Here is a 72,089-nt window from a genome sequence, read left to right on the forward strand (position 1 = left end):
ACACCATTTGCAATGCAACCACTTTGCAATTGCTTATAGAATCACACACACACAAACACAAACACACACACACACACACACACACAGATATATATATATATATATATATTAAAATAAATATCTGCTTGTAATAGAAACTTGGTCTACTAAGTAAATCCATCAAAACCACACACCATAACCAAGTTTCCTAGCCACAAGTCTACAAATAGACAAAAATTCATACATAAGCACACAATCCACACATATTCACACACACATACATAATCATATCCTACTGGCACCCTAATCTTAAATACATTACAATATATTTGCTCAAAAGAAAGGGGTTGCAGTTCTTTACAAATCACAAGCAAACCCCTAGCTTTGCTCCTTTTCCCGTCCACCACTGGATCCTTCGCCTGGACCTAGAATATTGAAAAGAAAGGGGTGAGACAACCACAGTCTCAGTAACAGCGAAATCTACATTGATTATTACAAAGTAAGCCATAATCAAATAAACAAATAATAAATTCAACATAGTATATAATTTAGCCATTTAAAATGCATGAATGCATGACCTAGGCCGGTTGGCCTTTCATGACCAACAGAATGCCCCCTGGCACTCTTTCACTCGCAGGTAAACCTTATACCTACTTGTACCTCCACAGGCATAAAACATAATCTAAGGCATGATCTAATCCACCGAACCTCCTATGCCCCTTTGACGTGAATCCAAAGCAGTCGAAGCTAACTCCCTCCCAAAGCCAGCCCAACTTACTTTCCATGTGAGGGCTACCTTGGCCTAGGCACTCAACCTCACACTTCATATGTTGGATTCCCTCCCCCATTGAGAGGTTTCGAATACTCAATACACTAACCACTTTAGTGCACTGAGCCCACAATACGTAAGACAACACTGAGTACTGATAGTGTGCCATAGAATATCAAAAATCCACACCTTCTCATTCGTGAACTCCCACCGAGATCATGCCTTTTACTCTTATCTACCTTTCTGAGTATTGACCATTCAACACTCTAAAGTAGTATAATATTTATAAATCTCATTTCCATAAAAACATTGTTATTAAACAATTAGAAAATATATTTGCACTATAATCAAAGTAGTACCCATAACCCCTTATAAAGCACATTTAATCTTTTAAAACATGTAATGCATGATAACTGGTAATATTTATTCAAAAATAGCTAAAACAAAGTAATAAGAAATATAAATTCTCCTGTTACCTCAACCCTATGGTACCAAAAGGGTTTCCCTTATACAAAATAGGGGTTGGCTTGTTCCTTACTTCTCAATAAGTTCCACCAACAATTTCCTACAACATATAAGTGATCCACATCACTTATCTTGACAAATAGCATTAATGAAGACTATAACTCATACCACACAACTTGGGTCAATGAGTCATAATCCACCCTAATGGTCCATATATTAAACCAAACATTCACATAGTATCACTTAACCACCCAAACCATTTATTAGCCATCATTAGGCTAATTTCCAATTTATATAATTTTTTATCAATTAAAAACCTTCACTTAGTGTCACCAACTTTCACCATTAGCCCTTATAATGAAAACCAAACCTTAATTTAAATCTTATTGGGCTCAAATAGAAAAATTATAACTAAATCAATAAGCTTAAACCATTGAAGAGCAAAAACCCAATTTCTCAAGGTTTATTTTGTGCACAAAACACCTCTTTTCATCCAATTATCCACTCAAAACATTAGATCACTATATAGAAACTCAAAACATGCTCCCTAGGATCCAAAGAAACAAAAGCTTACAAGAATAAAGCCTTTGAGATCAAAATCCAAAAATATCCTCTTCCAAAAATTGAAAAAATCAAGAGAAAGGGAAGAGGATTGAAGTAAAGAGTTTACTTATCGTGTAGCCGAGCTCGCAACGGTCGCAAAGACTCCTAGATCCGAACCTAACTCACTCTCTTTCTCCTTTCTTCTTCCTCTCTCTCTCTCTCTCACGCGTTTCCTTTCCTTTCCTTGTTTTCTTTTCTGTGTTTCTGGTCTGTTTTGCTCTTTAAAACTGATGCTAAAACATTTTGGGACAAATTACAAAAAAGGGCCCAACATTTTTTATTATTGCACAAAAGCCCGGGTCAACTTTGGTAATTTTTCCCATAGTTAAAAATCAAATAAAACTAAACTTTTGCTTAGTAAAATTCAAACTCTGGATCTTTATTAAATTATTTTAAATTTTAATTTAATTATAGATATTTTATTTTATTTTATTTTTATAAATCTGAGTCTTAAAATTTCGGGATGTTACATTCTCCCCTCCTTTAAAAAGGATTTTGTCCCCAAAATCCAAGCTAAAACATGAACCAAAGAGATAAACATACCTAGGGAAACAACAGTTGATATTCCTTCCTCATTTGATCCTCAGTCTCCCAGGTTGCATCTCCCGGAGCTGTCCCTTTCCAAATCACTTTTACTAACCAGATTGTCTTATTTCTGAGCTGCTTATCCTTAGCATCCACAATACAATCTGGTTCAGTTCGGTAGGTTAAATTCTCTTGAATTTCAACCTCCTCAGGTTTTATCACATGCGATGGGTCTGGCTGGTAGTTCTTCAGCTGTGACACATGAAACACGTTGTGTAGACCCGCTAACTGAGGCGGCAATGCCAACTGATAAGCCACCGGCCCAACTTTCTTCAAAACCTCAAATGGACCCATATATCGAGGAGATAACTTTTTAGCCCGAATTGAGCGTCCAACGCCCGTCAATGGGGAAACCTTGAGAAAGACATGATCCCCAACCTTAAAAGACAGATCCTTACGACGATTATCTGCATAACTTTTCTGTCTACTTTGTGCCGTAAGAAGCTTTTGTTGGATTAATTTGATTTTTTCTATGGTCTCATCTACCACATCCGGTCCCATCATTGTCCTCTCACTCAACTCATAATGCTTCATAAGAAGCCATCTGAATACTGGCATGATAACTGTTATTATAAGCAAACTCTGCCAGAGGCAAATACTTATCCCAGCTTCCTTGAAGCTCTAGGGCACATGACCTCAACATATCCTTTAATATCTGGATCGTCCACTCAGTTTGTCCATCCATTTATGGATGATAAGACGTACTGAACTTCATATCTGTGCCCATAGCCCTTTGCATAGCTTGCCATAAATTCGATGTAAACCGAGGATCACGGTCTGAAACAATATCCCTCGGTACCCCATGTAGTCGCATAATCTCCTTAATGTAGATCTCAGTATACCTATCAACCGTATAGGTGGTCTTGACCGGTAAGAAATGCTCTGACTTAGTCAAACGATCTACAATTACCCAGATAGAGTCAAAACTAACCTGGGTCCTCGGTAAACCAAATACAAAATCCATTGAAATACTCTCCCATTTCCATTTAGGAATCTCCAAAGGTTGTAATAACCCCGATGGCTTTTGGTGCTCTATTTTGACCTTCTGACAGGTCAAACACTTACTAACATACTCTGTGACATCCTTTTCCATGCCTGGCCACCACTAATGACGCTGCATGTCATGATACATCTTAATAGCACCAAGATGAAGGGTGTAACTACTTCGATGCGCCTCATCCAACAATTTCTTTCGAATAAACTCATTGTTAGGAATACACACCCTATCCTTGAAAACCTCATACCCATCATCACTAAACCAATAGTCCATTATCTCACCATTCTCGATGTCTTGACTTATTTTTAACAAAATTAGATCTTGAAGCTGAGCATCTCGTATCTCTTTCCAAAATTCATTAGAAATAACCACAGTATTAAGACTATTCAAAGAGAACTCAGTCATACCCAAAGAAGTTTCAACCAAAGATTCCATCAATCTATGCTCCTGAACCATTAAATAGGCTACATGTAAGGTCTTGCGACTAAGAGCATCTGCTACTACATTTGCTTTTCTCGGATGATACTTAAATTCAAAATTATAATCTTTAAGAAACTCCATCCCATGTCTCTGTCTCATATTCAGCTCTTTTTGATCCACCAGGTACTTGAGACTTTTATGGTTGCTCATGACCTTGAACTCTATTCCATAAAGATAATGACGCCAGATCTTTAATGCAAAGACCATCGCAACCAACTCGAGATCATGTGTTGGATAATTCTCCTCATGCGGTCTAAGTTGTCTAGATGCATATGCCACTGCCCTCTCATCTTGCATTAGAACACAACCAAGACCCTTATGAGAGGCATCAGTATACACATTATAGGGCTTTTGAGGATCCAAAATCACCAACACTGGAGCTGTTGTTAACCTTTCTTTCAACTCAAGAAAAGCTGTCTCACACTTATTATCCCAGATAAATGGCCTATCCTTCCTTGTGAGTCTAGTCAAAGGCATAGAAATCTGAGAGAAACCTTTGATAAAACGCCCGTAGTAACCTGCTAATCCCAGAAAACTACGAATCTTAGTTATCGATTTTGGTCTCTTCCATTGCATAACTACTTCAACCTTATATGGATCAACTGCAATACCATTTGTCAACACAATATGTCCCAAGAACCTAACCTCTCTCATCCAAAACTCGCACTTACTGAGCTTGGCATATAGCTTATGATCTCGCAGAAACCTTAGGACAGTCCTCAAGTGTCTGGCATGCTGCTCCTCATCTTTAGAGTAGATCAGTATATCGTCAATAAAAACTACCACAAACTGATCCAAGAAAGGTCAAAAAATACAGTTCATATAGTTCATGAAAACCACAAGCGCATTAGTCAGCCCGAATGGCATAACCAAAAACTCGTAATGACCATATCGAGTCCTGAAAGCAGTCTTCGCCATATCCTTCTCATTAACCCTCAACTGATGGTACCCTGAACGTAAATCAATCTTAGAGAAAATCGTGGCACTAACCAACTGATCTAAGAGATCATCGATGCGAGGCAGTGGGTACTTGTTCTTCACCGTAACCTTATTCAACTGCTTGTAATCGATACACAATCTTAAACTACCATCCTTCTTCTTCACAAATAAGACAGGAGATCCCCAAGGAGAAACACTAGGTCTAATAAATCCCTTATCTAACAGCTCCTTAAGTTGCTTCTTCAACTCAGCTAACTCTGAAGGAGCCATTCTATAGGGAGCCTTTAAAATTGGCTGAGTCCCCAGTACCAAGTCAATCGAGAATTCAACCTCACGTTCTGGAGGTAATCCTGATACATCCTCAGAAAACACCTCTGGGAACTCCCTAACAACCTCAATTTCATCCACTATACCTGTCTCAGAACCTTGGATAGCGAGCACTACCACGTAAGCCTCACAACCCTGCTCAATCAACCTTTCAACTTGCAAAGAAGAAAGAAAACAAGAATGACCAGGGTATTCCTTGATCACCTCCGGTACTTCTACCAAAGTCACTGTCTTAGCCACACAATCTAAGACAGCACCATAAGCTGTCAACCAATCCATACCAATAATTAAATCAATCCCTTGCATAGGTAATTTGATCATATTCACCCAAGTCGATCGCCCATTAAAAGTCATCTTAGTCCTACACACCATACTGGATCGACCAACCAAACCAGAAGTAGAGGAAACTTCTATATCATGGGGCAACTGGTCAACAGGCATAGCCATTCTATCTAAGCGCTCGGCAGAAATAAAAGAATGCGTCGCACCACAATCAAACAAAGCTTCTAAATCGAGGCTACAAATAGAAACCATACCAGTTATTAGATTCGATGACTTCCTAGCCTCCTCCTGAGATACTGTATACACTCTACCAGGAATCACGTTCCTCCGGTCTGAGCTCTCATGTAAATCAGGGCAGTCACGGATCAAATGGCCTAACTTTCTACACTTGTAGCAAGCAAAGTAGCGACCAAAATGAACCCTACCACATCTATTGCAAGGTGACCTTGCTGTGCTTAGAATTAGGGCTTGCTGGTCTATGAAGAACGTGCTGCAGCACTCCCAGAGAAATGAGAACCCCCAGATCTTATATTACCACCCCGATTACCTTGAAATCTTGAACCCTATTTAAATTTTGATTACCAGAAGCAGAAGAAGACCCAATTTTAAAGGAGCCACTAGAAGAAGAACCAGAGCTAAAACCCATTCTCTTGGATACACTACCAGTAGGAGCCAACCCAAAAGAAAATTAACCTCGTGTATCCCTACTCTGGCTACTCTCTGTGTCTCAGCCTCGGCGAGCGGCATCCTCAGACGATTGCACATCTCATCATATGTCGCCTCGCCCAACAAAGATAGCAGCTAACGGTATTCTGGCCTCATCTTTTCTAATAACCTCTTTGCTTTCCACTTGTTATCATTAGAAGCCTTCAGATATGTTGAGAACTTAGATAGCTGATTGAATTTTCTCATAAAAGTCTCCTCGTCTAAGTCCCCCTGCTGAAATGCATGAAACTCTGCCTCTTTCTCATCTCTGAAAGCTGGTGGAAAGTGAAAATCATAAAATCTTTCTTTAAATTCAGCCCAAGACATAGATCTTCCATCTGTGGGCTTAACAGAATCCCACCAATGCTTGGCTTCACCAACAAGCTACATCGTAGCCAAGATAACCCTCTGCTCAAATGTACACCTCACAACAGTAAATAACTGCTCCATCTGATCTAACCACTCCTCAGCTTTCCCATCAAGCATACTACCATCATATGTGGTCGGATTAGAGCGAGAGAATTCCTTCCAAGGTTCGGATATGTCATCCTCTCGATTATTAGCAACTGGTACATGAGCTCCCATAGTACTAGAAGATCCCTGTCCAGCACTTAGGTCAACATGCTGATCTGGAATAGTATGACTTCTAAGATTTTGCTGTATATCCACCATAACTTCAAGCAGCCTAGCCATGACTGCATCCGTCCCCTGTGGTGGTAGTGGAGGTGGAGGTGGAGGTAGAGGCGAAGGCGGAGGAGGTAGAGGTAGTGGTCGTTCCTCATTCCTCGATCTACCCCTTCCCCTTTGAGCTATATTAGAATGAAAGGTGTACGGCCACAAGCGTATGGACCTTTCTCCCCTCCTAAAGGAACAAGCCAGAGAAAGAAAAACAATATTAGTCCAGGTTAGTGGTAGAAGGGAAAGAGCAAAAAAAATAATGTATTTAAGGTGCCAAGTAGGAAAAAGGAATCATAAACCTAAAACTGATACCAAATGTAACACTTGCCCCGAGTGTTATCCAAAAATCACACAATTCAAATAAACTAAGTGTGGTTAAGGAATTAATCCTAAAACCAACTTAGGAAACAAACCATTTAAATCACTAAGCAAATACATAATTACAAAGTAAACATTTAAAGCCTTTAAAAAAAATTTATAGGTTCTACCTATAGCATGCGGAAGCAAGCTAGACGAAAGTGAAATAAAAAAAATACTGTCATGACAGCATTAAATTGCTGTCATGACAGTCCTCCTGGGCCAACTTCTGGGAGGCACTGTTTTGTCATTCGACCTCCGATCGAAGTGATTTTAAAGCTCACACGTCACATTCAAAGGGTACTATAAGAATACTAAATTTCAAAAAGATCCAACGGTTGGATTGAAATTTAGACATGTTAAAAAATTGGTTATTTTTGCTGTCATGACAGCACTTCCAGACCAACTTCCGAAGTGCATCATTTCATCATCTGACCTCCGATCGGAGTGATTCCAAAGCCCACATGTCACTTTTAAAGAATACTATTAGCATACTAAATGTTGAAAAGATCCAATGGACGGATTGAATTTTGTGCAGGTTACAACATCAACACTATAGCTGTCATGACAGCAATTTAATGCTGTCATGACAGCACCTTCAGACTAAATTTCGGAGTGCGTTGTTTCTCTGTCTGATATCTGATCGATGTGATTCCAAAGCCCACACGAAGCTTATAAAAGGTTTTACTTGTGACCCAAATTTTAGAGAAATTCAACGGTCGAATTAAGATTTGGACATTCGGATGCAAAAGTGCAGCTTTTTGGTAAAAACCATTTTCAAAATTGTCCAAATCTCATCCTAATGGTCACAAACCTGTGGGAACACTTTGGACATGTCAAATAAGACTAAAAACACCTAATAGAACATTCAAATGATGGAAAACTCCCATACATCAAAATTTGACCACCCGGGTGCCATTTCCCAAAATGGACCCTAAACCCCCAAAATGCACAAATTATACAAGAGTGGTCACAAATCAATCCAAATACCATGTATTTATATAAATACATATGCTAAACATTTTCACTTGGCTCAGAGCTCCTTGTGGGGCCCATGCACCCACTCTCTCTATCCAAGATGTATGTTTACCCATAGCACACCATTTGCAATGCAACCACTTTGCAATTGCTTATAGAATCATACACACACACACACACACACACATATATATATATATATATTAAAATAAATATATGCTTGTAATAGAAACTTGGTCTACTAAGTAAATCCATCAAAACCACACACCATAACCAAGTTTCCTAACCACAAGTCTACAAACAGACAAAAATTCATACACAAGCACACAATCCACACATATTCACACACACATACATAACCATATCCTACTGGCACCCTAATCTTAAATACATTACAATATATTTGCTCAAAAGAAAGGGGTTGCAGTTCTTTACAAATCACAAGCAAACCCCTAGCTTTGCTCCTTTCCCCGTCCACCACTGGATCCTTCACCTGGACCTAGAATATTGAAAAGAAAGGGGTGAGACAACCACAGTCTCAGTAACCGTGAAATCTACATTGATTATTACAAAGTAAGCCATAATCAAATAAACAAATAATAAATTCAACATAGTATATAATTTAGCCATTTAAAATGCATGAATGCATGACCTAGGCCGGTATGGCCTTTCATGACCAACAGAATGCCCCCTGGTACTCTTTAACTCGCAGGTAAACCTTATACCTACTTGTACCTCCGCAGGCACAAAACATAATCTAAGGCATGATCTAATTCACCGAACCTCCTATGCCCCTTCGACGTGAATCCAAAGCAATTAAAGCTAACTTTCTCCCAGAGCCAGCCCAACTTACTTGCCATGTGAGGGCTACCTTGGCCTAGGCACTCAACCTCACACTTTATATGTTGGATTCCCTCCCTCACTGAGAGGTGTCGAACACTCAATACACTAATCTCTTTAGTGCATTGAGCCCACAATACGTAAGACAACACTGAGTACTGACAGTGTGCTATAGAATATCAAAAATCCACACCTTCTCATTAGTGAACTCCCACCGAGATCATGCCTTTTACTCTTGTTTACCTTTCCTGAGTATTGACCATTAAACACTCTAAAGTAGTATAATATTTATAAATCTCATTTCCATAAAAACATTGTTATTAAACAATTAAAAAATATATTTGCACTATAATCAAAGTAATACCCATAACTCCTTATAAAGCACATTTAATTTTTTAAAACATGTAATGCATGATAATAGTAATATTTATTCAAAAATAGCTAAAACAAAGTAATAAGAAATATAAAATCCCCTGTTACCTCAACCCTTTGGTACCAAAAGAGTTCCCCTTGTACAAAATAGGGGTCAGCTTGTTCCTTACTTCTCAATAAGTTCCACCAACAATTTCCTACAACATATAAGTGATCCACATCACTTTTCATGACAAATAGCATTAATGAAGACTATAACTCATACCACACAACTTGGGTCAATGAGTCATAATCCACCCTAATGGTCCATATATTAAACCAAACATTCATATAGTATCACTTAACCACCAAAACCATTTATTAGCCATCATTAGGCTAATTTTCAATTTATATAATTTTTTATCAATTAAAAACCTTCACTTAGTGTCACCAACTTTCACCATTGGCCCTTGTAATGAAAACCAAACCTTAATTTAAATCTTATTGGGCTCAAATAGAAAAATTATAACTAAATCAATAAGCTTAAACCATTGAAGAGCAAAAACCCAATTTCTCAAGGTTTATTTGTGCCCATAACACCTCTTTTCATCCAATTATCCACTCAAAACATTAGATCACTATATAGAAACGCAAAACATGCTCCCTAGGATCCAAAGAAACAAAAGCTTACAAGAATAAAGCCTTTGAGATCAAAATCCAAAAATATCCTCTTCCAAAAATTGAAGAAAATCAAGAGAAAGGGAAGAGGATTGAAGTAGGGAGTTTACTTATCATGTAGCCGAGCTCGCAACGGTCACAAAGACTCTTAGATCCGAACCTAACTCCCTCTCTTTCTCCTTTCTTCTTCCTCTCTCTCTCTCTACGTGTTTCCTTTCCTTTCCTTGTTTTCTTTTCTGTGTTTCTGGTCTAGTTTGCTCTTTAAAACTGATGCTAAAACATTTTGGGGCAAATTACAAGAAAGGGACCAATATTTTTTATTATTGCATAAAAGCCCGGGTCAATTTAGTAATTTTTCCCATAGTCAAAAATCAAATAAAACTAAACTTTTGCTTAGTAAAATTCAAACTCTGGACCTCCATGAAATTATTCTAAATTTTAATTTAATTATAGATATTTTATTTTATTTTATTTTTATAAATCTGAGTCTTAGAATTTCGAGATGTTACATCAAACCTCTTAAGGAAGCATCTATATACAGCTCATATGGTAGTCTCGAATTAGAATTATTAACACGGGTACAATAGTTAGTCTCTCTTTCAGCTTCTAAAATGCAATCTCACACCTATCATCCCAAATAAAAGGATGATCTTTCTGAGTCAACTTCGTCAATGGGGAAGCAATCTGAGAGAAACCTTGGATAAACCTTTGGTAATACCCAGCTAATCCTAGAAAACTTTAAATTTTCATAACTAAACTAGGCCGTTCCCATTTCAACACAGTATCAACTTTATGAGGATCAATAGAAATCCCATTTGCTGATACCACATGACCCAAAAATCTAACTTCTCTCAGCCAAAACTCACACTTACTGAGCTTGGCATAGAGTTGATTCTCCTTAAGAATTTGAAAGACAATCCAAAGATGTTTGGTATGTTATTCCTCATCTTCCAAATAAGCCAGAATGTCATCGATGAGAATCACAACAAACTGGTCTAAGTATGGTCTAAAGATACGGTTCATATAATCTATAAAAACCGTAGGTGCATTGGTTAGACCAAATGGCATGACAAGGAACTCATAGTGCCCATAACGTGTACGAAAGATTGTCTTAGGTACATCTTTCTCAAAAACCTTTAGTTGATGATACCTTGACCTTAAGTCAATCTTGGAAAAGACTGAGGCTCCAGTCAATTAATCTAGCAGATCATCAATCCTGGGTAAAGGGTACTTATTCTTCACCATCACCTTGTTCAACTATTGGTAGTCAATGCACAATTGCAAACTGCCATCTTTCTTTCTTACAAACAACATTGGCGAACCCCAAGGTAATTCATTAGGCCTAATGAATCCTTTGTCAAGCAGATACTCAATCTACTTTAATTCATTCAACTCTGAGGGTACCATCCGATACAGGGCTTTAGAAATTGGTTCTGTACCAGGAACCAAATTTATTGAGAATTCAACTTCTCTTTCTAGAGGTAATCCAGATATCTCTTCAGAAAACACCTCAGGAAATTCACTTACCACTCTAATCTTATCAATACCACCATCATACACACTGCTAGTAGCATAAACTACTATGTAGGCGTTGCACCCTTGCCTGATTAGCTTCTCAACTTGCACAACTGATAAGAACCTAAGTTGCTCAGTAGAACTAGTGCCTACCAACAACATCAGTAAAGGCACTAATTTCCTAGCACAGTCTAGCATAGCATTTTTAGCTACTAGGAATACTTGAGATTCCAGAAGGCATAGTCACTTTAACTATCATAGATAACTCGTTCAATTCTAACTTCAATCTATCTACACATTCTTCTAAAATGAACGAATGTGTAGCTCCCGAATCAAATAAAGCTTCAATTCTATTACCATGGATAGAAATAATACCTTTGATCAGGTTCAGAGATGTTAGCCTCTTCTTACGTCACAGCAAACACTCATCCTGGAATTGTAGTATGCTACTTTGCCATCTCAACTCCACCTTCAAAATAATATTTGGCAATATGGCCTAGCTTCCCACACTTGAAATAGGACCAATATTTTCTCACATGGAATCTTCCACAAACACTGCACTAGGGTGACCTTCCAATGCTAAAAGTAGGAGCTGGTGTGTTCGAGGCTTGCCATGAAGGTTGTTAAGGCCCAATTCTGACATTAGTACTCCTCCATATAGATCCTCTCTGAACTGATCTGAGTCTGAGAACTTTTACCAAAACTCTTCTTCCCATAAGTTCTAGAGTTGCTCAAGTTGTACATGGGCTTCTTCGATATGCTACCTAACGGACCCAAAGAAGGTGTAAATCTTCCCACACTATCCCTCTTCTTCTTAGCCTCTACTTCTCTGCCTCTCTTCGCAGCTGTTCTCAACTTATGGCACATGTCCTCATAAGTAGTGATGTCAAATAGAGCAATTTGCTGCCTGTACTCTAGATGCATCTTCTTTAGAAATCATTCTGCCTTCCACCTAGTGTCATTATGATGTTGCAAATAGGTAGAATAGGCTGATAAATCATTAAATCTCTTTATGAATTCCTCTTCATCCAAGTCCCCCTGTCTAAATGCATGAAACTCTTTCTCTTTCCCAGTACGAAAAGATGCTAGGAAATAATAGTCGAAGAATACCTTCTTAAATTCTTCCTAAGAATATCTCACACCACCAGTCAACCTCACTGAATCCCACCATCTCTTGGCTGCTCTGACCAACTAAACTGTAGCTAAGGTCACTCTCTACTCTGAAGTATAGGTTACTACCACGAATATTATCTCGAGATGCTCAATCCACTGCTCGACTTCTCCTTCTCTCATACTACTATCAAAAGTAGGTGGATTGAACCTCACATATGTCTTCAAGGCTTGGTCAATAGATAGATCTGTAGCAACTCCCATAGTTGTCTAATATTCAAAGTTTGAGGCAGCTCAAGTCTACTATAAACTTCTTTCAGTATTGGCCTCTCTTGAGCTTCTCTTTCCTCTTATGGATCTCTACCTCATAATAATACATCATGCTTTCTAACCGTTTACTAGATATCGATCATCATATCCCTCAATTCTTCTAACAAGCCATCTCTTCTATTAGCTTGTTGAGGCATATCCTGTTAAACCTCAGGCACAAGTTCATCCTCAACTAGACATCTAGATACTCGGGTGCTACGAGTAGCTTAAGTACGTCTTCTTCTCATTTCCTCCCCTCCTAAGGATGAAAGTAGCAAAAAGTTAAGAAAAAGGGAAAGAATGGTGTACTAAATATATGTAAGTTGCCAAAAACTAGAATGAATGCAGAAACAAAGCAAAACTGGAGTGAGAGACTAGAGAAATTGATACCAATAATTTGTAATGCTCTCACTGACATTACCATACGCTCCACTACAAATTTACTAATTACTTCTAATCTTTGAATTAAAATTGTTAAAAACATTGGGATCCTAATAAAAATTTCTAGAAAAAATTTTACAGTCATTTGGGTAATTCAACCCTATACACAATTACATACATAGCGGAAGCATACAGATTAGGTACATCAAAAGTCAAGAAACATGTGCAACACTTAAAAATAAAGCGAAAAATTATGCCGTGCACCGCGACTTGTGCCACATGCATCGCGGTATGTGGCATAAAGGCCACAATTGCCTACTCTGTGCTTTGTATCATGGCATGCAAGTACATGCGCCACGGCACACACACCTGAATTTGCTGTCAAATGGCAGTTTCTGACATAAAATTTAGATGCACACCATTTCCACATACGAAGTTTGATTGGGATGGTTCAAGCGCCCACACGAAGCTTATTTTGAAGTCTAACTTAGTTTCACCCCAATCCGATATTTCTATCAAAAATTGGACACTAAAGTACACTTTGACCATTTTTTGTCAAAGTTTTGCCACTTCAATGTCTCAATTTGAAACCAATTGTCATTACCTACTTTTTAGGCCTTGACCAAGTCCACATGGACAAAATACACCTAATTGTCCATACAAAGACACAATACAACACATATACACAAATTTGGCCTATAATCTGCCCATTACACTTTGGGCCAAAACCATATTCTCACTTTTCTAGTCTCATATATAGCCAAATCACTCTATTTAATCTCCACCCACTTCATATACATATACAATTACATCCATCCACTAGCCTTTTTCAGTCATTTCTTTACTCACACACATACAAGCCTAGGGAGTTCAAAATCACAAAAGCATACCATAATTATAACTAATGTACATGTACAAATTCTATGGCAACTTATACATACTTTTAGCTCATAATTTACAAATCATTACACCATACCTTACAAAGATTTAGGCAAGAGATGTCAGCTCAGCTTATATCCTTTCCTTTTGATCCACTAGTACCAGGACCTGAAAAATGTAAATAACTACGGCTGAGATAAAAATTTCAGTAATCAAATATAGCTCATTAAATGTCTATTACCACAAATAACCATGTCAAAGTAGCTGAAAACATTATGTTGCACACACACACACAGATATATATATATATATATATCATATATCAATACTAGATAATCTTTTTGGCACATAAATCACATTTCAAACACCTTTTCACCACAACGTGATCAACTATCCACCAATCCTTTAAAGCTCCCCGATGTGAAATAATAGGCTTTTTGGGAGCAACCACTTATTGACTCGAGCTCACTTTCAATGGTAGAAACATCCGGCCAAAGGTAATCTAACCCACCTATAAACTATGGTTTCCCTCTTCACACACTTGCGATAGAGGTGTCGTTGACTCCTAACCGTACCCTAACGGGCACTAGGGAGTTGTCATACTATTTGAATGTCCTATGGTAACAATCCCATAGTATGCTATACTAGATTACCCATGGTAACAGCCCAAATAATGTTGCACTGGATGTCTTATGGTGCCAACCTGACCATATGGATTTTTCACTCACAAATCTCCATACACACAACCCCACATATCCTGGGTGAACTCCCACTTACTATGATCATGCTCTTTCATAACTTTTAGTACTTATACATCTTTCCACCATATATTTATATATATATCCTCATGAAAAATCAATAACTTTTCATATTCATTTTACAATGCAAAGTTCATGCTAAAACTCATAAATTCACAATTTGATATTTGACATTCACTTTTACATAGTTATAATAGTTAATAAACATAATAAACTATACGGTTACTTCAACCCTTTTGTTCATGAGAAAGGGTTACCCATGTGGCTTCAACCCTATTCAAGCTCCTCTCTCATAATTCATGCATCACACACTAGAATCTACACAGAATTAGCATTCAGAGTCAATTTCTCTATTAACTAAAAGTTCCAATTATTGCAATTAAACACTTAATTGCTATCAAATTCACATTTCCTACTCGATTATGCACATTACCATTGATCACTCCTCATTTCAAGCTTTAACATTTTTAGTAATTTTTCTCTCACTACTTTCTCTTGATTAGGGCAATTCTTTCCTAAAGCTTCAAAACTTTATCATTTCAACTCTAACCAATTACAAAGCATTAGTTTAACTCTAGAGAACCTTTTTCTTACTATCGAGTAAGAAATCAACTCCTTAAAGCTCCCGAATTCACTTTCTCGTTGATTAAGACTAGAGAGAAAATAGGGTAGATTCGGAGGTTAAGGCAGTACATGACTTACCCAATAAGTAACGAGTCAGAAACACCGTACTTGCTCCTGATGTAGCTTGCCTTAACACAGCCTTAGCTCTTCTCTACTTCAAAACTCTCCTTCCATGCTTCTCCCTTTTGTTTTTTGAGCTAGACACATCCCTATTAATCAGATTTCTGCTCCATATGTCACGGCCCATCTGCCACCCATCACGGCACGTGGCACAGTGTGGAAAATCCTCACCCGATTTGCTTCATGACCTCACTCTTCTACTTATGTATGTTTATATAACATCCCAATGAGTCAATATATCACTTTACTACTCAAAACTCTAATCTCTAAATTAAATCACTAATTCATCCCTAATCAATCATGAACACAAGATTAGAAATTTGGGATGTTACACGATAGACTTAAATTGGTTAAGTGAAAGTGAATGAGTGGCTAAATGTAGCTTTAAGTGATAATTGAGTATTTTTGGTCAATTTAGTTAATTGACAAAGTATGCTAATTGTGTGTAGATTGGTATATTGTACATGTAGAGCGAGAAAGGAAGCTTTTAGTGAATTGTTAGTGGGTATGAAAATCTAGGGGCAACCTTTCTTTTGACAAAAAGGTTGAGGTAATCGAATAACTTCCTCTACTAAATTATCTATTGTAATTGTTTGAGTAAGAATATTATTGCATGAAAATGTTTTAGAAGATGCATGTTTGATAGATGACTGTTTAATGCATGAAAGTGATTTCTAAGTACATAAGTTTATAAAAATGCATGATTGTGTGACGTTACATATGTGTATAAATATGATTCTATATACAAACATGTGGTTTATACAAAAGCATGATAATAGGGGTGGGAGTTCACTCATAGAGAGAAGTAGTAAAAGACCATATGGCATTATTCCCCTTAGTATCTGACAGTGTGTAGTGTTGGAGAATTGTATCTCCTTAATACCTTTCGAGGTGTAATGTTAGTGATTATCTCCTTAGTACCTATTGAGGTGTGATATTAGAGATTTGGGCCCCTTAGCATCTATGATGCAATATTGGAGCTAACGACACTTCATTGTGTGTGATGGGAGAAACCACAGTCTAGAAGTGAGATAGAATGCCTTTGAATGTGAGCTCAGGCTAATAAGCATGTGTGTTAGTATAAGGCAAGCTTATGGTTTCAAGTTAGCCTATTCCATATACCTACATCAAAGTAGTAACACTAAGTGGAAGGCTGAAAGGTTATTGGAGAAGATGCACCTTAAGTATCAGTAGTAGATGGCTTTATTTGATGTGACTACTTATGAGGAAATGTGTCATAAGCTTAGAGTGGTAGCTAGAAGGTGTTGAGAGGCAAAAGTTGAGAAGAAAAGAGACAATTGGGAAGATTCTTGCCTCAATTTAGGAAGATTTTCATCTCAGGTTTTGGCTAGAGCAACTTTGGGATTTTAGAAAGAAAAGTTTTACTAGAGGATTTCAATCTCGTTTAGTTTAGAGGTCCATTTCATAGAGGTAGTAGAATAAAGATCAAGCCTCTACAACTTTCAAGTAGGCTTCTAATATGCCTACTAGCACTTAGTATTAGTCGATCACCATAGTGTGCTAATTATGGTAGGTTCCATGCGGGGAAGTGTTAGGCTTGCCATAAGTGTGTCAAGACAAGTCACCTAGCCAAATAGTGTCTAAAGGGTAGAGTTGAGATAGCTAAGTAGTAGTCTACCATCCTTGAAAAAGTATTTGCGGTGACCTAAGAGGAAGCTAAAACATCTCCAAGTCTGATAGAAGGTATAATTCTCATTTGTGATAAGGAAATAGAAGCTTTATCAAAATATCCTTATCAAGTGTCACCTTCAAAACTAGCAAAATTAAAGAAACAAATTGAATAGTTGCTGTAGAAAGGATTCATTAAACCAAGCATATTACCATGTGGATCGCCAATGTTGTTTGTAAAGAAGAAGGATGGTAGCTTGTGACTCTAAATTGATTACATGCAATTGAATAAGGTTATCGTAAAGAATAAATATCCATAGTCTAGAATTGATTATCTATTAGATCAATTAGCTAGTGCTTCAATCTTTTCTAAAATAAATTTGAGGTCTAGTTATTATTAGTTGAGAGTTTGTTTGGATGATGTACCTAAAACAGCTTTTAGAACAAGATATGATCATTATGAGTTTCTGGTTATGCCACTTAGTATGATAAATGTGCCTGCAATATTCATAGATTACATGAACCATATCTTCAGAACTTATCTAGATCACTTTGTCATAGTTTTTATTGATGACATTCTGATTTATTTTGAGGATAATGATCTGTAGGGTTTCCCTTATTAAACCACAATTAACTCTATAATTAAGGTAATCAAGGACTAAACACTCAAATGATTACCAAGTTTGAAAGATTACATAAATAGGAGCAACTCTAAAATCACTATATTGGGATCCCCAAAAAATTCAATATTTTCTACTCTCTTAAATGCTTGATATGCTTAAATCTAAGTTTTAAAACAAAGCAGAAGCTTGGGAATCATTTGGGACCCAACACATTGACCTTCAAAACTTAAAACTATATTTTGTGTAGAAAATGTGACATGCGCTGCGGCTAAGGGTCCATGCACTGCGATTCACTCATCTCTGTGCCATGTGCCACAGTGCATTACATGAATTTGATAGATATCAACTGTCAATTTGACAACATAAGGAGCAAACTTCAAACACGTCCTAGATCTTTGTCTGAAAACTAATTGGGGTGGTTTCGGTATCTACACATAACTTTTTTCTAGTTCTAGTTAATGGAACAAGTTTCACACAGCAAATTCATTTTCTATAAAAAGTTGGACAACAAAATTCATTTACCACTTTTTCAACAAAATTCCACAACAATGGTGTCCAAACTCAACCACAATTGCCACCATTTGACTATACTGACCTTTGACTATACTCAGTAGACTTTGTCGGACCTGTGCAACGCACCATACACAACTAAAAAAACATAAATTTCAAAATCACCACTCAACCTTAAATTTTGTAAAATACAAAGGGAAGGAAAACTTTGCACAAAACCACCATTTTGATTTCAAACCATTCAAAATACACATGGTTCTACTTGCACAAATATTTTGGCCCTATCCATGAATTTACAACTAAAACTCACTAACTCAGGGCATAAAATACACAAGTTGTACACTATAGTAATGCAAGTAGTACAAAATAATGACATGTAATGTAGTTGGCAATTATACAACATTAATACACATAAATAGAGTAGAGAGGCATGAAAGTATGATTTTTACCACAATCCTACACCTCAAAACATTTTTCTCGAACCAGATTCGATGAGATAGGCCCTGAAACTATTGAGAATTGAGGGGTGAAACAACCACTCAATAACCAAGTTTCACCTAATCTGTACAGTTGCATATAAATTGTTAAAAAATGTAAATAAGTAAATGCAAACAAATATATAGCGCATATGGTAAGCATGGCCACAACTCACAATATTAATAACTATGTGGCTAGGCCTTAAGCATAGATAATCTCATTAAATGATAATGCACAAATTGGGGTCGCAATAATACCAACCATGTGCCCCTAACACATACCGAACCACAATACTAACAACTATATGGCTAGATTTAAATGTATGATCAAATCCTAATCTTATACCTTCCTGTTATCTCCGATGTCAAACTGGTGGCTACCACATGACTATATCATTCACAGACTAACCCAGCCTTCCACTTGTGAGGAACTACCGGGCTAGGGTCAACCCACTTGTCTAATTTAATTTCCCCTAGTACTAATAACTATAAGGTGTTGTACCCCTAATATAGCCTCCTTGTGAACTAGTAGAGACCAGTTAAGTTTAAGTCCCTTATAGAATAAGTGGGACAGTCACGAATCAACCATCCCCTAGTTACCTCAAACTTTTGAGAGGTTAAAGTTTTACAACTTGTAACCAACACTTCTAAAGCTTCTCACAAGCTTAAATGGTTCCAATACAAGCTACACTACAATTATAATTGAGAATATCATTATAATCCTACTCTTAGGGATTTATCAACATTAATTTCACATTGTTTATTCAACTAATCCCATAAGTTCACTACCCATACATACCCAATGAGTTCATTAGGTTCTATTAATGTACATTATCATTAATAAATCTTCAAACCATCATTAATGGTCCACCAACACTCCCAACAACCATATTTATTAGAATTTTCACATATTAGTAGCTCCACCCAACTAACCATACACAAAATGATTAATGTAAGGTTTAAATATTCTAAACAACTCCCATTATATTCATTTTAATCAATGGATTTAGACCCATAAGTCATATGGACCGAAAATCAACTTCTCAACTCTAACTTTAACTTAAATCTTTATAAATGTGGAAGAGAAAGGAATATGAGAGAATAATATACTTACCTTAGGTGTTTAAGAGCCTCAAAACATCACAAATGGGATCCAATGTCGTGCCCTAGTAGAATGTTAGATGTGCCTTTCATTTTCTCCCTTCCTCCTCTTCTAATTTTGCATACAGATTTAAACTAGTTAAATTAGATTTTTTTTGACCATCTATCATGGCGCATGAAGCCTATCACCATGATGCATGGCACAGAGAGGCCTGTTACATTTAAATCTACCTCTATATGTCACGGCAGATTAACCCACACATTATGACATGTGGCATAGAGGACTTCTTCTTCCTCTTTTCTTGCCCTAGTGACTCAATTTCACTCCAGACCCACTTCTAGGGTTGAAATCACAATCAATTACACTAATTAGGCCCCTTTGGCCATATACCTCATTAATTCACTAATCACACTCATTAGATTAATTAATCATGCTTAATTTTCTTGGATGTTATAAATCTTCCCTCCTTTTAAGAATTTTGTCCCCAAAATTTAATTAATCAAGTGAACCTTACCTCACTAGAAGAGATGGGGACACTGTTGTCTCATCTTCTCCTCCATTTCTCACGTAGCGTCCTCGAGAGTCATTCCCTTCTATATCACCTTGACTAGGAAAATAGTTTTATTCCTTAACTACTTATCCTTCACATCAGCTATTCTTGAGTTGTGAGACATGAAATACGTCATGTACACTCGATAAATATGGAGGTAATAAAATTCAGTATGCCAAAGGCCCAATTCTCTCTAGAATCTCAAATGGACCAATATATATAAGAGTCAACTTCTTGACTCGAATCAACCTCCTAATACTAGTTGTAGGCGATACCTTTAGAAAAACATGGACGCCGGCCATAAACTCCAGCGATCTCCTCCTCTTATTTGTATTACTATTTTGCTAACTCTGGGCAGTCAACAACTTCTATTGAATTATCTCTATCTTCTCAATAATCTGATCTACCAAATTCAGACCTATAATACTCCTCTCACTCAACTCAATCTAACAAAGAGGTGATCAGCACTTCTGACCATATAAGGCTTCATACAGAGCCATTTGAATACTTATATAAAAGCTATTATTGTAGGCAAAGTCTATGAGTGGCAATTGTTTATCCCAACTTTCACTAAATTCAATAACACATGCCCTCAGCATATCCTTAAGAGTTTGAATTATCCTCTTCATTTGTCCATAGGTATGGAGATGATAGGCCATACTAAACTTTAACTTTGTACCCATGGCCTGGGGAAAAGCTCTCCAAAAGTTTGACATGAACCTTAAATCACGATCTAACACAATTTCCTTAAGTACCCCATATAATCATACAATCTCTTGGACATAGACCTCAGGTAACCTTTCTAAGGCATATTCTACTCTGATGGCTAGAAAATGAGCGAACTTTATCAATCTAAAATCATAATTAGTTATACTAATTAGGCCCATCTGACCACACACTTGATTAATTCACTAATCACACTCATTAGGTTAATTAATCATTCTTAATTTTCTTGGATGTTATAACTCTCCTCCTTTTAAGAATTTTATCCCTAAAATATAATTAATCAAGTGAATCTTACCTCACTGAAAGAGATAGGGATATTGTTATCTCATCTTCTGCTTTGTTTCTCATGTAGCATCCCCGGGAGTCATTTCCCTCCATATCACCTTAACTAAGGAAATAGTTTTGTTCCTTAGCTACTTATCCTTCACATCAGCTATCCTTTTCGGTTTACTCGATTAGGTCAAATTCTCTTGTAGCTCTACTTCTTCTAGTTCAATTATGTGGGACGGATTGGGTTGGTACTTCTTGAGTTGTGAGACATGAAATACGTCATGTATACCTAATAAATGTGGCAGTAATACAATCCAGTACACTAAAGGCCTAATTCTCTCAAGAAACTCAAATGGACTAATATATATGGGAGTCAACTTTTTAGCTCGAATCAACCTCCCAATACCAATCAGAGGCAATACCTTTAGAAAAACATAGTCGCCAACCATAAACTCCAATGATCTCCTCTTATTCGCATAACTGTTCTGCCGACTCTGGGTAGTCAACAACTTTTATTAAATTATCTCTATCTTCTTAGTGGTCTGATCTACTAAATTCAAACCCAAGATACTCCTCTCACTCAACTAGGTCCAGTAAAAAGGTAATCAGCAATTTTAACTATACAAGGCTTCATACAGAGCCATTTGAATACTTGTATGAAAGCTATTATTATAGGCAAACTCCGTATGTGGCAAGTGTTAATCCCAACTTCCACTAAATTCAATAACACATGCCCTTAATATATCCTCGAAAGTTTAAACTATCCTCTCTTTTGCATACACAACAAATGGCCAGTTTAGATCTAGGTTAGTTAACATAAGTACAGTCGTTAATCTTTGCTTTATTTCGAGGAAAGCCTCTTTACCCTTGTCAGTCCATATGAAAGGCTAATCTTTCTTAGTTAGTATGGTCAAAGCAAAGGCAATCAAGGAAAATCCCTGAATAAATCTTCTATAATACCCTGTTAGACCTAAGAAGCTTTGAATCTCTATCATAAAGGCTAGTCTTTCCCAGTCTAGTACTGTGTTGACCTTGTGAAGATCTACTATAATACTATTTACCGACACTACGTAACCCAAAAATTTCATCTCACCCAACCAAAACTCACATTTGCTCAAGTTTGCATAAAACTTCTTCTCTTTCAAGATTTATAACACAATCCTTAAATGCTTAACATGTTCCTCCTCATCAATTGAATATATCAAAATATCATTTATGAAGACTACTACAAACTTATCCAAGTAGGGTCTAAAGATTCGGTTCATATAGTCCATAGAGATTGCAAACGCATTTCTTAGTCTAAAGTGTTTGACAAAAAAATCATAGTGCTCATATCTCATTCTGAAAGCAGTCTTCGACACATTGTCCATTTTCACTCTTAACTGGTGATAGCCATATCTCAAGTTAATCTTAAAGAATACTGCTACTCTAGCTAACTGATCTAAAAAGTCATCAATTCAGGATGATACATATTTGTTCTTGATTGTCACCTTGTTTAACTGTTTGTAGTCTATACACAATCTCATACTACCATCTTTCTTCTTGACAAATAGAATAGTTGAACCCTAAGGTGAAAAAGGTCTAATTAACCCCTTCTCTAACAACTCTTCTAACTGTTTCTTATATGAAGCCTTAGAGATTGGCTCGGTACCAGGTACCAAGTCGATTGAGAACTCAATCTCTCTCTTTGGTGGTAAACCTAACATTTCGTCTGTAAATACCTCAAGAAATTTATTGACAACTCCAATCTTGTCTAGTGCATCGTCATACACTTTGTGTACTAGATAGAATACCATGAAGGCTTGGCATCCTTCTTTCATTAATTTCTGCACTTGTACTGCTGATAAGAACTTAGAAGTCTTTAAAGTAGTCATAAGCACAGGTTGTGCAATTTCATCATTTAATATGGTTGTCGTTTACACCAGTAATGAAACCATCTTCTTGTTGCAATCTAAAGTAGTTCCAACAACCAATCCATACCAGTTATCCTGTCAATTCCTAACATGGGAAAGCAAATCAAATCAACATTTGTAACTATTTCACCAAATTTCAACTCTACTTTCAAGCAAGCCTGACTAGCTTTCATAGAAGCACTAATCGACGTAGACACATTCATCAAGAAAGGCATTTCAACAATATGTAGACTTAATCTTTTAGCACACTCATTATAAACAAACGAGTGAGTGCTATCAGAATCAAACAAAGTTGTAATCTCATGATTACCAAGAAGCATTATACCTCAAATGAGCTTTGAGGAAGTTTCAACCTCTTCTCTTGTCATGGCAAACACACGGCTAAGAAAGAAGACCTTTGATTAATGTTAGGAGCCTTCTCCAAACAATATCAAGCAATGTGCCTAACCTTATAACACTTGAAGCAGGTCCAACAGTCCCTAGTATGGTGTCTCCTATACTTGTTGCATTGTGGGGCTCTAATCAATCTAGCTTAATGGTGGAGCTAGGATCTTAGGTCGAAGGGCAATGATGGAGTTAGGATCCTTGATAAAAGGAAGGCATTTTTGTCTTTTTCAAATCAATTATTTCTCTTTTCTTTTTTATTTTTCTTTGTTCCCTATCTAGCTTTCAATTTTAGATTCGTAAGTACAATGAGCTAGGGAAAAATATTCACCCAATTTACTCTAGAGTTTTAAATCTTTATTATTTATCATTGCCTTTTTTTAACTAGTCCTTGAGTTGTATTCAGGATGAGGAGCGAGTCTATTTAGTCATATTAAATTTTTTTCTATTTTTTAAACAATTAATAAATAATATTAGTATTTAGGTATAGTGAAATTGTGGGCTAATATTCTTCAAGCTAAGTTAAAAATTTAAATAGATCTGAGCTAAAAAAGTAAGATTGAAATGGGTTTAAAGTTTAAAATATGAAAATAAGGGGGTGTAAAGTATAATAAGTAAAAGGTGCAAATTGCAAAATATAAAAATCTATACTCCCAAACATGTCATTTTTCCCAAGTGAGGGGGGCATATGCCCTGATCAATTACATGTGGCTCCGCCACTAGTTCAGCTACCATGGGAGCAGCATCCTATCTCGATGCTTGACTCTACCCACCCATACTCCTGGGGGGCATTACTCCTCGTTTGTGAACCTCTAGATTGAGAACCCCTCTGAAAACCCTTCTTCTTATTACCACTGCTACCCAAATTAGACTGTCCCAAGCTATATCTTACTCTCTTGCTAACACCTTCGATAGGACCCATATATGTAGAGAAATGACCCCTATCATTTCTCCTCTAGCTATCCTCAACCTTACGACCACGTCTGGCCACAGCCCTCAGCTTACTATGTATATCACTATAGGAGGTAATATCAAAAGGTACTAATTGTTGTAAGCTCACATCTAAAAAAGTGTTGTCTCTCAATGATGTCCTGTATGTGCTCAATATTAGAGCAAATTTGATTTTTGTGGCTCTACTAGGAAAGGCCGGGGTTAAAGTGTCATTCAAATCTAATAAGATTGTAATGATAAAAAATAATGTATTTCTGAAAAAGGGCTATTGTAACTAAGGACTATTTGTGTTGAATGTTGTTAATGAAATGAACAAGAATGCATCCTCTTCTGATTATTCTTATGTCTATATGGTTAATTCTTTTGATTTATGACATTCCAGGTTAGGTCATGTTAGTAAAGGTTATATAATAAAAATGCAATATCTTGGATTAATTTCTAAAATTAAAGATAATGATTTAAATATGTATGAAGTATGTGCAGAAACTAAGCAAATTAAAAAAATCTCATTTTTCTACCCAAAGAGAAACCAAGTTACTATCTTTGATACACATTGATTTGGGAGATTTAAAACAAACAATGACTAGAGGTGGTAAGAATTATTATATTACTTTTATTGATGATTTTTCAAGATATACCAAAGTATATTTATTAAGAAATAAAGATGAAGCTTTTTAAAAATTTCTTTTATACAAAGCAGAGGCAGAAAATCAGTTAAATAGAAAAATTAAAAGAGTAAGGTCTGATAGAGGAGGGGAGTATATTTTATTAAATGTTTTTTGTGAAACAGAAGGTATTATTCATGAAATAACTCCTCCTTGCTCAACTGAGTCTAATAATGTTATAAAAAGGAAAAATAGAACCTTAAAAGAAATGATGAATGCTATGTTTGTAAGTTTTTCTGCACCAGATAATTTATGGGGTGAAGCATTATTATGTGCTTGTTTTTTACAAAATATAATTTCTTATAAGAAGTTGAATAAAACTCCTTATGAGCTTTGGAAAGGTTTTCCTCCAAATCTTAATTATTTAAAAGTGTGAGGGTGTCTTGCAAAAGTTTTATTGCCTGACTCTAAAAAGAGAAAATTGAATTCTAAAACCTTTGATTGTATGTTTATTGGTTATGCTGAACATAGTATTGCTTATAGATTTTTAGTTTTGAAAAGTGATATTCTGGATCACAATACTATTATAGAGACCAAAGATGTAGAATCTTTTGAAAGTGTTTTTCCTTTAAAGGAACAACTTTTACCTCAAAGAGGAGAAAATTTTCCTTTTTCTTCTAAACAAATTTCGAATGAAATTTAAGTGAAGGTTTGAGAAGAAATAAAAGGAAAAGAAAGGAAAATACTTTTGCATATGATTTTTATACTTATTTAGTACAAAATGAACCATATAATTTTTATGAGGCCATTTCTTCTCCTGATGCTCATATTTGGAAAGAAGATATAAAAGCTGAAATTTATTCTCTTAATCAAAATAAAACTTGTATTTTGGTAGATTTGCCTCTGGGTGCAAAACTTATTGGGTGTAAATGGGCTTTTAGGAAAAAAAAACATTTTCCTGATGGTTCTATTGATAAATTCAAAGCAAGGTTGGTTGCTAAAGGTTTCACACAAAAAGAAAATATTAATTATTTTGACATCTTTTCTCCAGTAACAAGAATTTCTTCTATAAGAATTCTCAATGCTTCAATTTACAAGTTATTTATTTACCAAATGGATGTTAAAACTGCATTTTTAACTAGTGATTTAGAAGAAGAGATATATATGGTGCAACTTGAAGGGTGTGTAATTTTCGGCCAAGAAAATAAAGTTTGTAAACTGGTTAAATCTTTGTATGGCTTGAAATAAGCTCCTAAACAATGGCATGAAAAATTAGATCATGTTTTCATAAGTGGTGGTTTTTCAATTGTTGAAGTGGAAATGTGTGTTTATACAAAATCTATAAATAATGATTGTGTGATTATCTGTCTTTATGTGGATGACATGCTTATTTTTAGTACAAGCATGGATATTGTTTTTGAAACTAAATGCTTTCTTTCATCAAATTTTGATATGAAAGATATGGGTGAAGAAAGAGTTATTTTGGATGTTAAAATCATAAGGAAGGATGAAGGTATTTTTCTTTCTCAAGAACATTATGTTAAAAAAATACTTAAAAAGTTTGGTCATTTTGATGAGTCTCCTTTAAGTACCCTTTATGATTCAAGTGTTCCTTTAGTTAAAAACAAAGGTGGTTTGGTGGCTTAATCTAAGTATGCACAGATTATTGGAAGTCTATTGCATTTGATGAATTTTACCAGGCCAGATATAGCATATGCTGTATGTAGATTGAGCAAATATACACACTATCTAGGTAGTAAATATTGGATGGCTTTGGTAAGAGTAATGAATTATTTGAGAGGTACCATGAATTATGATATATTTTATAGTGGATTTTCTGCTGTATTAGAACGGTACAGTGATGCTAACTAGGTCTCAGACTTAGAAGAGACAAAATCCACTAGTAGGTATATATTCACGCTTGGTGGTGGTGCAGTAACCTGAAGGTCAGCCAAACAAAATATTATAAGAAAATCCTCAAGGGATTCTAAATTTATTGCTATGGAATTGGCTGGTACTAAAGCTGAGTGGTTGAAAAACTTCTTAGCAAATATTCCTTTAAGTGAAAAACTAGCACCGTCAATATCTTTACATTGTGATAGCCAAGTAACAATTGCTACAGCTAAAAATAAGACTTTTAATGGAAAGAGTAGGGATATTCGATTGAAACATAACATAATAAAATGGGTCATCTCAATCAATTATGTAAGATCAAAAGTGAATCCAGTGGATCCATTAACTAAGCCCCTAGAAAAGAAACAAATTATAGAAACATCGAGGGGAATGAGACTTAACCTAGTTTGAAACTAACAGTGATGGTAACCCAACCTCTATGATTAGTGATCCCATGAAGAAGGCTCATATAGGTAAGAACAAGTCATTTGTTAGTTCTACTAACACTAAAATTATGTTGTCCTTCTTCTTATGGTGTATGAGAAAGTGCTAGAATGCATTGTTAGTGAGGTAGAGCAAAGCTCTTAATGATTTCATATTCCTTATGGAAGGTGTATTAATTACGGATACATTTGATAAAATCACCTAGAAAAATGTAGAGTGGGGCCTCTCCTATGAGATTATGGCTAAATCTCTAAAGCATTTGTTGAAATACTAGACATGCGCACGGCCATCAAAGTGCAAAATTGCCATTAATAGTAGAAATTGTGGGGGTATAATCTAACTTGATAAGGCCTCTAGTATACACCCAAGAGTTGTTGGTTTATAAAAGCATGCTTCACTAACTTCTCTGTGTACTAAGTAGTATTGGTCTAGGTCTGGTTCATAGTTCAAAAGACACCAGATTCGATATGGTTATACTTATAATTGTAACTCAGATGATAAGGCTCTTTTGACACATGTGGGGGATTTTTATAATTATTGCGTGGGTATGTCAAAAGATAAATCCCCATTAACTATTTTTGATAAAATTTAAAAATATTTATTTAAAACTATTTTTCCAGAAAAACCTTCATTTATCTTACTATAAATTCAAATTCAAACAATAAATTTATGTTCCTTAATTACCTTGGCACAATATGTTACAAGTCTAGAAACGTTCAGTTTTAATGCCATTTTATTTTGTCCAAACGGTGGAATAATGGTAATTTATTTTCTTAATGTGTTGGAAACGTAAGGATTCTCTTCAAGACCTTTTATTATATTATATTATCATGTGATTCAAACCTCCAGCGTCCAAAACCATCACATCAATGGATTGTTTTGATAATATTTTCTTCTTTGAATGGTGGGTTAATGCTCGTTAATTTTGGCTTCAACCATATTGTGGAGTATATATCTATAAATAGCAATATGCATGCATGAGACCTGTGCGAAACATTTTTGTATTCTTGGGCACTTCTCTTCCTCTCTTGTATCTTGCTTTCTCAGTTTAATTTTTTTTAATTATTTTTATTATTCTGTCACCCTGTTTATTTTACAGGAAAGTTTCGCTTAATCCTGAAGAGCTCAGACAATTACGCCAGAATTACTCTTAAGAATAATGTCTCTAGGCACGACTCAAATAAATTTTACACTGCTACGGCCAACACACCTTCCCTTTCATACCAAACAAAAAAAAAAGGAATTAGAGTCTTCTTTTTTTTTTGTCAACATTAGAACTCCTAAAAAATATAAGATACTTTTAACTGAATCACACTCTCTAATAAATTAGTTAATTATCTTTAAATTAATTTCATCTTTTCATATCTTCTTTTATTTCATAAGGTGTCTTGTTTAAAGGTAAATGGTTGGGTGGCATATTTATAAAGGGTATTTTTGAAGAAAAAACTCATTAATTGTAAATCAAAAAAATAAAAATGCCTTATATTTTTTTAACATTCAATATAAAAAAAGCCTTATAGTATTTTTTTAATGAAGGGAGTACAAATTAATTTTTTATTTAATTTCCTAATTTTATATTTTGTCACTACAGTTAATTAAAAACTTAAAAAAACTCTAGTTAATTAAATAGACATGTAAAATTTGAAAAAAAAAATTATTGAAAAAAAAGAAGATAATAATTCACTATTTTTTTGTTGGCATCAGCAGCTCATGTGGCGGCTCCCAGGCAGGCAATGAGCTGGCAACAACGACAGTCAAAAAGAGGTGGGGAGGTAAGAAGGGGGGAGGGAGGGTTAATTTTGTCCTTTAAAAAAAATACTAAGGTCCTAATGAGTCTCAATACAGAATAGCTCAAATTGGGATTAATTTCTTTAGAAAAAATTTAAGAAATTTCTTTAGAAGGGACTTATATTTATCATTTTCTCAATAATTTACTAGTGAACTCTCCTCTTCAAAATCCTTAAAAGGATTTTTGAAGTTGGAGTTCCTTTTTTTTTTCCCAAAAGAAAAAAAGAATTCAGAAAGTTGGGGTTCTAAGAAAGCCTACATATATAGTTAAATTAACTAAAAGGGGAAAAAAAAAAAAGCATGAAAATATGTCTAAATCCATCCTCGAGGCAACTCAGATGATCTCTGTCAAGGACCTAAAGGGTCTTTTCCCATTTTTTCACATCTTCTACGTGGACAAAGGAGATAATTTATTATTGTGCATTTGAAATAAAAAAGAAGGAAAATTGTTGTCATTGTAGAGATAAAAGAAATGTCACATAAAAACATTGTCTTTCGTTTGTATATAAGGATGTATTAAAGAAAATATCCTTAATTAATTTCATCCGTTTTGTCTTACTTTTATCGTCTCTTTCTTCAAATGATCAGAAATCACATCAACTAATTAAACTGAACTGCAAAGGAAAATTCCCAATAGAATAAAAGAACTCCAAATATTAATTTCACCATCTATGGTTTGCTTATAAACATTAAAAGTTTAAATATAGAGTTCATTCAGAAAAATTAACTTGAAAAAAAGCCCTTGACATTTATAAATTTTACTTAACTTGTAACCCCTGATATATGACTCATGGCAATATCACCCCATTCGAGAGCCAACATACATCCTTGATGGCTCTACTTCACTCAATCTCTTGTTAGTTAGATCCTTCCATAGGTAAATCTCCATGATACTGGTCTCTCATTGAAAACATCAATTTTATAAGTACAAACTTAAAGAAAGAACTGATCATAAAAAAAAAAAAAAAAAACTAGCTTGTTGAGAAAGCCTTTCCACTTATAATTTCACTTAATTTGTAAGTCTCCATAATGTGTTCCTCAGACACAAGAACACATCAAAACATAGCAAAAACATCAAACCCATAATTCCAAATATTAATTCCATCATTTGGTTTACGTATAAACATTACTAATACATTCAAACTACGATTTACAAAGCAGGAGCACATCAAACGCCAGAACTAGATGGAATACTAGATCATCAATCTTAATTCATACATTAATCTTCATCATAATTTCTTAAAAACTATATAAAGAAGGATAAAATTAAAATACTCACTTGTATATGCTTGCCAGAAAAGAGATTTTTCAGCAAAACCATTAGATTCAGTTCAGTTCTTGCTAAAGGTTCTAGGTGCAAGAACTTCTATGCTGTCAGTTTTCACCTCCAACATAGGATTTTCAAAATGTGATCTGGGTTCAAGAGACCCCTTCATCAGTTTGTAACACATTCTGTGTGCAATCTTCAACGTACGATAACCTTCTTGAGTCGAAAGGCCACGCGGCTCCACAGTTATCACCAACCCGTTGGACTTTGATAGATCAGAAGAAGATGACGAGAAATTTGGGAACCAATTAAACTTTGAGAAACCATTTTCCAAGCTGATATCTAATGCAGCTAAGACTGAGTCTTTCAAGTTGGGATATTTCGCATCACGTAAGCACACTAAGATTCTCTGATTACGACCAATATATTCAAGAGGCCTGACTAAAACTTGCACTAGTCCAATATGCAGATAGTCATATTTTTTCTTGGGCCTTCTAATATCGTCTCGGGTTAGCAAATATACGTCATGCTGTCTATTTTCCAAAGAAAATGATTTTTCCACCGACTTGGTTTTGTAGTTACTCAGAAAGTTAAGCCGACAAAGCATCGTTTCCTTGTAGATCTGATCACGGGGTATCTCATCAAAGTTGCTATCAGAATCCTCCGCTAAGTGAGTTATGCTATATTCTTCTTTGCCTAAGCCGCTAGGGGAATCGTTCAGAAATGACATCAAGGATTCAGAAACAGAGACCGATACTGCCATGGAAGATCAGCTTGGTTTGACCTTGATCTTGACCCTAAAATAAAAAAGAAAGAGATTACTAATAAAATCCTAAACTTCGCAGAGATTAACAAGTTCAATGAAAAGCAAAAGGGAAAATTCTGACCCGCGTTCTGTGGCTTTGTTGAAGAATCTTGACAGAAGCAAGAAACCTCTGATGCTGGTCACAAAAGAGATGACGGAATATGGGTTGACGAAGACTCGTCCATCGATAATTTAGTGCTGGTCACGCAATAATTGAAGGCCCCTTGTGTACTATATATGACTATGTGACCCATTAAAAAAAAAACAAAAAGAAATCTCCAAACGGATGAGGAATCCAGTTAGCAATTATTTAATATATCATATTTTAGGATATGAAATATATTTGACTCAAAATATGAAATTACATATATAGATTAAAATTCAATTTAATAGTCTTCTGTCTTAAAGTAACTTTAAAAATATATCATCATCTTAAAATATAAGACAATTTAAAAAAATAAGGGTCATTGATGATATTTTTTTAATATTACTCTTAAAATGAAAAAAATAATTGAAATAATTATAGTGCTATAATTAAGTATTTTGTGGTATTTTTAAAAGTCCATACTTTTGGTTTGAAAAATGATGTTATCGGGCTTTATTGATATTTTTAGTCTTATCTTAAATTATTTTATAATTTTAAATGGAGAGTATAATATGTAAATTAAACTGTCAATCATAAACTTTTAATTTTAAGAATTAAAATATGGTATCGAACACATTTATATGCATGTTCATGTATGGGTGTTCTCTATTATATCCTTTCCCCTTTTAAGAGATAATATATAAAATAAAAATAGGAAATGGCGATTATATCATCAATTGTACTTTTTTTTTGGGCCAAACATATCCTCAATTGTCTAAATTTTCTAGGTGGGTCAGATCTTCATTATTGTGCCTGTAATTGAAAGCAGAACGTGTAGAGTTTCTTTCCACTGCATATTTCTTTATTATATTTTCACTGGTGTCTTAAAATGGTTTAAATGAGATTTAATGATATAAATTTATTTGTATTTTTAAAAAACAACCAAATTTATTAATGGTTCGCAATTTGTATTGTGCTTATAAAAAAATTTAGATAAGTTAAATTTCGAGAATTCATTAACTCCAAGGAATACTTTAAGGCTTAAAAAGTACTTATTTAAAGTATATATAAATTATCTATTGACAAAATTTGTATATTGATGATAAAATTCAAATCCATCTCCTTTTGAATATAAGTTGCATCTTTAGTAATTATGTTACGTTAGACCAACATTTACCAGTAAACATATTCTGTTTTTATAGGTATAAATCATGTGTGTGTGTGTAGTACACATAAACTGTCATTCTCTTAGGACATTAGGATTGAATTAAATTTGAGAAGCAAGAAAGGCTAAATGCAAATGGAAAAGAAAAAGGAGCAAAGTTTTCTTTTTCAAAATTGCAATGATGACGAGGTTTCTTTAGCCTTTGCGTTGCTCATTCGCCTTTGATTTTAGACAAAAATATTCAAAAAAAAAATATGATAAAATTTTTTCAAATTATATACCTTTCAAAAAGTCATAATTTTATTAAAGCTACTTAAAACTTTTATATCAATAAAATTTAAAGTAAAAATAATTTTATTTTTATTAAAATAACATGCCTCAATTACAACTTTTGTTTAATGAATAATAATTTTTATTTTATAAATTGCAAGACACTACTACAAAATACCCTCTTACTTGACAGTTATTTTAAAAATTATTTGACAGTTTTTAACCATCAAATAATGAGGCATCATATATTTATTTGACGGTTAAAAACCGTCAAATATTTTAGAGATTACTTGATGGTTATTTCAAAATAACCATCAAGTAATCACTTAAACATTTACATATATTGCAGCAATATACTTGATGGTTATTTAAAATAACCATCAAGTATTTAGTAATATTTGATGGCTATTTTGTAACAAGCGTCAAATATGTTTTCGTAAATTTTATATGCCAAATACTTGATGGTTATTTCATAATAACCGTCAAGTATTCATACATATTTGACGGTTATTTTGAAATAACCGTCAAATAAACTTATACTTGACGTTTCTTTCTAAAAAGCTGCCCCCCTACAAATATAAAGCAATCAAATATATATACCAGCCAGCCAACAATAAAAAATAATTGAATCATTATTTATATTAAAATTACAATCTAAATATCTTTAATTTATCTTATATCTACCTATACTCTAAACCCGATGTCATAAAAAAATCTATAACTTTACCTACTTTACAAGTTTAAATTTCAAAATTAATTGGCCTGAGACATAAAATTGACCGAAAAAATAAATGTGTATACCAAAACTAATTGGGCCTAACCACTACTGCTATCCACATGTTAAACACGACACGAGCTACCTCTTCAAGGGTTTCCTCTATATGTGCAGCTGCATACTGAATACAGTAGGCATCCTCGAAGTACTGTATGCAAAGAGTTACAACAAATTCAAGTTAATAGCTATCTAACAAAAGTTGTTAAAATTTATAATTTAAGTATCATTAAATTTAATATATACCTTGTTAGGTAATGTGGTAGGGGCATGGGTGATAATGTCCTTCAAAAATCTCATCAAGAAATAGCCACAGTCATTGCTCTGATCTAGCTGGAGTGGACACTGTGAAAAAAAATCACATATCAATAAAATAATAGTTAAAAGGCCATGGTTTGTTAATTAAAAACTTAGTCCATTAGGTTTACCTTAACTGTGACCCATGTCTCACAAGAGTCTAATACCCTTAAGCTAGGGGACAAGGTCTTGTTGGTCACAGTACGATACAAGACCACAACTCTAAGAAGGAAAAAAAGAATAAATGTTAGAAATTCAATATATATGGATATTAAAATAAAAATTGATAAAAATTCAATTTATTAAAAAGTTCTACCATATCTGGCCTATTGCTTGGTTCTCCGTTTAGAGGATCAAGATACCAAATTTTTGAAGCAACAGGGTTAACCACAATAAGCATCCAATGCCCCCTAATAAGAAATAACAAGTGTTATTAAATAAGTAAATATAAAAAATATTTACTTGTACCAAAAGTAGCTAGAAAATAGCTTACCCTTGACAGTAAGGAGTAAGAAATAAAGTATCATTGCTTGCTCCCCTATCCTTAAATTGATTTGAAAGCTGACTTGCTTGATCTTCAAGAGCTTCCTTTGTAATTCCATTATAGGTAGAGACATCGTGGGGATTAATCAGCTTGAATCTCAACTCAAGGCCGCAAGGAACCACAAATGAGGTATAAAGGTGGCTTAGGTAAAAAAATAACCAGGTTAACACACACGTGTGCACACATACATATATATAATTTAAGTAATTAACTAAGCATTATCAAAGAAATACCTCATGTAGAAGCTCATCAGACTAGTACTGGCCATTTCGTGCTTGAGAATTTCATTTAAAATTTCATCCCGAACAACTTCAAACAAGGCCGATCTTCCATACTGCCCATCATCAAAACTAATGATATCCCCAATCGCAACTTGACAAGCCATCCTCATAGCCATCGCATATGTCTCAAGAGAGGCACAGTATTTGTATTCTACAACTGGCACCAATGCTGCTGGATATTGCGAAACTGTGGTTGACTCTTTGGTATGTCCCGACTTACCTTTTAGCTTGCTCTTCCCTCTCAGCTGCACAACAAAAAGTTAGATATTTATAATTATATTATAAAATTATAAATAACTATTTAAACTGTACCTTTTTCTTTGGAGGCAATGGGTCCTTTGTCGGCTTTGGTGTTACCATTATTACAAGGTGGCTAGGCCATGCAATGAAGCTCCCTACTGCTTCCCCCACCGTCTTTGCCTCATTAGTAGGAACAGGCAATGGATAATTAGGGTCGATGGCAACAAGTAGAGAAACTCTAACATAGTCGAGCAGGAGGGGATGATTATGGATTGTGTCCTCAGGATGTTGTACACATGCCCTGTTGCAACCACTCTATGTTCAGGAGTGTCTGCCAAACAATTACAATCGTTCTCACCCTAATTAAACAAATAATGACAATCAATTTCTAAAATAAAAATAATTAGATAAATTCATAAGGTAAAACATATTACCTCAGGTAGTTTTTCTGAGGGGACTGTGCAGCTATCTTTCTGACTAAAGCTAATCTCACCCAAAGTCCTCCCAAGGACTTGCCCTTTCAATAACATGTCAATTAATGCTGCCTGGGCTAGTAGTTGCTGCTTCATTATGGCTTGCTCTTCTCTCAGCTCTTGGACCTCAGACGAAGAAGCTGATGTTTGCTTTTTTATCTTGCCAAAATATTACTTCTTCGTGACTCCAAAGCCAACACCCCTAACACGACCAGGGTGGTCAGCAGTTCCCAATGCCCTAGCCAAGATATCCTCATCCTTAGGAAGGTTGCCCTGTGAGACTTCCTGAGAGATGGAATCCTGTGTAGAGTAAATATGATTAGTTTGGATATTCATAATTAATTATTAAGTAGTAGATAAATATAATACTTACAATCTTTTCAATAACCTCCTTCATGCGGGGGTTGTCAATAATTCCTTCTTTATTAGTGCGTGCCAATGCCCAAAGCTTATGGCGGGATATGGTAACCTCTGATCCCTCCTCCTCTAATTGTTTCTGCTCAATGCCTGCATACCCTAACCTCCCTGCTCTATAAGGATATTTATTCTTCGCTACTCTCTCCTTATTCTATGTACTTAATTCCTTGACGAGTTAATAACAAAAATTTTTGTTAGTACATACACATATAATCAATAAATAACACCAAACTTGAAATTTAAGAAACATTAATACCTTAAATTTCTTCTCACGCCGTGAGACAACAAAAGCATCACAATCCTCTTGTTTTACCAAGGGCTGTAATAAGGGAGGAACTCGAGCTACAAATTCAGCATCAGGATCTTTCAAATATTTCTATGTGATGAAATATCTGAAAGACCGTAGTGCCCTCCCAGCCTTTTGTGGGACAAAATCTTGCCTACTCTCATCAATGTCAAATCCTGACTACAAAATAAAATAAACAATATATCAAATGCATTAATTTTAAAAATAGTTTATACCAAAATATACTTAGTAAAATGTAACTTACTGCTATAGTATCCCAAATAAGAGCCTTCGTAGCCTCATCTACTTTGCGCCATGATTTTACTATGATAGGCACAGTAGTCTTTGCCACCACCCCAATATAACTTATGAATTTTGAGGATTTAATTGCTTGCCCTTTCTTGTTCCATTGCACATCAATTTTTTTTTCCTGCAACTCTTGTTTTTGTCACCTCTTCCATTATCATTAGGCCCCGTTGAATGTTATTGTACTCCTGCTCTAGCTTTTTCTGTGTACTCGAAACCTCAGTCGAATTTGTAGCTAGAATTGATGGAGGGGTATCAACAGACTTGCTATCAGAAGCCATTTATCTGTAAAGGAAGACAATTAAATTAAACATTAAATAACTTAAACAAAATCCACATAATTAATTCAAACATTAATCAACTTAAATAAAAAGAACACAATTAATCAACTTAAACAAAAAGTTTCATCATTCAAGTTCTCATATAACTTAATTATACTCAATCAAGTTACCCAACAACAATTAATATAAAAATTTTATCCCAACAATCTATTTTGTCCTATAAATTCAATATAACTCAATCATTTCTAATCAAGTTATCCAACAACAAAATTAATCACCATCACCACAACAAGGGAAGAAAATTTTCAACAAATTCATATAATGCCCAACAGTAAATTAATTTTCATATAATCTTAAATTTAATTTCAAAACTAATAAAGAACTGAAAACAAAAGCCTATATACATTCAATCACAAATCGTAGTTCTAATGAACAAAAAATTCATATTCCAATTGCTAATTCCAATCAACTCTCTAATTACAATCAATTGACAATAATATCACAAGGAAGAAGGATAGGTCAACTTACTTAAGAGAGGCAGAGCACGAGGATGAAGAAGAAGAGCAGGGGAAGGAGGAAAGAAGACAACTCATGTTTTGCACTGTTGAAAAGCAAGTAGGGGAATTTGAAGTCAGATTTACCCTAAACACTAAACCCAAAAATGAATTAAACAGATGAAAAAGAAATTAAACTTACATATGGAAGACGGAGAATAAACCCAAAATGCCCGAAATGAACACTTGGATGAACGAACAACTCAAAACCCTAAAAAATGGAACCCACAAGCAAAACCCAAGAAGAATCGAGTCTAAATCTGTGTTTTTGGTCAGTTTTAGTGACGGAAAATGATTTTCGAGCACTCTGGGTGTGTTTTTGAAAACGTTCGAATTGCAGAAATGTGAAAATGAAAGGTTTTGGAGCGTAAATTTAAAAGGCAATACTTGACAGTTATTTCATAATAACCATCAAGTATTCATTACTTGACGTTTGTTACTAAATAATCGTTAAATAAAATTTAGACATACTTGACGGTTATTAGTAAACAAGCGTCAAGTAATTAATTTTTTTTTTTTTCCTTTTGAACCATATATTTAACGCTTTTTTACAAATAACCGTCAAAAAGACAATATTTGATGATTATTTCGTAATAACCGTCAAGTATTTATTATTTGACGCTTGTTATGAAATAACCGTCAAATAAAATGCAGACATTCTTGATAATTATTAGTAAACAAGTGTCAAGTAATTAATTTTTTTTATTTTTCCTTTTGAACCACATATTTGACACTTTTTTACAAATAATCGTCAAGTACTCCAAAATATACTTGACGGTTATTAGAAAAATAGCGTCAAATATATTTATAAAAAAAAATCAAATCTGGGATGCATATATATTTGACGGTTATGCCAATATAACTGTCAAATATATACTAAATACTTGACAGTTATTTTAAAATAACCATCAAATATTTAGTGTCTTTTTTATTTGTCATTTTTCACTTATAACCGTCAAATATAAGCCGTCATATTTAGCTTATTCTGTTGTAGTGAGAGTTGAATAAGAAATTATAACTTTTCAAGTTTTATTTTTGTTATTAAAAAATAATTTTTAATTATAATTTTTATTTAAGGAATAATAAATTTTGTTTTGTGAATCGTTTTGAATAGAAAATCATAACTTGTCAAATATAATTTCTATTGTTAAAAAATAATTTTATAAAATAACAAATCCCAATCACAACTTTTATTTAAAAAATAATAACTTTTATTCAAATAATAGCAAAAATTGAACAAAAAATTATAACTTGTCAATAATGGTAAAATAATTTTTTTACTTTAAAATTTATTGACATCAAGATCTCTAGAGATTTTAGTAAAATTATAATATTTTAAGATACTAAATTATCATTTATATAATTCAAGAAGATTTTTTTATTATTTTTTTAAAATATTCAGCTTTCTATTTTCACCATTTTTTTCTTGCTATTGATTCAATATATTGAACACTTTTGGGTGGGAATATTTTCATTATTGTGCCCATGGAGAGTGTCTTTCCACTGAATATTTCTTTATTATATTTTTAAGAAATAATAAAAGTAAAATTTTCTTAAATTATATAAATAATAATATAATTTGTCAAAATGTCATAATTTCATTGAAGTCCTTAAAAACTTTTGTGATAATAAACTTTAAAGTGAAAATATCATCTTACCCTTATTAAAAATAAAAAGTCACAATTACAACCTTTGTTTAAGAAATAAAAATTTTTGTTCTATAACTTGTAAGAGTTAACTAAAAAATTACAACTTATCAAGTATAATTTCTGTTATTAAAAAACAAACTTAATCATAACTTTTTCTTAAAGAATAATAACTTTTATTATGTGAATTATAAGAGTTGAACAAGAAATCACTACTTATCAAATGTAATTTTTGTTATTGAAAAATAAGTTTTCAAAATAACAAGTTCAATCACAAAATTTGTTTTAACTTTTATTTAAATAATTATAAGAATTGAATAAGAAATCATAATTGATCAATAAGGATAAAATAGTCTTTTCAATTTAAAATTTATTGACACATAAATTTCTAGAGACTTCAGTGAAATTATAGTACTTTGAAAAAATAAATTATTATTTAGATAATTCAGGAGAATTTTAGTGTCATTTTTCTTATTTTCAATGTTGTTTTAAAAATGGTTTCAATGAGATTTAATGATCCAAATTTATTTGTATTTTTAAAACAATCAAATATGAACCACCAAATTTATTAACACGTTCACAATTTGTATTGTACATAAAAATTTAAAAAATTTGAATTTCAGAAATTTATTAGGATCAAGACATACTTTAAAATTTAAAGAACAATTATACAAAGTATATATAAATCACCTATCAATAAAATTTATCAACAAGGTATTTACATTAACAGTAGAATTCAAATGGACATGTTCATTTGGATATGAATAGCATCTTTACTAATTATATTTGATCAACATTTGCCGGTGAATCTATTCGCTTTTATAGATATAAATTGCAACACCTATTTGCTTTTATATATATATATATATATAAATTGTAACATCCTACATTTTAATAATTAATTAGGTAAGAAATTAATCATAGATAATTTTGATACATAAAATAAGAATTTTAAGGCATAAAAAATTATTAAAAATTTATTGACAATTAGAAATTTAGAAAATAACTGATAATTTAAGAAAAATAAGTTACCCAAAAAATAAATTATAAAGATGCAATTTTCAACAAAATAATAATAATAATAATAATAATATACATACATACACACATAAGAGAGAGGTTGAATGTGTGCGCGTTTATTTGTGTGTACTTATTTATAATATAAAATACTATATCTATCTATCTATCTATAAACAATTGGGTGTGGGCCCATTGCCCTCATCTCCACCACTTTAATCAACACTAAAACGCACAACGTCTATGATCCATTATCAATACCTTAAAAGAATTCTAAATATTTCATTCTATTTATCTTTTTTTTTTTATAGACTCTTGAGGGTGGTAAATTTAAGGCGTGACCTATTCAAAATTATTTAGGTCATTTTGGTGATAGAGGATTATTCTAATGATATATCTAGGTCTATTTTGATATTTTAAGATGTTTAATATTTAAATATTAAGTATCTATTAGATTTGAGGGCTCTTATAATAAGAATTTGAGGTAAATCTAGGCTTAAAATTTATGCTTTAGAGTTATAAAATTTTTTTTAGAGTTATAAATATTAAGAAAACTAGTTTATATAAAGAAATATGCATTTACAAGAGAATTGAGTTCTCTAAAATAAATTTAGGGTCTTAAAGTAACTATAGAGTAACCAGAGTAGTGTGAGGATAATCTTTTAGCATATTAAATTATATTTTTTTTTTAAATTAGAGAGGTGGTGTTTTTCTAAAACAAATGCCACCTCTCTCATACTTCAAATTAACAAAAATGGCATTTGTTCAAGAAAAAAACGCCACCTCTCTTAAATTCAGCTTAATAGAGGTGGCGTTTCTTCCTAAAACAAATGCCACCTTTCTCATACCTCGAATTAATAAAGGTGGCATTTTTTTTTCCTTAAAAAATGCCATCTATTAGTTATATTACTTTTTTTTAATTCATAACACAATTGTAAATTTTTTTATGGCTAATAACTCCAGATATTTAAAAAAATTATAATTAAAAAAATTAAATTCAAATAGGTGGCATTTCTAGTAGGTAGAAATGCCACTTATTTAACTACAGAGGAAGAAACGCCACCTAATGTTATTTTTTTAAATAAAATTTCATAAAGTAATTAACCCAACTTTTGAACTAATATAAAAGATCGAATAATATATATCAACCAGTCCAACAATTTACAAATAGTCCAGTTTTACAATGAAAAGTAACAGCTTTTTGATACCAACAAGAAGTCTATAACTACATAAATATAGCTAAGTTCTCTAAGAGGTTGAAAACATATAATGAAAATTTTAAAAGTTTCTACATTAATAAACCATTTAACAATTACCGATGTTCTGGCATCCTAAAGTCAAAACAAAAGATGACCATTCTTTAATTTGATCATAAATTTACTCATCACTATATTCCAAGCACCTTATATCCTCATAGTACTACAAAATATATTAAAAAATAATGTCATAAGTAACTAAAAGTGATAAAATTCAAATTGAGTTAAATTTCATATCTCAAATGGGATAGAAGTTTGACCATGAGTGATAACATCTTTCATGAATTTCATAATATAGTAACCACAATCATTGTTATTTGGTTGAAAAGGGCACTAAAAAATTCACCAAAATATAATGTAAATTTATGAATGAAATAAATATAGTCAATAATTTAATAATTCTCTAAAGTATAATTTATACCATGATTTTTGTCCATTGATAACTTTTAGAGAATTCTTTATTTCTGAAAAAGGGGAGCTCTTTGTGACCTCAAAAACTGTTCAATGCCCTAATAAAATAAAAAAAATTTAATCAATACTAATTGATGCAAATATATATATAAAAATGTGTAAAATAATTCTTATAAGTATAAATACTTACTTATTGAATAACCTCAACATATTAGGTTGATCCGTTGGCATACCTTCAGATAGAGGATCCAAATAATAAATTAAAGGCAAAGGAACAACCACAGGATTGATAACGATCAAAATTCAATGTTTCTTGAAAATTTTAAACTTTTGTTATGTCTTAATAAAACTGAGGTATCATACATAAAAGAAACAAAATAATCAAAAAATTACTTACCCTGTATTGTAAGGAATTAAAAATAACATGTTTTCCAACTTCTGCCTTCTCTGTGAACATTGCTTTTACAAGATTTACTTATTCAGATAGACCCAATGTCGACCCATGACTAATATCATGAGGACTAATAAATGTAAATCTATTCATTTTCTCCATGTCTTTCAGAAAAGAAATGTACAAATACCTTGATAAATACCAAAAATTTGTATTAAAACCAATCATAACAAATGATAAAAACATCAATATCAAAGGATATTAAAAACCAAGTACCTTATTCAAGTATTGATAGCAGAAGCACTCACCCATTCTCAATTAAGTATTTCCATTATGGTATTTCTATCAAGATATTCCCAACTATCTTTACAATAGATTTCTTTCTCAAATCTTATTTCAATTGTTTGGCCATTAGCAGTAAGCTTTGGTAGAAGAGACCAAAGAGTTTCACGACAATTATTAACCCTTTTCATTTTTGAAGCTCCATGAAATACACTTTTTTGCTTATGCATGGTATTTAATTCCTTAGATATATTACCATGTGATTCAATTATTTTTTTATTTTTTGATTTTGATTGAGTCTGTAAAAATAATATAAAAAAACTAAGTCATCAAATTATAAGTACATGTAGCAAATTATAAAGAAGTTTGAATTATATAATTACTTTGTCAAATGACTTAATGAGATATAGGGGCCACGCAACAAAAGTCTCCTCTACATCTTTAACTAATACAATATCTTCATTAAGAGGTATTGGTAACTTGGCATCATCATTAGTGCAACTTGTAGCTTTATTGCCATGCTTCTATTTCTGATCAACTTGGCCATCACAGTTCTACCACGATGAACATCTCAAAACATTTTCTCCTTTGCTGCTTGAGGATCTTTGTCATTTGAACTGGTATGAGGTTCGTCGTCGCTATGAGATCTCATTATCCTTCGAGTTAAAAATGATACATTAACATATGCATAAGTAGAACAAACAAGGTAAATTAATTTTGAAAGAAGTAAAAATGAAAAATAAGATTACTTTTCCGTTTTTTTTTGTTTGATTTAGACTTGATAGGTCAACCCATATCCCATCTCTATGATCATCTCTCATGTACAAGTGCTCATCTTCAATTAAATCATTGTCAAAAGATTTAATTGTCCCGTAAAAAAGATCATCTTCAATATTCATATCTTCATTACCATGAGCTTCATCATCATCGTCATGCTTTTTGTTTGACAAAAGTACAATAGACCAATTCTTTTTTGCAGGATTAGGAACGAAAAACACTTGTTGAGCTTGCAAAGCTAAAATAAAAGGGTCATCTCTATACGTAATCATAGAGAGATCTGCTTGAATAAATCCAAAATCATCAATTCGGAATCCACTATAATTGTTAACCTACCTACATATAAAGACTGGCACCCTAAACATAGAGTAATCCAACTCCCATATACATTCAATGATACCAAAGTATGACATTTCTACATAGACAGGGTTAGTGTCTTTTGAACTGGATACATGTAGACCACCAGCAATAAGCGTTACTCTACTATTCTGCATTGTACTTTGATCATCTTGTTCTTTAGCATAGAAAGTGTAACCATTAATTACATAACCATTATAAGATAAGACTTGTAAACTCAGCCCCTTGGCCAGCCATCTCAATTTTTCAGAAACATTATTAGGATCTCTCTCTAACTCCTTAAGAATGCGACTTCTAAACCACTTTATAAATTGTCGATTGTGTTCTTTCATTACAAAATTCTCATTTCTAACACCAAATATGTCTATAAGAATATTCTTGTGTTCTTCCACAAATGGCTTAACTTCTTCAGTGTTATGCAAAACATATAGATGAGCTTGTTCACATTCGATTGCTGAGATGCTAACAACTCTATTTCCAATTATTCCTTTCCCTAATCTTCGTCCATCATGACAAGACTTTAGAATCCCTATAGCATCAATGTTGGACAGATAATTTGTACACAATTCAACTGCTTCTTCGACTATGTACTGTTCAGCAATACACCCCTTAGGTCAATATTTATTCTTTACGTAGCCTTTTAATATTTTCATGTAATGCTTAATCGAGTACATCCATCTTAAATATGCTGGCCTACACATTTGAACTTCTTTGACTAAATGGACAGTCAAATGAATCATGATATCAAAGAATAAAGGCAGGAAATACATTTCAAGTTCACATAGGGTCAAAACGATTTTCCTTTGTAAGGTTGGCAAATTTGCAAGGTCAACCACTTTATTACAAATCATCTTGAAAAATAAGCATAAATTAGTGATGGTGTGTCACACTTTTTTTGGCAAAATAGATTTAATGCCAATTGGTAAGAAATTTTAGAGGGGCACATGAGAATCATGAGATTTAAGTCCCTGTAACTTCAAGTATTTCATTGACACAAGATTCTTTACATTTGAAGAGTATCCCTCTGGTACTTTAACAGTATGGAGGAATTCAAGAAAACATTTTTCTCTTTGTTCGACAGAGTGTAAGTTGCTGGTGGTAGATATGTGCGATTTTCTTTCTCCACTGGAGCCAACTCCTCCTTTATTTCCATAGAAACCAAATCCAACCTTCATTTGACACTATCCTTGCTTTTTCCTAGCAATTAGAGCAATGTTCCAATCACACTGTCACACACATTTTTTTCAATATGCATCATATTAAGAAAGTGTCTTATATGTAAGGACTTCCAATATGGTAGATAAAAAAAGATTGATTTTTTCTTCCATTTGCTTGTTGCAACATTTCTCGTAAAGGGTTTACCAAAATGATTGTCAAGATTTTTCACCTTTTCAAACACATTCACGCTTGTCTTTAGCCTAGGCAGTTTCTCTTCTTCAAATTCACCATTGAAAGCTTTTCTCCACTTTCTCCAATGATGTGTCGAAGGCAAGAATCTACGGTGTCCCATGTAAACATTTTTTCTACAGTGATTCAACCATATTGAATGAGTGTCTTCTTCACATATAGGACATGCACCATGCCCTTTAATACTATATCTTGACAAATTCCCATAAGCAGGGAAGTCATTAATTGTGCCAAATAACATGGCTTTTAAAATAAAACTTTCTTTTCTATGTCCATCATAAACCTCCACGCCAGTGTCCTACATTAATTTCAAATCCCTTATCAAAGGGGCTAAATATATATCTATATCATTTCCTAATTATTTAAGCCCATAAATTAACATAGATAACATCATAAATTTACGTTTCATGCATAACTATGGAGGTAGGTTATAAATTATTAATATCACCAACCATGTGCTGTGAGTACTGCTCTGAACACTATGTGGATTGATTCCATCAGTTGATAGTGCAAGATGAAGATTCCTTTCTTTCTCTCCAAAATCAGGGTACTCAAAATTAATTTTTTTCCATTAAGCAGAATATACATGATGCCTAAGCTTGCCATCTTTAATCCTTTCATTCTCGTGCCACGTCAACATGTTGGCGATGTTTGCATTTCCATACATGCTCCTAAATCTTGGTATAATGGGAAAATACCATAGCACCTTTGCAAGACTTGATTTCTTTCCATATCATGATGCTTTGCATTTAGGGCACTTCTTTAACGAATCATACTTATTGTGAAATAAGATGGAATCGTTAGGACATGCATGTATTTTCTCGTAGCCTAAACCAATTGAACAGAGCATTTGTTTAGCCTCATGTGTCTTAATAGGAAGTTCACTATTAGCGGGAAACATATATTTCAAAGCATCAAGCAGTAGAGTTGTGAACACCGTATTTTGTCCAGGCATTTTCTAAATTTAACAAAAATAAAAATAAGTAACCAAAAATATAAAAATGCAAAATGAAATTTAATCCTTTTAGGATTATATTTTCAAAACAAAAAAATCTAATTTAATTGATAAGGCTTAATTTTATCTTTTTGATTAGGATTTTATTTCTTTTAGCTCCTTAAAATAAAAAAATCTTATTTAAATCTTTTAAAATCTCTCCCAAATTATCTCAAATATTTAAAAAATAATTAAGTGTCAACTTTTGGGAATTAACTTTTCTATCCTTAAATCTTATTTTTCATTAAAATTAAAAATATAACCTTAATCTAATTTCAAAAAAAAAAGACATTAATTCAAAAAAAATAATATAAGGCTGTGGTGAAATGCACAGCCTTTCACCACAGCTAACAGCAGACGTTTTCAGTGCTGATCAGGGAGGAAAGAAAACAGAAACACGAGCAGAAACACGCAACAGTTACCCAGAAGCATACCAGAGAAGCAAGCACAGAACAAAAAAAAAGGAAGAAGAGAGAAAGCCAAAAAGATCAGTCTCGGGTGCACGTAAACATGTGAACAGAAACCAGAGCAGAGAAGAAAGGAAGCACGCACAGCAAAAACAGAAACATGCATGGAACAGCGAGAAGCAGACAGCAAGCAGAAAAGGAAATGGAAAGTATGGCACACGCAGAAAACGTAGCTGAAAAGAAGGAAAAAAAAAGAAGAAGCAGAGTAGTAGAAACACAAAAGACCAACGCAGAAAGCAAGCACACGCATGCACGGAAAACAGACTAAAAACCAAAGCATGAACGAAATGCATGAAGACAGAAAAAAAAAGTGAGGAAAACTGGAAAAGAGAGAGTATAAAAGGGAGATCACAGCAGAGAACAAGAGGGACCGAAGGGGCTAAAAAAACAGAGCAAGAAGGGAAGAAAAAAAAATGAGCTAGACTGAAAAAAACAGAGACCGAGAGGAGGAAGAAAAGACGAAGACGGAGACGAGAAAGAGAGAGAGACAAGACAAAAATGAAGAGAGAGTCTGGAGAGAAAGAGAGCACAAAAATGGAGGAAGCTTTAACGAAAAGAACAGAAGAAAAAAACAGAAAAGGAGGAGGGGAAAATTGAGAGGGAGAGACCGAGAATGGATCGAGAAGGAAGCAAAAATAGAGCATCGAGATGAGACTGAGAGAAAGAGGAAACCGAAGAGGAGAAACTAAGCAAGAAGAGCACAGAAATAGAACAAAAGAGAAGACCAAGAACGTAAAAATAGAGGTGGACGTGACGTCTTCGAAAAACCAGCAGGAGCAGACTTAGAGATGAAGCGTCCGTATGCCCATGATGATGACAAGGTGAAAAGCTGAAGATAGTGGATGTCAATGAGCAGGCTGACTATTGGGCTGCTGGGAACTCTAGTTCTTCTATGTATTTCAACGATAATCTGCTATTCAAGGTGTTGAAGCTTGTGGACGTGAGGACGCTGATTATGGCAGCTTGTGTGAGCAAGCAATGGCACAAGACGATGCTAGATGAACGGCTTTGGGAGCTGATCTGCACCAAACAGTGGGTTAACACTGGCTGTGGTGAGCAGTGGCCCTTGTCCTCGGTGACTTCTATTGTCACCACATTCTCTACCTCCGGCCTCTCTCCAAGCCCCAAAGAAAATGCCAGACACGTTACTAGATTGCAATCGCAAGAGGGAGAAGAAGATGAAGAAAAAAAAAGAAAAAACTGATAACTGTTAAAAGGTAAAAACTATGGCTTGAATAATATTGTTCTCTTTTCTCCTTTCCTTTCCAAGATTTTATGGTGGGCATAAGTTTGCATGAGTCCTTAATTAGCTATTTATAAAGTATCATGTATAATCTTGCGTCTCTTAATGGTCTAAAGGCATAGTTATATTCAAGTTTTGAGATTATTGATACTTGAAAATTAATCACCAAGTTTGTCTACTAATTTTGAAAATTTGACAAGTTCTTCGTCTTGTGATGTTGGTGTCTGCAAAATAAACTTGTGATGGTTTGTATTATAAGATATCCAACGTGTCTAATCTAGGTACGTTTAGTTTTGCATGGTTGATTCTCAAATTGCCTTTCACTCTTTTTAATTACTATGTTTTAGAAAAATATAAGTGTGATGGCATGAGTTGATTCTTATATTAACCTTTGTTCATTTGTGGAAATTTATTCATGTGTAATACTTCATATGTTGTCATGATTTCCTTATAAGAGGCTAAAGTATAAAAAGAGAAGAGAGAGAGAGATACATATATTTATGGTTTATTTGTCGTGTGAGATTTTAAGAATCTCCGTAGGCATTGAGAATGGTTTCATACCATGTAAATCAATAAGATTTCACAGGTATCAGAATCAATTTTGCAGGTATTTATATGGGCTTCAAAGGCCCATTATTGAAATTAATTCTCTCATTATAATAAATATTTAAGTCTCATGTGAGATTTCAAGAATCTTTGTAGAGACTTAAATTAATCATATTATCGTGTAGGATAATAAATTCTCGCAGATACAGTGATTCTCAATTTTTATGATAAATAAATAATTTTTGTAAATAATCATATAATACACAATTTAGAAAATTAATTAACCAAATTAATGCAATCATATTTACCAATTATATCTTTTAGTCATGTGAGGTTTGAATCTCCGTAGACTTTTAAGATAATCGTATTATCGTATGAGTCAATAAGACTTTACAGATATAACGATTAAGTTTTTAATATTTATATATATATATGTATAAATTATATATTAAAAATAATCACATTAAAAGTTTAAATAAATTTAATTCCTTTATCGTGTGAGATTTTGGAATCTCCACAGATATTTAGGATAATCATATTACTGTATAAACCAATAAGGCTTTGCAGGTATGATGATTGAAATTCTTAAATCATATATATCTACATGCTATAAAATTATTATTAACACTTAAAAATATAGATAAGAATATAAATAAATAAATTAAATTGCCAAACTCTTTTATCGTGAGAGATTTCGGAATCTCCGCAGATATTTAGAGTAATTACATTACCGTATGAACCAATAAGGTTCTGCAGGTACTGCGATTAAATTTCCAATCACAAAATATAAAGAAAAATAATTTTAAACCCTTTTCTTTCTTTATTCCAAAAATTCAAAAATTGAGAAAATAATTAAAATTAAATTACTTTTTGCAATTTAAAACACACATATCAAAATTTCAGAAATTATTTTATTTGCAAAATGGTGAATTATTTCTAATTAATTTCTCTTCAAAAATATTTTCACCACCAAACTTTCACGCCCGAACTACGTGGACTTTGATCCCCATCACAGGGTACGTAGGCTTCAGAGTCAGATTCTGAGTCAAGTCCATCCTCCCTCGTAAATAAATAAACATTTCTCACATAATTCTTATCATTTTTATCAAACACATGAATACAAAAGGAATAATTAAAATAATTATAAAATCATATTAAAAGAGCACAACAAACTTCAGGTAACCGTTCTGACAAACGGGTGTTGTGGGGTGCCTAATATCTTCCCCACACGCAACCGACTCCCGAACCTATTCTCTGATTACGCAGATCATCCTTATCCTCCATTTAATCGGTTTCCTGAGATTTACCTCAAAATCTTGGTGGCGACTCCTCGTTCCGTGCGGTTCCCGCCGAGAAGGTCGGGACCTCCGCTAGCCCGCCGTCCGCGTCGCATTTTTTCGGGTGCGACAAGAGTAAAACTCTTATCAATCCATCCACATGTAGCTTTCAAATTGTACAATACCAGAATTGCTAATAATCTGGTGTATTTAGTACAACTAGGACACAATGGTTTCTTTGAATCACCAATTAACTTTTCAAATATTTTAAGACAATCACGAAAATCATCCTCTATTGCATTTAGCATTTCATCAAGACGATCAGTTTCACACATATTACTACCAACATCATCACACGCATCTTGTCTCTTAAAATACCTAGTGTTATCACCCCATTCACTAAATAAATCATTCCTCTCCCCATGCCTTATCTAGCATGTATAACTTTGATCAATTCCATGACATATTAAACAATCTAACAATTCAGTTAGAGTAATTCTCTTTCCATAGCAACAAGCTAAGCAAGGACACAAAATTTTGTTTGGATCTTTCGCATGTTGAACTGCAAAACTAATAAATTCTTTTACACCGTCCCTATATTCTCTTGACAATCAATTAGCAAATATCCACTTTCGATCCATACTCACTACCTATTATAGGAAAGTGTCAAGTATGACTTGGTGGCGTTTGTGTTACACATGCATACTCTACTAATAATTTCTTTTTTAATATATTGTTTATATCAATAACATAATGATTTGAAAATAAAAGTTTGACAAATTATATATTAATTCAACAATTTAAAAAAATTTTAACAATATAACAGCTTAAAATTAAAAATTTTCTAGGTATTAAACCCTCTATTCAACACTTGCAAATATCTAAAATAATTAATTCAACATATTATAACTAATAACCAAATTAATAATCAACAAAAAATAAATCAATAAATGCAAACATAATTTTAACTCACAGCTAATTAAAATATAAATTAAATATTTTTTGCTTACTGTAAAAATTATTTTTTCTTAAAACTAAAAATTCCAGGGTAACAAATATAATATTTTAAAATTTATTTTAAATTAACCCATATCTAATGATATAACTAACACAAAAAAAATTTAAAAAAAATGCAAATCGTACCAAGGAGCTGAAGAAACTATGAAGATCAATTTGTCGGTGTTAAGAAAACAATGTTGAGACCACACAGACTGAATATCACAAGGTAAAAATAGAGAATAAAGCTAATCCAATATAAGTTAAAGTTAGAGATACCACAAATTTCAGAATATTTAAAAGTTAAAATTTTGGGTACTAAGTATTATATTTGAAAGTTGGGCGTTAATGGTGTGGGGACATTTGGGAGAAGGCTAAAGAAAATATTTGTGGGGACAGGAGTTACCCGTGAGCTGTTGAGCTGGAGAAAAAGGAACCATGAGTTGAGAGCTTCAAGAAGAGGAAACGAGCTGGGAGAGCTGGAAGAGGAGAACACGAGTTGGAAATCATGAGCTGAAGGAGCTTGGAGCTAGACCACGAGCTAAATAGAAAATGACGCTAATCAAGAGAGTTGAAAGAAAACCTCACTGATCAAGAAAAAAAATGAAGAACCAGTGTAAGCAAGTACGCGAGACGGTCTGCACACACATTGCAATAAAAATTGAAGTACCCGAGCTATAAAGCTTGCCACTTTTCAGAACTAATAGTCAAGACTACCATACATTACATATTCCCAACACACTGACACACACACTACCCGTTACGCATGCACAGCAACACACACTACACCATATTTTGTTTTTGTTTGAGAGGTGGCATTTTTAAATGTAATAAACGCCACCTCTCTCTTAAAAAAAATTACCTCCATATATATTAGTTAAAAATATACATAATTCATAATAGTTTTTAAATTTTTAATTTAATAATAATTATACAACAAGAAATTAAATATCCCTATAAATATTAATTTACAATTATAAATATTTATTTAAAAATAGAATATATATATACAATTAAAGTAATAAAAAATACTTATAAAAATATTATTACAGGTATTGCTATTAATAATTACCTATACCACTTAATAATTATAACAAAACAGATACTAAATATTAGTAAAATTACAATTAAATACATAAATAATATTTACATATTAATATATAATACATTAATTTTTTAATAAATCGTGAAGAGAGGTAGCGTTTGTTTGTAGAACAAATGCCACCTCTTTGAATAAAAATTAAAAAAAATTATTAAAATTAATAATTAAAAATTAAAAGTTAATGTAATAAAAAATAATTATAAAAATATTATTACAGGTATTGCTATTAATAATTACCTATATCATTTAATAATTATAACCAAATAGATACTAAATATTAGTAAAAATTATAATTAAATATATAAATAATATTTACATATTAATATATAATATATTAATTTTTTAATAAATGGTGAAAAGAGGTGGCGTTTGTTTGTAGAACAAATGCCACCTCTCTGAATAAAAATTAAAAAAATAATTATTAAAAATTAAATTAATAAAAAATACTTATAAAAACATTATTACAGGTATTGCTATTAATAATTACCTATATCACTTAATAATTATAATAAAATAGATATTGAATATTAGTAAAAATTATAATTAAATATATAAATAATATTTACATATTAATATATAATATATTTTTTTTAATAAATGATGTAGAGAAGTAGTGTTTGTTTGAAGAACAAATGCCACCTCTGTGAATGAAAATTAAACAATAATTATTAAAATTAAAATAAAAATTAAAGTAGTAAAAAATACTTATAAAAAAATTATTATAGGTATTGTTATTAATAATTACCTCTATCACTTAATAATTATAATAAAACTATACTAAATATTAGTAAAAATTATATTTAAATACATAAATAATATTTACATATTACTATATAATATATTATTTTTTTAATAAATGATGTAGAGAGGTGGTGTTTGTTTGAAGAACAAACACCACCTCTCTAAATGAAAATTAAAAAAAATAATTATCATATTTATTTAAAAAATATATATTTTGTTAAAAATAGATATATGTATACAATATAAGAACTAATAAAGTACTTATAAAAATATTATTATAGCTATTGCTATCAATAATTAGCTATATCACTTAATAATTATGAGCAAACAGATGCCTAAATAATAAAAAAATAATAATTAAATATTTAAATAATATTTACATATTACTATATAATATATTTTTTTTAATAAGAGATGCAGAGGGGTGGCGTTTTTTTGAAGAACAAACGCCACCTCTCTGAATGAAAATTTTAAAAAATAATTATTAAAAATTAAAAATTAAAAATTAAAGTAATAAACAATACTTATAAAATATTATTACAAGTATTGTTACTAATCATTACTTCTATCACTTAATAATTATAACAAAACAGATGCTAAATATTAGTAAAAATTATATTTAAATATATAAATAATATTTACATATTATTATATAATATATTTTTTTTAATAAATGATTTAGACAGGTGGCATTTGCTTGAAGAACAAACGCCACCTCTCTAAATAAAAATTAAAAAAATAATTATTATATTTATTAGAAAAATATATATTTGTTAAAATAGATATATGTATACAATATACATACTAATAAACTACTTATAAAAATATTATTATAGCTATTGTTATCAATAATTAGCTATATCACTTAATAATTATAAGCAAACAGATGCCTAAATAATAGGAACAATAATAACTAAATATTTAAATAATATTTACATATTATTATACAATATATATTTTTTTAATAAGAGATGTAGAGAGGTGGCATTTTTTTAAAGAACAAACGCCACCTCTCTGAATGAAAATTAAAAAATAATTATCAAAAATTAAAATTAAAAATTAAAGTAATAAAAAATACTTATAAAAATATTATTACAAGTTTTGCTACTAATAATTACATGTATCACTTAATAATTATAACAAAATAGATACAAAATCTTAGTAAAAATTATATTTAAATATATAAATAATATTTACATATTACTATATAATATATTATTTTTTTAATAAATGATTTAGAGAGGTGGCGTTTGTTTGAAGAACAAACGCTACCTCTCTAAATGAAAATTAAAAGAAAATAATTATCATATTTATTAAAAAAAATATATATTTAGTTAAAAATAAATATATGTATACAATTAAAGTACTAATAAAGTACTTATAAAAATATTATTATAGCTATTGCTATCAATAATTAGCTATATCACTTAATAATTTTGAGCAAACAGATGCCTAAATAGTAGGAACAATAATAATTAAATATTTAAATAATATTTACATATTACTATATAATATATTATTTTTTAATAAGAGATGTAGAGAGGTGGCATTTTTTTTGAAGAACAAATGCCACCTCTCTAAATAAAAATTAATATAATTTATTAATAAATCATAAAGGTGGCATTTATAAGGCCTACAAAGGCCACCCCCTACCGAAATATATAAAATATTCAAATTAATTTGTAATGTTATATAATAAATAATCTATGTATATTATAAAAATATTAAGAGTAAAAATATTTTTATAATAGTTTAAGGAGAAAGGTGGCATTTGCTTTTCATAGTGATAAATACTACTTATTTTATTTAGCAATTTTTTAAAATTGGTAGCGTTTGAAGTTTGTAGAAATGCCACCTCTTTAAGTTAGTTATTACCATTCTTCATAAATCACAGAGGTGGTGATTTCATATAAAAGAAACGCTACCTATATTGTTTTGAATTATTAAAAAATTATACATATTCAAATTATTTACACTTATTGTGTATTTATAATAAAATAATTATATAATATTACAAATCAAAATTGTAGAGAGGTGGCGGTTAAATACTAAAATGCCACCTAGTAGTTGAACAACATAATTTTGTAGCATTTCATTTCAAAAACACCACCTCTATGAATTTATTATAATTTTAAAATAAAAATATAATTTAAAAGCTATGGCATTTAATGAAACAAATGCCACCTTTCTTCTTTGGATTTGAGATTAATAGCGTTTTATTTTTTATTACTATGAAATGCATACTATTAAATATCACTTCTGTAGTAGTGTAATAGTTAAAGTTAAACCTAATAGGCCTATTAGCCATCTCTAACTTTCCTCAAACTCATTTATACTTAAATTTATATATTTATCCTTCATTATCTTAGTTAATTAGGGGAATCATTCTTTGGATGACATATTACAACCTACACTATCCAAACTTCATCTTTAGCATAAATAATACTACCATTACATTTCATTTCATTAACTCTATTTAACATCCAAACAATTAGATAACATCAAATCTCTACTTACCTTACTCCCAATCCTCAAATTTTCACTTAAGGTTTGTCCAAATCCTAACTCAAAACTTCAAATCACTATAAAATCCTTAAACCTAGGTTTAGAAACCTAATTTAACTCCCCAAGGCTCCAACTAAGCTAATGGGTTCAATTGCAACCAAAGGAAGGAAGAAATCAACACTCATTTATACCCAAACTCACTGAAATTTCACATAGGGAAGAGGGATAGATTTCTGCCAATGAGGTCCAATGGGGTCTAAAAGTGAAACCCTAACAGAGACCAAATGAGCTTCCTTTGAATTTTCCTTTCTTTCTTTCTTCTTCTTTTTTCATCTCGCATGATAGACATAACAAACTTGAGCCCATCCATTGTGGCACATCATGCATCTATCGACGAATGGCATAATTAATCCCAAAATGAACTTTGGGCCTTACTTGATGCCTAGTCCACTTGAACTCTAATATAACCTTCTTCCACAATTGTCCAATGATCAAATAACCTCATTAGTATGTCAAAAAATAATTAATTCATTAATCATCCAAATTTACCAATTTAAGCTTTTCAACACTTTAAAATTCAAAATTTGAAATTGAGAATATTATACCAAATGTCCTTGCTTGGACATCAATCTCATGACATTTCATTAATTAATAAAACATCACCTGAGACCTATTATAGCATTGAATTTTAGTGCTTTATAAATGTCACAAAACTAAAATGTTAATTGCCACCAAAGCCCATTTCTATAGTAGTGCTTGTTGGCAAGCAGCGATCTGTAAGTACCTTTATAAGCGCTTTTTGAATCTGAAGACATATTTTGACCCTAATGAGCCCTAAACCCAACTCACATAAAAATTTTGTTTATGAAAAAGAAGAAGCATAAAGGGGAAAAAAATACCAGCTAATTGGTTATCTAGAAGCATCTAGTAGCCTAAATTATAAGAAAAATGACAGAAATATTTATAACATTATCATAGTTGGTGCAAAAGTAACCAATTTGTTAACTTTTCCTAATGTCCATTGGTTTCTGGTGTTAAATGTTAACTTTGCTTGCCACCTATCAATGTTTACTAATGTGGACTAGAAGAGGGGCATGCCTATAAAGTCATCGGTCAGGAGCATCCGGTAACCTAAAGTAAAAAAAGGGCAAAAATACCCATAATGTTACTTTAACATATGTAATAATGACCAATCCATCAAATTTCTTAAATGTTTACCATTTATATAACACTTAAGTAGAAGTTGACCATTTTTCACTAATGTGGATGAAAAATATTCCTAGGTCAAATTCTATTGAGGTTGATCAATCATCGTATGAATACCATATAGGAAAATGTCATTTTAATTGAACATCAAGTTAAATTGCTTGCTTCTTTATAGTAATGTTGGAAGCTGATTAAGTATTTCAAACCTCATTGTGAACAAAATTGCTTAAGATTGTGCTAATTTTATTAAGGTAAATGGCATAGAAGGTGTACATAGTCACGAAGACATTATAAGTAGAGATAAACTCCTTTATGAAGTTCTTGCATCCTTTGTAGTGAGCCACAGCCTCTTCATCTTCCATCTTCGATTGTATGTAGCCTATCTTATTATGAGTGGAGAGGGAGGGAGGAAGGGGTTAGATATATGGCAATGGAAAGAAACCACGTGGCATAGGTACTTATAACGAATTGGTCACTATTTCTCCTACTTAAGTAATGTTATGAGTACTTCTGCCTTTTCTCACTTTAGGAGACTAGATGCTCTGGTTGGCTTATGACTTCATGGGCATTTTTGCCTCTTTTTAGTCCACATTAGCAAACCTTAACAAGTAGCAAGCACGTTCAACATTTAACATCAAAAACTAATGGACATTAGGGCAAGTTAACAAGTTTAGTCACTTTTGCATCAACTATGATAACATTATAGATATTTTTACCCTTTTGTCTCATTTTAGACTACTAGATGCTCCTAACTGACCACTTAGTAGGTATTTTTGCCCTTTTTCCCAAAAAAGAATAAAAATTATGTTAAAATAATTTTGTAATATTTAAAAATTAAAACATAAGAATCATTTAGAATTATATAATTTTTTAACTATAAAAATAAAGTTAAGTCATATATTTTTATACATGTAATAGAAACTCTAGAAAATTATATGCTCAGCATATTAAAACTAATATTAACCAATGTTATATGCAATTTAAATAATAAAAAATTATTTAAGTAACTACTCTATTTTTAAAATAATAATTTATTCAAGGAAAATGTTTTTTCAAACAACTAGTAAAAAAACTAACATATCATATTAAAGGATAAAAGGACAAAAATACCCATAAAGTAGTTAGCCTGGGGCATCCAGCATCCTAAAGTAAGGAAAAAGGGTAAAAATACTTATAAAATTACATGGGTGGGTGCAAAGTGACTAAACTATTAACTTTGACCTTACACCATTAACTTTGACCGTTAAATGCTGGTTGTGCATGTCACGTGTTAGTTGTTGTTGACGTAGACTAATAAAAGGGCAACGATATCCATGGAGTCATTGGCTAGGAGCAAAAATACTCGTAATGTTTTCAAAGTTAGTGCAAAAGTGATCAATCCACTAAATCCCTTAAATGTTGATTGTTTATCTGACATCTAAGTAGAAGTTGACTATTTTTTACTGATACGGATAAAAAATATTCCTAGATGAAATTCTCTAGAAGTTAATCAATTATTGTATGAATATCATGTGAGAAAAAATCATTTTGATCAAATATCAAATTAAATCACTTATTTCTTTGTAGTAGTATGGCAAAACCATTTGACAATTTTGAACCTATCATAAATGAAATTGCTTAAGGTTGTGACAATATTCTTTAGGTAGGGTGGTGTAGGAGGTTTGCTCAGTCTCGATCTTCAATTGTGTACAATCTATCTCATTATGTTGAATCTCAGGTATTGTAGATAAGAAAAATGAGTGAAAAAGGGGAAGAAAGGGGGTGAGATATGTGACAATAAAAAGAAATTATGTGGCATGGATTTTGATGGATTGGTCACCATTACACCTACTAAAGTAATATTATAGGTATTGATACAATAATCAATTAGCATCCATAAAAAATCATCTGGGGAATATTTTTGTCTACATTAATGAAAAAATAGTTAACTTTTTCTTAGGTGTTAGCTAAATGATCATTTAAGGGATTTGATGGCTTACTTATTTTTGCATCAACTCTAAAAATGTTATGGGTATTTTTTCTTTTGATTGATGATTTTATAGGTATTTTTGCTTCTGGCCGATGATTTTGTAAGTATTTTTATCCCTTTATTAGTCTACGTTAGTAAAGACTGATACGTACATGCATAGTCAATATTTAATAATCAAAGTTAATGACGTTAGGTCAAAATTAACTGTTTGGTTACTTTTGCACCCACCTCTGTAACATTATGTGTATTTTTTCCTTTTCCCTCACTTTAGAATACTGAGTGTCCCTGGCGGACCACTTTGTAGATATTATTGCCTCCTTATCCAATATTAAATTTCACTCTTTTTATCAATAAAAAATTAATATAATTCATCATCATCAACAATGAAATTATTTTTATAAATCAACATAGTATATAATTTATTGTTGTTTGATGCAAAGATAAGAAATTACATGCGTGTGTGAGAGAGAGAGGGTGGGAGAGTAATTTTCTAAAAGAAGGGGTGGGCTACTCTATAAGCATAGGCACACACAATACACCCTCATTACATGGAGGAGTCAACATGTCCACATTCTGCGCTCACGACTGATGAATGCTGTATGCTCATCACCCAGGAGGGTTATCATTTTTTTGAATGATCTTTATCATTAATTTTAAATTAATTTTTAGGTATTTTTAACATTATATTTATTAAAATAAAAATTTATAAAGTATTTTTAATATTAAATCTGAACTGCTTTTTATGCTCATGAAAGGATAATTAAGTAGCATGATCAAATTAATTATTATTTAGAATTGAATTTCTTAAAAATAATTTGCAGACTGACCTCATCACTTGTGGATGGTTATAAAACCATTACCAAGCATCAAACTCGTGAAGAAACTATGGTCTGTCTCATCATACATGTATCTCTCCTTCTTCAGGTGTTTTCCATGTGGGCACAAAATTGACGTGTCCTTTAGGTATTTAAACCATCCATATTATCATATATCTAACACCTTTAATCTTGGGGTTATACTTCACATTTGTATGTTTTATGATAGCCAAGTAACAATGCAAGTTTCATTATAGAAGTGGCTATACGCCATCCTTCTTGCCATTGCTCCAACTTGAAATTCATTTCGACACACAGGACAATCGAATTGTATTTCCAAACAATCCTCAGTGTTCATGATCTTCGACATTCTGCCATTTAATTTTTCTAGAGGAATTTCAAGTTGGAGCAATGGCAAGAAGCTAAGGATGCCATGTGGCCAATTCTTTAATGGAGAGACTTGCATAGTTAATTGGCTGTCAAAAAAACAGAAACTCTTATCCTATTTGTAATACTACTTTAACTCAAGGCGCTTCAATTTTCAAGTAGCTCCATCCTCGTGGCAGCTCTTCCTCTTACTCTTCCCATTATTAATTAAAGTGATTAATTTTATATGCATTGGTTCTTTTTTTTTTAATTTCCTTTCAATTTCTTATAATTTGACTTTGTAAAATCTCATAAATCATATATTTAAAGTCATAATATGTTTCTCTAACATTTTTATATTTGACTAACATTTTCAAGCTTATGTGGTCCTAGATAATAATAACAAAAAAAAAAAAACCCTATTTGAGTTACCTATTCAGAAAAAGAATCTTTCGCGTAAATGAATACAATTTTGTAGGCACAACTAAATGCTCAAATATAGTCATACAAATCAAATTCAAATAAATAATAATTCTTTGAAAAATTGATTTTAAGTTTGAAAACTATTTGAAACCCTTAAGCCAAGTCTAGCGAAGTGATATTAAGTTTGAAAACTACTTGAAAATTTGAGTTTTGGCCGAATGAAAAATTTATTTAGTCTCTTAAAAAGTATTTACAACAAGTGAAAGAAAGTCAATCGTAAGACAAAGTCTTCAATGTATTACTTTAATTATCTTGTCCATCAAGTTCCTTGACCATTTTTAATTTTTTTTCTTTTATAATCAACCAGCAAATATACCTAATTAAGCACAATTTTGGTTATCAAAACATAAAGGTTTCAACAAAGAAGAAACTCATAATTAGTACTGAATTTCTATCTGTGCCATTGATTTTCACACCCCAAACCTAAATTCTTCCATTTGAACCTTTTAGTCTCCCATCAACTCCCAATGCCCCCAATAGTACAAAAAAAACCTTTTTAAATAGGTTAAAAAAGACTTACTAAACTGGTTTTGGAACTATTTGCTAAAAAAAAAAAACTGGTTTTGGAATTAGTTTAGATATAAATGATTTAGAAAGTCATTTTTTAAATTGGCTGTATTGTAACTATAACTGGCATCTAAGTTATATAAGGTTTAAAAAGTTCACTTTCTAAACCAATTATAACTACACCCAATTTAAAAAGTGACATTTAAAATATATATATATATATATAGGGGCATTTTTTTGGATTGGATGTGATTTAAAAATAAATCAAATCATTGTCAATAAAAAAAATTCCAATTTATGATAAAATAAACCAACAATTGGCAAAATGAACATGAATACAGTGCTACAATTTTTTTTTTTCAAAATCCTATAAATACAATATCACATAATAACTTTACAAAGAGGTGCTTCTATGGCTTCCTGACTTGGTACATTAAATAACAAATTCTCATAAAAATGAGAAAAAAAAAACGAGGGTTACTACTCCTTAAACAATTAGTTCAGAAAATCCAATGTGCAATTATCACATACAAACTATACCACGGACAATATAAACGAAAAGAGGTAGTCATGTCCAAAATGTAGTTCTTTTAAAATCATTTTGCATTGATGAAATCAAATGCCATTCATGAATCAACGCACTAATTTAAACAACACTAGTTCATCACTTGAACTCACCCACTACCCCTGCTCCTTAAATGCCTGAAAAAGTGTTCAAATGAAAATAGAAGACTTGTCCACCACTAGGGTTTGGGTCTAGCTAAAAGGATTAGTTCCTTACAATGTGGCGAACCAAAGTTCGAATTTCTTTTGGGATAGGTGCTCAAATTTAGTGCTAATTGTGCCTTAAATATAATTACTTTCAATAGGAAGATACCTGCAAGCAATGTAAAAAAATAAAAATAAAAGACTTGTCCCAAGAAGAATGTAAAATTTAACATATGATTGAGGTGTTACCTCTTCAATGACCTTGGCAAGGAGTGATAGAGCAGCAAAAAACAATAGAATGATGATGATGATGATGATGATGAAAAATACAAAATATAAAATAGTGAACCAAAGAGAACTTTTATGACAAACAAACTTGCCATTAATTCAGAAATTACTACAATGAGAAAGAAAAGTATATATTACTCTAGCAACAAATAAGAATAACTTTTTACTTTACCTTGCTTGGTGAATAGTGAACACTTATTGTGGAGTTATGAGCTAGCGAGTCAATGGTCTAATGCGAATATCTTCCAAGTGAAAATGTGGAAAAATTTATGTTTCAATGGAAAAGTGGCAACCATAGATTGGTCGGTCTTGAAAATGTCTTGATCATTATATCCAACAAAAACCAAATGTTTCCAATTACAATTGTAGTTAATAGACTCCTAGTGGAAGAGGGAACATAACTCTAAAGATGACATGTCTCTAGGCTCAAAGAGTACTTATAAAAATATTTATAAATTACTTATTGACAAGTTCTTTACATTGGCAGCATGACCTATGACCTTGTGGGTCACGAGCCAAGTCTTTACCATCTAGACCAATTTTTATTGGTATAGTATTTAGAACTTACTCTATACCTTGTTCATTAGTGAGAAATAAAATATGTAATAGGCGTTGTCCATTAGTATACATATTGAATTATAGATCATACAAGTTTCGTAGGGGAATGTATTTCTTGCTGTGGAAAACCATTTGTGGTTAGGAAGTGAGTAATTCTCACCTTGTGTTTTATCTGATGGCTAGAAAAAGAGAGGTTCATAATAATAAGACTTATCATATGCAGAGTGCTCAATCACGTTTTATGTACTATGATTTATAAAACTTATAAAAATAATTTTTTAATAAATTATTTTATTATCAACATGAATAGTCCATATCTAAATTCACTATTTAAAAAGAGGGAGTATAGATTATGGAGTGCTGACCTGGCCTTTATTTAGGAAAAAATGATAATAAGGACCCTTTAAGGACATTAATTCTAATTAAGGATCATAAAATTTTGAAATCCCGTAGTCCTTAATTGAGATAAAAAATATAGTTTGTCTTAAATGCCCCTGAGAAAAAAACCTAATTATGTTGAAATCCTAATTATGTTGTTTTCACAATATATGTTAGTAATTTTTCCATATCGGGTTAGTAAATATTCAAATAGCATTAGTGAATCCCACGTCATGTTAGTGGATCTCAATTTGAACAAGTCACTTTTTATTAAATAACCGATTTTTAAGTGAGGTTTCATGTTTTTCACAATACATGTTAGTAATTTTCTCAAGTCGGGTTGGTGAATCCTCAAGTGGTGTTAGTGAATCTCAGGAACATTTAAGACAAACTATAATTTTTTATCCCAATGATCCTTAATTAAGTTTAATATTCTTAAGAGGTCCTTAATTATCATTTTTCCTTTATTTAGTGCGGACCTCTTAAATCTGAATGAATTCACATAGATGGGGTCTTATCTTTCTTTATGTTATTCTCTCAGTCTCTTTGGGGTCTCTTGTCAAGAGAGATTCTGAGTTGCAGGCTAAAGCAAAAAGGGCAAAGGGTGTGGGGTTGGACTTACAATGCACAGATCGACAAATATTAGTTATTGTATCTTTGATTTTGAGATTACATTTTATAGAAGTTTATTCGAAGAATCTAAATATTTGTTGGAATTAGGAAAAGCAAATCTTAAATGTAATTTAAATATGCTTCTGAGAGTTATTTAAATAGACCCTTAGTTGGTAAGGATTTAGGTTATAATTTACAAGGTTGTAGTCTTGTGACTTTAAATCCTACTGGAGATGTGATGACTTTATTGATAAATAATATACAAATATATTCATAAGTGTTATTTGAATATGAAAGCATGTTTTGGCATAATGAGTTTCCAAAACCTAATTTCTCTGAATTCTTCTTAACAAAAAGAAGACATGCACCGTGCCCCTCAATCCATGTGAATAGTTTTTGATCTTTCAGGAATGCCATAATTCATAACTGCTACTCTGCTCAAAATGTAGTGATAGACTTCCTCCCGATTATTTTATAAAATATTTTTGAAGGTGATTCGGGGTCTAAGATTAAAATATAAGATGTTTAAAATTAAATAATGGGTAATAGCAGTGACAGAGTCATGACCTTAAATCAGAGGATGTAAAACAATGTAATTTAAAAATTAATAATTAAAAATATATTCTAATTTTTTTAAAATTAATTACATTAGACAAAAAATATAATAATATAAATAAAATTACATATATTTTTATTTAAGAAAAATATTTTGAGATTTTTTTTTTGCTAAAGATATATTGAAAAGGTTGATATAGAGTAAATTTGGACCTTCAAGTATTTTTTATTGAATCTAGAGAGTTCAAAATACTAAAAGTATGGGGTACAAGATTGTAAATTTCTCACGTTATATATGTAATTTTACCCATGCGTACAGGATGCATTGCCCTCCTTCACAGCTACTAGGTGTAGTTGTTCTTATCATGCAAGTGATTGCAGGTTCGAACCTAAAGTCTTGTACACGTAGCAATTTAATTGAGAGATGTTTATTGTATCTTAGTGGAGACCAAGATATTCTCTACAATCAACGGGACTTATTCTTAACCAAAAAAATTGAAATTTTATTAATGATGATTATTTTAATAAAATCTCTTATTATCTTACTTCTTAAATAGACTGTTGGAGAACTTTCACACTTATAAATTATACTTAACTTGTAAAGCTCTCCAATATAGGACACATGAAACATCAACACATCAAAACATGGCAAAAACATCATACCCCAGGACTCCAAATGTTAATTCCATCATTTGGTTTAGGTATAAACATTACTAATACATTAAAACTGGAATTTACAAAGCAGGAACACATCAAACGCCAGTACTAGATGGACGGCTACATCATCGATCTTAATTCATACATTAATCTTCATCATAATTTCTTCAAACTATAAAGAAGGATAAACTTAAAATACTCACTTGTATGTGCTATCCAGAAATGAGATTTCTCAGCGAACCCATTAGATTCAGTTCAGTTCCCGCTAAAGGTTCTAGGTGCAAGAACTTTCATGTTTTCTGTTTTCAACTCCAAGATAGGATTTTCAAGATGTGTTCTGGGTTCAAGAGATCCCTTCATCAGTTTGTAACACATTCTGTATTCAATCGCCAACGTATGAGAACCTTCTATAAACGAAAGGCCATGCGGCTCCACAGTTATCACTAAGCCGTTGGACTTTGATAGATCAGAAAAAGATGACGAGAAATTTGGGAACCAATTGAAATTTGAGAAACCCTTTTTCAAGCTGATCATCTCAAATGCAGCAAAGATTGAGTCTTTAAAGTTTGGATATTTCGCATCACGTAAGCACACTAAGACTCTCTGATCACAACCTCGATGATGAAGAGGACTAACAAAAACTTGCACAAGTCCGATATGCAGAAAGTCATATTTTTTCTTGTGCCTTCGAATATCGTCTCGGGTTAGCAAATATACATCATGCTGTTTATTTTCCAAAGGAAATGATTTTAGTACCGACTTGGTTTTGTAGTTACTCAGAAAGTTAAGCCGAGAGAGCATTGTTTCCTTGTAGATCTGATCACGGGTTATCACATCAAAGTTGTTATCAGAATCCTCTGCTAAGTGAGTAATGGTATATTCTTCTTTGCCTAAGCCACTAGGGGAATTGTTCAAAACTGACATCAGGGATTCAGAAACAGAGACCGATGCTGCCATGGAAGATCAGCTTGGTTTGAGCTTGATCTTGGCCCTAAAATAAATAAAGAAAGAGATTACTGATAAAATCCAAAACTTCGCAAAGATTACAAGTTCTATGAAACGCAAAAGGGAAAACCCTGACCCGGAAATTTCACTGTTGCGATGTTTCTTCTGCAGCTTTGTTAAAGAATCTTGACAGAAACCAGAAACCTCTGTTGCTGATCCCAAAAGAGATGGCGGAATATGGGTTGACGAAGGCTTGTCCCTCATCAAATAATTAAAGTGCAGGTCACACAATAATTGAAGGCCTCTTGTGCACTGTACATGACTATGTGGCATATTAAAAAAACAAAAAAGAAAAAAGAAAACTCCAGACGGATGAGGAATACAGTTGGCAATTATTTGATATATCACGCTTTATGATGTGAAATAGATTTGACTCAAAATATGAATTTTCATTTAGATTAAAATAAACATTTAATAAACACCCCATCATGCAAATTATAAAATAATATTAAATTATTATTTCAAAATATACGACAATTTTAAAAAAATTATTAACATTTTTTAATATTATCCTTAAAATAAAAAAATAGATAATTAAAATGATTATAGTGATATGACTAAAAATATTGGGACATTTTTAAAGTTTGTATTTTTAGTTTGAAAAAAATAAGTTTAAAAAGTGTTATTATTGAGTTTTATCAGTATTTATAATCTTATCTTAAATTGTTTTATAATTTAGGATGGTGAGAGCAATATGTAAATTAAACTGTCCATCATAAACTTATAATTTTAAGATTTAAAATTAAAATATGATATTGTGCACATTTAATGCATGTTCATAATCGGATACTGTTCTCTATTATATCCTTTCCCCCTTTAATAGATAATATATAAAATAAAAATAGAAATGGCGATTATATCCTCAATTATATACATTTTTTGGGCGGATCAGATCTTCATTATTGTGCCTGTAATAAAAAGCATAACATGTAGAGTTTATTTCCACTGTATAATTTAAATGATATTTAATGATATAGTTTTTTTTATTTTTTAAAAAAACCAAATATAAACCACCAAATTTATTAATGGTTCACAATTTGTATCGTGCTTATAAAAAAATTTAGATAAGGTAAATTTCAAAAACTCCATAACACTAAGGTACACTTTAAGGTTTAAAAGTATTTATATAAAATATGTATAAATTACCTATCAATAAAGTTTTTATATTGAGAATAAAATTCAAATCTATGTTCTTTTGGATATAAGTTGCATCTTTAGTAATTATCTAATGTTAGACCAAAAATTGCCAGTGAGCATCATATCCTGATTTTAGATATATAGAAAAAATTACATTCAAATTTTACATAAAAAAATTTATTATTAAGAGGTCCCATAAAATTCATAAAATACTTTTAAATCTCAAATTCTATACACTTACAACTTGACTAAGAGTAAACTATTACCAAAAGGTCCTATAAAATTTATAAAATATTCCCAAGTCAATACTTTTAATTAAGTTATAAATGCATAGAATTTGAGATTTGAAAGTATTTTATAAATATTATAGGACTTTTTGATAATAAATTTTTTTATATTGAATTTGAATGTAATTTTTTTTAAATCATATATGTGTAAGTGGGTCTTTTTTTTTTTTCTTTTTTTCTTTTTTGTTAAGTGGGTCCGTGTATATGTAGAAAGCACACGTAAACTGTCATTCTCTGAGGACATTAGGATTCTCAAAGGGCTAAATGCAAGTGGAAAAGAAAAAGGAACAAAGTTTTCTTTTTCAAAACTGCAATGATGGCAACGTTTCTTTGGCTTTTGCGTTGGATGATAATCATTCGCCATCGATTTCAGACAAAAATATCAGGCCTTTTTTTTTTCCCCAGCACTCTAATGCAAATTAATTACTCCCTATTGTTGATAATGGAAGCCACTTTGTCTTGCTATTGATTCAGTATATTCAACATTTTGTAATTTTATAAAATTATTGGTTAACATAGTTGAATAACTATGCATACAAAATTGTGGGTGTATGTATACTTTGATTACCACAAACGGATGTTGATCGTATGAATTTTTCGCCTTATTTTGACTGTTTACTTCTTGTAGGTAGAGGATGCTGCCAAGTGTTTTTGGGGAGAATGAACACCTAAGGCCCCCAAATTAAAGAAATAAGCACCTAAGGCCCAATGCATTCTGATTTTATTTTGCAAGCTCAAAGGCTCTATATACATACAAATATATTTTCTAGTGAAAAAACTCATTTAACTCTTGTTTAAAAAGATGATATCGTGTGCAAGACATTGTGTTGTTAGTACATAGACTTTATCATGTTATATATAGAGATTCTGTTGTTCATACACCTATAAAACTTGTACATTATTATTTAATAAACCACATAAACTATATATAATGAACGGATATTGTGTTGTTAATGTATGGACCTTGTCATGTTATATATGGGTATTATATTGTTCATGCATCTAGAAACTTATACATTGTTGTTCAACTAAATTACACAAACTATACATAATGAATGGATATTATATTGTTGATGTACAGATCATGTCATGTTATATATGGATTTTTTGTTGTTTATATATGTAATGTTCGCCTTAATATTATCAGGACAACACTCATACAAGATGTTGTGATAACTAAAATTATATAAAATCTCAAGCAAATGTTATCACAACCCAAGGGTTTTAAAGGATAATTAGTTAAAATAATAAGATCTCAAGAAAACCCATTTTAAAATATTGTTTGAGCTCTAACTATAGTTCAAAATTAATTAAATATGGTAACGGAAGTATGGAAATCAAAACAGCAATTGAAACAAGCTAAAGCAAATCTAGAAATTCTCTAGATTCTGGCCCGTCCACCATGATGAATAGCACAAAGGGTTGAGTTCTTCGAAGGCTACTTGCATCGTGGTGCACACCTACTATCATGACAGCAGATTACTGTCATGACAGTTATTTGAACTTTTAGAGCATGTTGTTTTCCCATCCAACATCCAATTTAAGTGGTTCAAGTGTCCACACGAAGTTCTTTAAGCCCTCTAGCTAATGACACTGGTCTCATACTTAAATAATCATTTATTTAAAAGATGGACACTCAAACCCAAAATATTTTGTTTTCACCTCAAAACACACACAAAGGCATAATGCCGAATGCCATTAGCCCTAGAGACACTTTGACTACCTCAAATGGACACCACACAACATGACAATTCAATCATCACATACAATTAAGCATTCACACTCAAAATGACCATCAAAACCCTAATTCATAACAACATAAAGGGGTGGATTCAATTTAGCACACATATCAACTTAGTCATTTTGGTACATAAATCACTTCAATTATATCACTTGTAATTGTAACTTAGCCAAGCACACACAACATCAACCTTGGACCAAGATACGCACACTTATCACAAATTACAAGTGATATTCTAAAGTAATGTCATATTCCTAAGTTGGCAATATATATTGACAATATTCGTTACAATACCCAAAAAAAAGAAAGGAAAGAGCTATACGACTATACTCTTCACTCTTCAGATGCCCTTCCTTTCCCTTGCCCCTACCAGAGCCCTCACTAGTAGAATATAGCCACGGGGTAAGATCAACATCTCAGTAACAGAATAATTCACTACTATTAATTAACATGTACAACCATAACAAAGTAAAGTTATAAAACTCTAAAATTTACTTTTAGCATATTACAACATATTCTTTTTCATCAATATAAATCATTTACCACTAGTTTGATCATTCTACCATCCGAGCCTTCATATCACCCCGATTGAAACCATAGGCTCTTGAACTAAGTGCATCCTCATAATGGTCTAAGCTCACCTTCAGTGGTAGGATCACTTAGCCAAAGGTGACTTATCCCACTTTTAGATTATGATCTCTCCTTATCGCACACGAATCAGGGTGTCATTACTCTAACATTGTATCATTAATGCTAAGGAGTGTCACTCTCTAACGCTTTATCCTGCATGGATACTAAGGAGAAAATCTCTAATACCGTGCCTCACTAGACACTAAGGAGAAATATGCCATATGGACTTCCACTACTCCTTTCTATAGGTGAACACTCACCCCCTAACATGGTCATGCTTAAATTACCACACATTTCACAAGCTTATAAGAAATCAAAAATTTTCACATAAGAACTTAAATTTCCTTATCACTTTGAAAGTAGTTTCTAATGCATGAGAAAATCATCTTTCACAATATGCCAAGCTTTCAAAACACATGTAAACACATATATTTATCTACTCATAAACAGTTAAGCAGTATAATCAATCAGTGTAAATTATTTCATTACCTCAACCCTTTGTCATACAAAAGGGTTGCCATAGCTTAACGTTAGCTCTACACATTCTATATGCATAAAGTAGCTCGAGCAACACTCAATATATACAATTAAGTGACAATTTTCATTTATCACTTCGAATAACCTTGAATTCACTAGGTTTAAAATGCCTAAAATATCCAAATCCCTTTTCTAACAATATCAACCATTCCCAAACACTCTAACCTTCCTATTAAACATCCCAATACACCAAAATCACTAGCCAATTCCTTACATTGCCTCAAAACCTCTAGATTATGCTTAAGGTTCGTCCAAACCCTTAACAAAAATTTACAATCACTATAAAACTTATAAAATTAGGGTTGAAGGCTTGATTTAACTCCCTAAGACCTTAAATAATTTAATGGGTTCAGTTTAAACCTAAGGAAATCAAAATCAAACCCCATACTACCACTTAAGTAAGAAATTTGCATAAATGGGGAAGGAGAGAGAATGTAGAACTTATCCAATGATGATTCAAGCTCTAAATGCTCCTAATATAGCCTAAGGATTGTGCCCTAGCAGATCATGAGCTCCTCTCTGTCACTCTCTCATTTTCCTTCTTTCTTCCTTCTAATTTCGAGTCTATTTTCACGATCTAATAAGTGCTGATTTTGCACGAGCACTGCGACACATTGACATGCCCGCTATGGTGCATGGCACAAAAAGCCACACTAAAATTTAAACTCCCTTTCATGCTATGGGCCGCTCAAACATTGACCTAACCCTCTTTTAAGGCTATCCGAGGATTCAAAAACTATATTAGTCTTCCATAAATCTCATTAATAAGTAATTTATCTAAATTGATCAAATTACCCTTAGAAAACATTAATAACTACTAATTGGGGAACTTAAGATGTTACAATATGCATAAAGAACTTTTATATTATTGTTCAACTAAACCACAACAAAAATGTATAATCAACGGATATTATGGTGTTAATATATGGACATTGTCATGTTACATATAAATATTTTATTGTACATACATTTGAAAAACTTATACATTTCATTGAGGGATAAATGAGTCTTTTCACTTAAAACATATTTGCATATGAGTCTTCTAAGCCTATAGAATCAATTTAGAATATATTAGACCTTAATTGTAAATTTCTGTAATTTGAGGGTTTGAGGTGCCATTCTCCCTTTCTTTTTTGGTTATTATATTAGGGCTAAATATGTAGCGCACGAAAGCAAATAAGGCAAACAGGGGCAGTTAATTGATGTCATGACAGCATTAATTTTGCTGTCATGATAGCCCTCTCGGGCAAACTTTCGGGAGGTGCCAATTTTCCGTCTGGCTTTCGATTGAAGTAATTTTAAAGCTCACACATCATATTCAAAGGGTACTATAAGTGTACCAAATTTCAAAAAGATCCAACGGTCAGATTAAAAATTAGACACATTAAAATATTGGTAATTTTTGCTGTCATGACAGCACCTCCGGACTAACTTCCAGGGTGCACCATTTCATCATCCAACATCTAATCAGAGTGATTTCAAAGCTCACATGTCACTTTTAAATAGTACTATTAGCATACCAAATTTTGGAAAGATCTAATGGATGGATTGAATTTCGTGCATGTTGGAACATTATCACTGTTGCTGTCATGACAGCAAAAATGCTGTCATGACAGCTCCTCCAGACCAAATTTTAGAGTTTGTCATTTCTCTGTCTGGTATCCGATCGATATGATTCCAAAGGTCACACGAAGCTTATAAAAGGTTTTACTTGTGAACCAAATTTTAGAGAAATTCAACGGTCAGATTAAGATTTGGACACCCGGATGCAAAAGTGCAGTTTTTTAAGTAAAAACCATTTTCAAAATTATCCAAATCTCATCCTAATGGCTACAAACTTGTGGGAACACTTTGGACACGTCAAATAGGACTAAAAACACCTGATAGAACATTTAAATGATAGAAAAACTCTTTATACCAAAATTTGACCACCCGGGTGCCATTTCCCAAAATGAACCTTAAATCCCTAAAATGCACAAATCATACAAGATTGGCCAAAAACTATTCCAAATATCATATACACATATGAATACACACGCTAAACATTTTTACTTGGCTCATAGATCTCTATGGGGCCCACACACCTAACTCTCTCTATCCAAGGTGTATGTTTGCCCATAGCACACCATTTGCAAAGCAACTGCTTTGCATTTACTTGTGGAATCACATATATACCAAAATAAATATTTGCTTGTAGTGAAAACTTTGTCTACTAAATAAATCCATCAAAACCACACACCATAGCTAAGTTTCCTAGCCACAAGTCTACAAGCAAATAAAAATTGATACACAAGCCATACAATCCACACATACTCACACACATATACATAATTATATCCTACTGGTACCCTAATCCTAAATACATTACAATAGATTTGCTCAAAAGAAAGGGGTTGCAGTTCTTTACAATTCATAAACAACCCCTAGCTTTGCTCCTTTTCCTATCCTCTACTGGTTCCTTCGCCTGGACCTGAAAATATTGAAAAGAAAGGGGTGAGACAACCATAGTCTCAGTAATAGAGAAATTGATATTCCTTATTACAAGGAAAGCCATGGTCAAGTAAATAAATAATAGATTCAAAATAACATATAATTAACCAATTAAAATGCTTGAATGCA

At 32.4% G+C, this 72,089-nt stretch overlaps 2 protein-coding genes across 2 annotated transcripts; both read right to left on the bottom strand.

The window, feature by feature from the left end:
• Positions 1 to 30,577: 30,577 nt before the first annotated feature.
• On the bottom strand, positions 30,578 to 31,841 carry LOC129287579 (uncharacterized). The gene is made up of 2 exons (XM_054923784.1): positions 31,728 to 31,841; positions 30,578 to 31,637 (listed from the first exon to the last, which is right to left on the bottom strand). Exon 2 carries the CDS (start codon positions 31,601 to 31,603, stop codon positions 30,905 to 30,907), a length of 699 nt encoding a protein of 232 aa, XP_054779759.1. The 5' UTR covers positions 31,604 to 31,637; positions 31,728 to 31,841; the 3' UTR covers positions 30,578 to 30,904.
• A 32,281-nt stretch (positions 31,842 to 64,122) lies between these two features.
• On the bottom strand, positions 64,123 to 65,340 carry LOC129289415 (uncharacterized). The gene is made up of 2 exons (XM_054926184.1): positions 65,215 to 65,340; positions 64,123 to 65,124 (listed from the first exon to the last, which is right to left on the bottom strand). The coding sequence occupies exon 2, from the start codon at positions 65,088 to 65,090 to the stop codon at positions 64,389 to 64,391; it is 702 nt and encodes a 233-aa protein (XP_054782159.1). The 5' UTR covers positions 65,091 to 65,124; positions 65,215 to 65,340; the 3' UTR covers positions 64,123 to 64,388.
• Between the last annotated feature and the right edge of the window lie 6,749 nt (positions 65,341 to 72,089).

Source organism: Prosopis cineraria, unplaced genomic scaffold (assembly GCF_029017545.1).
Source record: "Prosopis cineraria cultivar Desert tree isolate PC_DT_omini unplaced genomic scaffold, ASM2901754v1 PC12, whole genome shotgun sequence".
Lineage (NCBI taxonomy): Eukaryota > Viridiplantae > Streptophyta > Magnoliopsida > Fabales > Fabaceae > Prosopis > Prosopis cineraria.

Bases quoted from the DNA above. Each gene is read 5' to 3' on its own strand.
- LOC129287579 (XM_054923784.1), bottom strand. From the start codon at position 31,603: ATGGCAGTATCGGTCTCTGTTTCTGAATCCTTGATGTCATTTCTGAAC.
- LOC129289415 (XM_054926184.1), bottom strand. From the start codon at position 65,090: ATGGCAGCATCGGTCTCTGTTTCTGAATCCCTGATGTCAGTTTTGAAC.